This window comes from Mustelus asterias, unplaced genomic scaffold (assembly GCF_964213995.1).
Source record: "Mustelus asterias unplaced genomic scaffold, sMusAst1.hap1.1 HAP1_SCAFFOLD_1482, whole genome shotgun sequence".
NCBI classification, from domain to species: Eukaryota; Metazoa; Chordata; class Chondrichthyes; order Carcharhiniformes; family Triakidae; genus Mustelus; species Mustelus asterias.
The window spans coordinates 23,346-90,067 of NW_027591427.1; the positions used below are offsets into that span (position 1 = coordinate 23,346).

Sequence of the window (66,722 nt, forward strand, 5' to 3'; positions counted from 1 at the left end):
ATGTGCTGATTTGGAAAGTGTGAACTGAATGCAAGTTTTGTTTCAATGTTTCATCGGTTAACCATTCTTTCTCTTGAACAAGCTGCCAGGGGTAGGGTACAATTTTGTCTTTTAAAAAGTGTTTCAACAGTTACATGGGTAAAATGGGTATAGAGGGATATGGGCCAAATGCAGACAATTGGGATTAGTTTAGGGGTTTATAAAAAAAGGGCGGCATGGACAAGTTGGGCCAAAGGGCATCAATGAATGGGTCTCTTCCAAGTAAGTGGGTCCTTTACAAATTTTTGTAGACAGAGAATATATTTATTTAGTTCATCTGAAAGAGCATTGCCTCATTGCAGCAAGAGGTGAGTTACTGGGATGGAAAATGGGCCGTGTTGAGTGATAGATTTATTCTGGGGATGAAAGGGTTGACGTACGAGGAGAGATTAAACACTTTGGGTTTGTACTCGCTGGAGTTTAGAAGGATAAGAGGGGATCTGATCGAAGTATATAACATTTTAAAAGGGATTGATAAAATAGGCATAGTGGCATAGTGGTTAGCACTGCTGCCTCACAGCGCCAGGGACCCAGGTTTGATTCCCGGCTTGGGTCACTGTCTGTACTGAGTTTGCACATTCTCCCGCGTGTCTGTGTGGGTTTCCTCCGGGTCCTCCTGTTTCCTCCCACAGTTGGAAAGATGTGCTGGTTAGGTACATTGGCCATGCTAAATTCTCCCTCAGTGTGCCCGAACAGACTGTAGCCGGAGATGAGCCGGAGTGTGGCGACTAGGGGATTTTCACAGTTTTCTGATTTTCATAAACTTAATTTCAGTGCAAGTGTAAGCCTACTTGTGACACGCATAAATAAAAACGTTTAAAAAATCTTAGACCAAATGTTTCCTCTTATGGGGCAATCTAGAACAAGAGGTCACAGGTATAGGTTGAGAGGCGGTGGATTTAACACTGAGACAAAGTGAGACTACTTCTCACAGAGGGTGGTGAATTTGTGCAACTTGCTGTGCCATAGCGCGGTGGAATCTGTACAAATTGGGAAGAGTCATAGTGGTCAATGCCAAATTTCCTTAGCCTCCTGAGAAAGTAGCAGAGAAAAAGCTGTTCTTGAGTCAGTTGGGTACGTGACCTCAGACTTTTGTATCTTTTCCCTACAGAAGAAGGTGGAAGAGAGAATGTCCAGGGTGTGCGGGGTCCTTGATTAAGCTGGCTGCTTTTGCCGAGGCAGCAGGAAGTGTAGACAGAGTCAATAGACAGGAGGCTGGTTTGAGTGATGGGACTGGGCTTCGTTCATGAATCTATGTCGTCAATATGAGATCACAGTTTCTAACGTGGGGCAATATTGAGATGATTCAGTTCACACAAAAGGACAGAACGATGCATCATGAACATGTCAGTGTCTGATATATCTAGCGTAAGCCCGTGTACATCATTGTTAGAACAATGAGCAAATTGAAGTCTAACCAAAAGACAATTGCATTCGTATTTGTTTCCTGATTTTCAGGCCACTCCATCTCCCTGATTGGAAACTATGCCAATAATTGTTGTTTTTGCTTCAAACCTGCTTCTCTAATTGATTCAATGTCATAGAGTCATAGCGGTTTACAACATGGATACAGGCCCTTTGGCCCAACTTGTCCATGCCGCCCTTTTTTTATAAACCCCTAAGCTAATCCCAATTGTCTGCATTTGGCCCATATCCCTCTATACCCATTTTGCCCATGTAACTGTCGAAACACTTTTTAAAAGACAAAATTGTACCCTACCTCTGGCAGCTTGTTCCAGACACTCACCACCCTCTGTGTGAAAAAATTGCCCCTCTGGACACTTTTGTATCTCTCCGCACTCACCTTAAACTTATGCCCTCTAGTTTTAGCCTCCCCTACCTTTGGGAAAAGATATTGACTATCTACCTTGTCTATGCCCCTCATTATTTTATAGACCTCTATAAGGTCACCCCTCAGCCTTCTACGCTCCAGAGGAAAAAGTCCCAGTCTATCCAGCCTCTCCTTATAACTCAAACCATCAAGTCCCAGTAGCATCCTAGTAAATCTTTTCTGCACTCTTTCTAGTTTAATAATATCCTTTCCATAATAGGGTGACCAGAATTGCACACAGGCCTCCAGTTTGAAAAACAACTCTCTACAATCACCCTCTGGCTTCTGTCAAGAAGCCAATTTTGTATCCATTTAGATACCTCACCCTGGATCCCGTGAGATTTAAACTTATGCAATGACTTACTATGCGGTACCTTGTCAAAGGCCTTGCTAAAGTTCATATAGACAATGTCAACTGCACTGCCCTCATCTACCTTCTTGGTTACCCCTTCAAAAAACTCAATCAAATTTGTGAGACCTGATTTTCCACTCTCAAAGCCATGCTGACTGTCCCTAATCAGTACTTGCATCTCTAAATGCCTGTAGATCCTGTCTCTCAAAATACCTTTCAACAGCTTACCCACTACAGATGTGAGGCTCATTGGCCTGTAGTTCCCAGGCTTTTCCCTGCAGCCCTTTTTAAACAAAGGCACAACATTTGCCACCCTCAAATCTTCAGGCACCCCACCCATGACTATCGATGATTCAAATATCTCAGCTCGGGGACCCGCAATTTCTTCCCTAGCCTCCCACAATGCCCTGGGATACATTTCATCAGGTCCCGGGGATTTATCTACCTTGATGCGCTTTAAGACTTCCAGTACTTCTTTCTCTGTAATATGCACACTCCTCAAGACATCACTATTTATTTCCCCAAGTTCCCTAACGTCTATGCTTTTCTCAACAGTAAATACTGATGAGAAATATTCATTTAGGATCTCACCCATCTCTTGTGGATCCACACATAGATGACCTTGTTGATCCATAAGAGGCCCTACTCTCTCCCTTGTCACTCTTTTGCCCTTTATGTATTTATGGAAGCTCTTTGGATTCTCCTTTGCCTTATCTGCCAAAACAATCTCGTGTCCCCTTTTTGCCCTCCTGATTTCTCTCTTAACTCTACTCCTACACCCCTTATACTCTTCAAGGGATTTACTTGATCCCAGCTGCCTATGCATGTCATGTGTCTCCTTCTTCTTGTTGACCAGGGCTTCAATATCCCAAGTCATCCAGGGTTCCCAACTTCTGCCAGCCTTCACTCTAAGAGGAATGTGCTTACCCTGAACCCTGGTTAACACACTTTTGAAAGCCTCTCAATTACCAGACGTCCCTTTGCCTTCCCACAGACCCCTCCAATTAACTTTTGAAAGTTCCTGCCTGATACCATCAAAATTGGCCTTGTCCCAATTTAGAATTTTAACTTTTGGGCTAGACCTATTATTCTCCATAGCTTTCTTAAAACTAATGTAATTATGGTTGCTGGTCCCAAAGTGATCCCTCACTAACACTTCTGTCACCTGCCCTTTCTCATTTCCCAAGAGGAAGTCAAGTTTGGTCCCCTCTCTAGTCGGGCCATCCATATACTGAATGAGAAATTCCTCCTGAATACAGTCAACAAATTTCTCTCGTCCAACCCTCTAATACTGTGGCTGTTCCAGTTAATATTGGGAAAGTTAAAATCCCCTACTATTACCACCCTATTTTTCTTGGAGCTATCTGTAATCTCCTTACATACTTGCTCCTCAATTTCCCGACGACTATTTGGGGGCCTATAGTACAACCCTATCAAAGTGATTTCCCCCTTCTTATTTCTCAGTTCTACCCATATAGACTCAGTGGCCGAACCCTCGGATACATCCCCTCTCAGTACTGCCGCGATGTTTTCCCTAATCAAAAGTGCAACTTCCCTCCTCTCTTACCTGCTGTTCTATCTTTCCTATAGCATCTGTACCCTGGAACATTGAGCTGCCAGTCTTGTCCCTCCCTTAGCCATGTTTCAGTAATTGCTATAATATCCCAGTCCCATGTACCCATCCATGCCCTGAGTTCATCTGCCTTGCCCGTCAGGCCTCTTGCATTGAAATAAATGCAGTTTAATCTGGACTTCTCTTGCCCTCTGTCCCGCTTTTGCCTGATCTGTCTGGTACTAGGATTACTGACACTGCCTTTACTACTTAACGTGCTCTCTTTAATTTCTGTGCTGTCCTCAACCTTCTCTTCTGTCTCCCTACTGCTTTGGATCCCACCCTCCCACCCCCCGCCAAACTAGTTTAAACCCTCCCGAGTGGCTGCAGCAAATCTCCTCGCCAGGATGTTCGAATTAGTCAATTCAGTAACCTCTTCCAATGGAATTCTTCCACTGTTGAATCGGTCGCCTCTGGGAGAGTAGATGGTCACATAACACTGCAACTGGCCAGTGTGAACTAAGCAGCATTGGGCACAAGAACCACGCGTGGCATCATCCCTTGTGAGAAATGACATCCGATTTGCCATTGTCGACTGCCTGTCAAATATTCATCTTCAGACAAAAGCTATCCTCTGAGCTTCCAAAATTATTTACAACCCACGTGCATAGAACTTACATCATCGACTTCTGGGCAAATTTAACTGGTACTTTGAAAGAAACACCTCAAAATTATTTCTGAAACCAACAGGGTAACAGTTAAGTGCCAGAAATGTCCCTGACATGTTCACAATGGTAAACGCCTGACAAAACTGCAAACTTAAATTAAAATCTTGATTCCGTAAGAACTATATGAATGCTTCAAAGCATGGTCATTGGGTTTTGCAAATCCCTTTTCAAGGGCAAATATATTTGTGTGCTCCCTTATTATGTACAGCCGATTGCACCAGCATTAGGAGACTCATTTTAAAGGAAGTATAAGGGTTTAGCATAAGAGATTCTCAGAGAACAAGCTGAAACGGTTATTAGGTCCCAGTACAAAAGTGATTTCCTTTCAAATCCACTGGCCTCTTCAACCTTTCATAGGTGTGGTCTAAATAGCTTCCATGTTTAGGGACCGTCGCCACCGTTGCTTTAATATGTTTCTCTCGAGTCGGATGAAGCGGGGTGACCACTGACAGTTCAATCTCAGATTTTAACACTCTTAACACTCCATCTTTCTCCCGATGACTGCGCTTCCCTGCTAAACACAGGTAGTGGACCGCAAGATCACTCCTTCCTCCCCGTTCTGCCCAACACCTTTCCCAAATCGGTGGCTGAGATCATTTTCCTGGAAGCCCGATCCCTGGTGAACTTTTCTCGCGGTAGCACCGTAATCATTCACGATGTTTTCACACGCTCTCCCCCAGTCATTGCATCCCTCCACATCCCCACCTTGCCTTAACCAGTATCGGGCCGATTCACTCAACATGCACATCTTTAGACTGTGGGAGGAAACCAGAGCACCCGGTGGAGACCCACGCAGACATGGGAGGGGAGAGTACGTGCAAACTCGACATGGGTAGTCACCCGAGGCCAGAATCGAACCCGGCTCCCTGGCGCTGTGAGGTGGCAGTGCTAACCACTGTACCAGCCCACCGACTTAATTGTTCCAACTTAATATCCTTTGTGCCAGAGGAAACTTGCTGCTCTGATGGAGATTGGGTACCAAGGACCATTGTGGAGTGAACATTTGGTCTTCTTGTAACAACACAGGGCCATCTCGCACAATCTCTTATAACCGTAACAAACCAATGGAATCCAATTTCTCAGGCAAAGTGTTTCCTACTTACTGGTGAAAACATAGTTCGAGCCGTTGTCCTTGCTCTGGGCGATTTACCATACAAATTCCGCAATTTGGCTTCGAAGGTGACATCCAAACTATTAGACAACATTTTCGATGACTGTGCTCTCTGTCAAAAGCTTCATTTGTCACCCTGGCTGTCCTTTGGAATTAAACGCTGCGGTATTTGGGGTTGAACTAAAAGAGTCAGTCTAGTCGGATTGATGCTGTGATTGACTGAGCGATAAAGAGTTGAGATGAATTGAGAGCTCATACGGAATCGTTTAACTTCAGTTCAAAGATAATATTTGTGTTGATGTGACTGATCTGAATTCCAATTGTTGCTGTGACAATATTGGACAAAATGATTGTACTCTGCACACAAAATAAAAATAAACGTCATGAGAAGCAAGGTATCTGTTTTTCTTTTGAAAATGTTTGATCTATAACACAATTAGAGCATTTTACTAATATAGTTGCCATACGTTTGTGTGCAAGGAAATGTGAATGCGCATTCGTCAATTTTAGTAAAGCCTCTACATGGGCAGCACGGTGGCACAGTGGTTAGCACTGCTGCCTCCCAGCGCCAGGGGCCCGGGTTCAATCCCTGACTTGGGTCACTGTCTGTGCAGAGAACAAAGAACAAAGAACAAAGAACAGTACAGCACAGGAAACAGGCCCTTTGGCCCTCCAAGCCTGTGCCGCTCCTTTGTCCAACTAGACCAATCGTTTGTATCCCTCCATTCCCAGGCTGCTCATGTGACTATCCAGGTAAGTCTTAAACGATGTCAGCGTGCCTGCCTCCACCACCCTACTTGGCAGCGCATTCCAGGCCCCCACCACCCTCTGTGTAAAAAACATCCCTCTAATGTCTGAGTTATACTTTGCCCCTCTCACCTTGAGCCCGTGACCCCTCGTGATCGTCACTTCTGATCTGGGAAAAAGCTTCCCACCGTTCACCCTATCTATCCTCTTCATAATCTTGTATACCTCTATTAGATCTCCCCTCATTCTCCATCTTTCCAGGGAGAACAACCCCAGTTTACCCAATCTCTCCTCATAGCCTCCATACCAGGCAACATCCTGGTAAACCTTCTCTGCACTCTCTCTAACGCCTCCACGTCCTTCTGGTAGTGCAGTACTCCAAATGTGGCCTAACCAGCGTTCTATACAGCTGCATCATCAGACTCCAGCTTTTATACTCTATACCCCGTCCTATAAAGGCAAACATACCATATGCCTTCTTCACCACCTTCTCCACCTGTGTTGCCACCTTCAAGGCTTTGTGGACTTGCACACCTAGGTCCCTCTGTGTTTCTATACTCCTGGTGACTCTGCCATTTATTGTATAACTCCTCCCTACATTATTTCTTCCAAAATGCATCACTTCGCATTTATCCGGATTAAACTCCATCTGCCACCTCTCCCCCCAATTTTCCAGCCTATCTATATCCTGCTGTATTGCCCGACAATGCTCTTCGCTATCCGCAAGTCCAGCCATCTTCGTGTCATCCGCAAACTTGCTGATTACACCAGTTACACCTTCTTCCAAATCATTTATATATATCACAAATAGCAGAGGTCCCAGTACAGAGCCCTGCGGAACACCACTGGTCACAGACCTCCAGCCGGAAAAAGACCCTTCGACCTCTACCCTCTGTCTCCTATGGCCAAGCCAGTTTTCTACCCATCTAGCCACTTCTCCTTGTATCCCATGAGCCTTAACCTTCTTAACCAACCTGCCATGTGCGACTTTGTCAAATGCCTTACTGAAATCCATATAGACGACATCCACGGCCCTTCCTTCATCAACCGTTTTTTTTTCAACCGTTTTTGTCACTTCCTCAAAAAACTCCACCAAATTTGTAAGGCATGACCTCCCTCTTACAAAACCATGCTGTCTGTCACTAATGAGATTGTTCCGTTCTAAATGCACATACATACTGTCTCTAAGAATCCTCTCCAACAACTTCCCGACCACGGACGTCAAGCTCACCGGCCTATAATTTCCTGGGTTATCCCTGCTACCCTTCTTAAACAACGAGACTGTACGTTCTCCCCATGTCTGTGTAGGTTTTGTCCGGATGCTCAGGTTTCCTCCTGCAGTCCAAAAGACTTGCTGGTTAGGTGCATTGGCCAGGCTAAATTCTCCCTCAGTGTACCTGAACAGGCGCCGGAGTGTGGTGACTGGTGGACTTTCACAGTAACTTCATTGCAGTATGAATGTAAGCCTACTTGTGACACTAATAAACTTTCCTCTGTAGGATTAGAGGGACGTGGGCCCAATGCGGAATGATAACGAGGAAGGAAAAGGAGGCTGTGTAGTTGAAGAAGACACCAGTGCTGAAGTGAGACACAGTAGGTGGCATAGTGGCACAGTGGTTAGCACTGCTGCTTCACAGCGCCAGGGACGCGGGTTCGATTTCCAGCTTGGGTCACTGTCTGTGCGGAGTCTGCACGTTCTTTTACAAACACACCATAGAAAGCATTCTTTCTGGTTGTATCACAGCTTAGTATAGCTCCTGCTCTGTCCAATTTGTTGCTGTGACAAGTGTAGGGTGAGTGTAAGGCCCATTAGAGACCAAGGGGCAATCTGTGTGAGAAGCTGCTGGATATTGGAAAGGGTATAAAATGGATACTTATCTTCGGTCTTTACTCAGGAAAAGGAAAACATAGGAATGGAATTCAGGAAAAGGGGCTATGAGGACTGGCACTGTTTTGACATTAGAAATGGGGAGATGCTGGAGGTTCTGACAAGTTTAAAAACAGACAGATCCCCAGGCCCGGATGGATTGCATCCCAGGCTGCTATGGGAGGTGAGGCAGGAAATTGACACCATTTTTGTATCCCTCGCTGGAAGTGCTAGTGGATCGGAGGACGGCGAATGTGGTTCCACTTTTCAGGAAGGGTGGGAGAGATGAACCAGGAAATTACAGACCAGTGAGTCTCGCGGCACTGGGAGGGAAAGTATTCTGAAGGAGAGAATTAATATCCATTTGGAAAGGCATGGGTTAATTAGGGAGAGTCAGCGTGGCTTTATCAGATGGAGGTTATGCCTAACAAATTTATTAGCATCTTTCAAAAATGTGATTGAGTGATGAGGGAAGTGCAGTTGATGTAGTTTATATGGATTTTAGCAAAGCTTTTGACAAAGTCCCACATGGGAGGCTGATTGAGAAGATTAAAGCACATGGAATTCAGAGCAACTTGGCGAGATGGATCCGAAACTGGCTCAGTAATAGGACTCAAAGGGTGGTGGTAGAGGCTGTTTGAGTGACTGGAGGCCGGTGTCCAGCAATGTACTACACAGATCAGTACCCCGACACATTGTTTATTATATACAGAAATGATATAGATGGTAATGTGGAGGGGGGGATCATTAAGCAAGTTGGCAGACGACATCTAGATTGGTAGGGTGGTTAACAGTGAAGAAGGTTGTAGGTTACAGGAAGATATGGATAGGTTGGTCAGATGGGCAGAGCGGTGGCAGATGGTATTTAACCCTGATAAGTGCGAGATGATACACTTTGGAAGAAGTAACAAGACAAAGGAGGGATTTGGACAGGGTGAGTAGGGAGCAGCTGTTCCCTTTGGTTGAGGGGTAAATCACAAGGGGGCAAAGTTTTAGGGTGAGGGGCAGGAGACTAAGAGCAGATCTGAGAAAAAATGTTTTCATTCAGAGGGTGGTGGGATCCTGGAATAAACTGCCTGGGAAAGTAGTGAAGGCCAGAAATCTTATGACCTTTAAAAAATATCTGGATGAGCACTTGAAAGGTGGCACACTGGTTAGCACTGCTGCCTCACATCACCAGGGGCCTGGGTTCGATTCCCAGCTTGGGTCACTGTCTGTGTGGAGTTTGCACGTTCTCCCCGTGTCTGCGTGGGTTTCCTCCGGGTGCTCCAGTTTCCTCCCACAGTCCAAAGATGTGCAGGTTAGGTGCACTGGCCATGTTAATTCTCCCTCAGTGTACCCCAACAGGTGTTGGAGTGTGGCAACTAGGGGATTGTCACAGTAACTTCATTGCAGTGTAAATGTAAGCCTACTTCTAACACAAATAAATAAACTTAGAACTGTGCAGCGGCAGTAAATACCTACACTTCCAATTCCATTTTGCTTGCAATAGACACCAACATGCCATTTTCCTTCCTAATCACAAGCTCTATCTGCTTACAAACTGTTTGTGATTCTGGTATCAGACAAGCAGGCATTAGCGTAGCAGTATTGTCACTAGACTAGAAATCCAGGGGCCCAGGATAATATTCTGGGGACCTGGGTTCGAATCCCGCCAGGGCAGATGATTTAATTTGAATTCAATAAAAAATCTGGAATTCAGAATCTACTGATGACCATGAAACCGATTGTTGGAAAAATACATTTGGTTTCTTTAGGGAAGGAAATTTGCTGCCCTGGCCTACACGTGACTCCAGAGCCACAGCAATGTGATTCACTCTCAACTGCCCTCTCAAATGGAGGGCAATTAAGAACACGGGAAGTAGGCGCTGAAATAGGCAAATTCAGCCCTTCGAGCTGCTCCACCATTCAACCAGATCATGGCTGTTCTCGACCTGGTCTCAAATCCACCTCCCCACCCGTTCTGCATATCCCTTTATCTATTTTTTTATTAGAAATATATCTATCTCCTTCTTGAAACCATTCAATGATTCAGACTCCCCCGTGCTATGGGGCAGCGAGTTCCACAAATTCACCGCCCTCTGCGAGAAGTAGTTCCTCCTCATCTCAGTTTTAAATCTACCGCCTCTCAACCCATACCTGTGAACTCTTGTTCGAGATGATGCCACAAGAGAAAACATTTGGTCTACATTTACTTTATCAATCTCTGTTAAAATTTTATATGCCTCGATCAGATCCGCTCCCATCCTTCTAAACTCCAGCGAGTACAAACCCAACCTGTTTAATCTCTCCTCATACGTCAACCCTGTCATCCCCGGAATCAGTCTGGTGAACCTCCTCTGAACTCCCTCCAATGCCACTGCATCCTTCCTCAAATAAGGAGATGGTGGCTCAGTGGTTGGCACTGCTGCCTCACAGCGCCAAGGACCCAGGTTCAATTCCAGCCTTGGGTTACCGTCTGAGTGGAGTCTGCACATTATCCCCGTGTCTGCGTGGGTTTCCTCCAGGTGCTCCGGTTTCCTCCCACAGTCCAAAGATGTGCGGATTAGGTTGCTTGGCTGTGCTAAATTAACCCTAGTGTTGGGGGGATCAGCAGGGTAAATATGTGGATTTACAGGGAGAGGGCCTGGGTGGGATTGTAGCCGGTGCAAACTCAATAGGCCGAATGGCCTCCTTTTGCACTGTAGGGATTCCATGATTCTAAAACTGGACATAATATTCCAGGTGTGGTCTCACTAACAGCCTATACAATTGCAATTACACTTCTCTACTTTTATACTCCAGACCCTTTGCAATAAATGCACCGACTTTATAAATGCTGAGCCCAGCCAGTGATGCCAAGATCCCATAAAATGAATAAATATAGAAACAGACTCCTCCTCTGTATCACACAGTTTGACAATTTCCCCTCCTTTAAATAGTATACTTTGCCAATATTCTTCCTGGCACAGTGGTTAGCACTGCTGTCTCACAGCGCCAGGGGCCCGGGTTCGATTCCGGCCTTGGGTCACTGTCTGTGCAGAGTCTGCACGTTCATTCAGGAGAATGGAGATGAGAAAAGTATCAGCCACGATTGAATGGCGGAGCAGACTCGATGGGCTGAGTGGCCTCATTCTGCTCCTATGTCTTATGGTTCTCCCTGTGTCTGCGTGGGTTTCCTCCGGGTGCTGCGGTTTCCTCCCACAATCCAAAGATGTACGGGTTAGGTTAATTGGCCATGCTAAAATTGACCCATAATGTCAGGGGGATTAGCAGGGTAAATACGTGTGGTACGTGGATAGGGGCTGGATGGGATTGTGGTCAAAGCAGGCTCGATGGGCCAAATGGCCTCCTCCTGCACTGTATGGATTCTATGATTCTATTCAGTGAGACCTCCAGCCACACCACCCCCTAGCGCCAGAGAGGCGGGGGAGGCCTCCCCAGTCATCACCACCGACAGGTGGGAGGAGTGTGACCTCCACAAGCAGCGCCACTGGTGGAGAGGAGAGGATAAGACCTCCAGGGACATTGCCACCTGCAAGGGCAGAGGCAACAGAGACCTTCTGGACCAAGTGGTTGAAGGAATACGGGATCAAGATTTAAGTTTTGGGATTCAGGCCAGTTTGCGATGTGTTCTCTCACTGACAACATAGAACATTACAGCGCAGTACAGGACCTTCGGCCCTCAATGTTGCGCCGACCTGTGAAACCAATCTCAAGCCCATCTAACTTACATTATTCCAATATCATCCATATGTTTATCCAATGACCCTTTAAATGCCCTTAATGTTGACGAGTCCACTACTGTTGCAGGCAGGGCATTCCACGCCCTTACTACTCTCTGAGTAAAGAACCTACCTCTGACATCTGTCCTATATCTATCACCCCTCAATTTAAAGCTATGTCCCCTCGTGCGAGCCATCACCATCCGAGGAAAAAGGCTCTCACTATCCACCCTATCTAATCCTCTGATCATCTTGTATGCCTCTATTAAGTCACCTCTTAAACTTCTTCTCTCTGACGAAAACAGCCTCAAGTCACTCAGCCTTTCCTCATAAGACCTTCCCACCATACCAGGCAACATTCTGGTGAATCTCCTCTGCACCCTTTCCAATGCTTCCACATCCTTCCTATAATGTGGGGACCAGAACTGTACACAATACTCCAAGTGCGGCCGCACCAGAGTTTTGTACAGCTGCAACATGACCTCATGGCTCCGAAACTCAATCCCTCTAACAATAAAAGCTAACACACCGTACGCCTTCTTAACAACCCTATCAAACTGGGTGCCAACTTTCAGGGATCTATGCACATGGACACCGAGATCTCTCTGTCCATCCACACTACCAAGTATCTTACCATTAGCCCAGTACTCTGTATTCTTGTTACTCCTTCCAAAGTGAATCACCTCACACTTTTCCGCATTAAACTCCATTTGCCACCTCTCAGCCCAGCTCTGCAGCTTATCTACGTCCCTCTGCAACCTGCAACATCCTTCCGCACTGTCCACAACACCACCGACTTTAGTGTCATCCGCAAATTTACTAATCCATCCTTCCACACCCTCATCCAGGTCATTAATAAAAATGACAAACAGCAGTGGCCCCAAAACAGATCCTTGCGGTACACCACTAGTAACTGAACTCCAGGATGAACATTTCCCATCAACCACCACCCTCTGTCTTCTTACAGCTAGCCAATTTCTGATCCAAACCGCAAAATCACCCTCAATCCCATGCCTCCGTATTTCCTGCAATAGCCTAGCATGGGGAACGTTATCAAACACTTTACTGAAACCCATATACACCACATCAACTGCTTTACCCTCATCCACCTCTTTGGTCACCTTCTCAAAGAACTCAATAAGGTTTGTGAGGGACGACCTACCCTTCACAAAACCGTATTGACTATCCCTAATCAAATTATTCCTTTCTAGATGATTATAAATCTTTTCTCTTATAATCCTTTCCAAAACTTTGCCCACAACAGAAGTAAGGCTCACTGGTCTATAATTACCAGGGTTGTCTCTACTCCCCTTCTTGAACAAGGGGACAACATTTGCTATCCTCCAGTCTTCTGGCACTATTCCTGTAGATAATGACGACATAAAGATTAAAGCCAAAGGCTCTGCAATCTCCTCCCTAGCTTTTCAGAGAATCCGAGGATAAATCCCATCTGGCCCAGGGGACTTATCTATTTTCACACTTTCCAGAATTGCTAACACCTCCTCCTTATGAACCTCAATCCCGTCTAGTCTAATAGCCTGTATCTCAGTATTCTCCTCGACAACATTGTCTTATTCCTGTGTGAATTCTGATGAAAAATATTCATTTAGCGCCTCTCCTATCACTTACGGCTCCACGCACAACTTCCCACTACTGTCCTTGACTGGCCCTAATCTTACCCTAGTCATTCTTTTATTCCTGACATACCTGTAGAAAGCTTTAGGGTTTTCCTTGATCCTATCTGCCAAAGGCTTCTCATGTCCCCTCCTGGCTCTTCTTAGCTCTCTCTTCAGGTCCTTCCTGGCTAACTTGTAATTCTCAAGCGCCCTAACTGAGCCTTCATGTCTCATCTTTACATAAGTCTCCTTCTTCCTCTTCACAAGAGATTCAACTTCTTTAGTAAACCACGGTTCCCTCGCTCGACCACTTCCTCCCTGCCTGACAGGGACATACTTATCAAGGACACGCAGTAGCTGTTCCTTGTACAATCTCCACATTTCAATTGTGCCCATCCCCTGCAGATTTCTTCCCCATCCTATGCATCCTAAATCTCGCCTAATCGCATCATAATTTCCTTTCCCCCAGCTATAACTCTTGCCCTGTGGTATATACCTATCCCTTTCCATCGCTAAAGTAAACGTAACCGAATTGTGGTCACAATCACCAAAGTGCTCACCTACCTCCAAATCTAACACCTGGTCTGGTTCATTACCCAGTACCAAATCCAATGTGGCCTCGCCTCTTGTTGGTCTATCTACATACTGTGTCAGGAAGCCTTCCTGCACACACTGGACAAAAACTGACCCATCTAAAGTACTCGAACTATAGCGTTTCCAGTCAATATTTGTAAAGTTAAAGTCACCCATAACAACTACCCTGTTACCTTTGCTCCTATCCAGAATCATCTTTGCAATCCTTTCCTCTGCATCTCTGGAACTTTTCGGAGACCTATAGAAAACTCCCAACAGCGTGACCTCTCCTTTCCTGTTTCTAACCTCAGCCCAAACTACCTCAGTAGACGAGTCCTCATCAAAAGTCCTTTCTGCCACCGTAATACTCTCCTTGACTAACAATGCCACACCCTTTTACCACCTTTCCTGATTTTACTGAAACATCTAAACCCCGGAACCTGCAACAACCATTCCTGTCCCTGCTCTATCCATGTCTCCGAAATGGCCACAACATCGAAATCCCAGGTACCAACCCATGCTGCAAGTTCACCCACCTTATTCCGGATGCTTCTGGCATTGAAGTAGACACACTTCAAAACACCTTCCTGCCTGCCGGTACACTCCTGCGACCTTGAAACCTTATTCATGACCTCACCACTCACATCCTCCTGTACACTGGAGCAACAATTCAGGTTCCCATTCCCCTGCCGAATCAGTTTAAACCCTCCCGAAGAGCATTCGCAAATTTTCCCCCCAGAATATTGGTACCCCTCTGGTCCAGGTGAAGACCATCCCGTTTGTAGAGGTCCCACCTACCCCAGAATGAGCCCCAATTATCCAGGTATCTGAATCCTTCCCTCCTGCACCATTCCTGTAGCCACAACAGGGGTGATTTGAACATTGAAGCATGTATTTTGTTTATTCATTCGAGAAATGTGGCTTAACTGGCTAGACTCAGCATTTATTTTCCATCCCTAATTGCCCTTGAGAAGGTGGTGCTGAGCCATCCTCTTGAACCGCTGCAGTCCATGTGTATAATTCTGAGTGTCGAATTATAGGATCCCTACAGGCCCATCGAGCCTGCACTGACAACAATCCCACCCAAGCACCATCCCCATAACACTATATTTGCCCTGCTAGTTGCCATAACACTGAGGGGCAATTTAGCGTGGCCAATCCACCTAACCCGCACATCTTTGTGGAGTGTGGGAGAAAACTGGAGCACCCGGAGGAAACCCACGCAGACACGGGGAGAACGTGCAGACTCCACACAGACAGTGACCCAAGCTGGGAATCGAACCCTGATGGGTACATGTATTAGAAGCATCTGGATGGGTACATGAATGGGGAGCAAATAGAGGGATATGGATCGAGTAAGAGCAGAGGGATTTTTTTAGTTTAGTTTGGGCATCACGATCGGCACAGGCTTGATGGGCTGAAGGGCCTGTTCCTGTGCTGTACTGTTCTTTGATCTTTGTTCTTAGTGTACAGTGAAAAGTATTGCTTCTTGCGCACTATACAGACAAAGCATACCGTACATAGAGAAGGAAAGGAGAGGGTGCAGAATGTAGTTTTACAGTTATAGCTAGGGTGGCGAGAAAGATCAACTAATGCGAGGTCGGTACCTCATGTGCTAGGTAGAGAAGGATAGGGTCTGCTGGGATTATGAAGACGGCACGGTGGCACAGTGGTTAGCACTGCTGCCTCACAGCGTCAGGGAACTGGGTTCAATTCCCGACTTGGGTCACTGTCTGTGTGGAGTCTGCACGTTCTCCCTGTATCTGTGTGGGTTTCCTCCGGGGGCTCCGGTTTCCTCCCACAGTCCAAAGATGCGCAGGTTAGGTTGATTGGCCATGATAAATTGCCCCTTAGAGTCCTGGGATGTGTACGTTAGAGGGATTAGTGGGGTAAATATGTGGGGTGACGGGGATAGGGCCTGGATGGGATTGTTGTTGGTGCAGACCTGATGGGCCGAATGGCCTCCTTCTGCACTGTAGGGTTTCTATGATTTCTATGAACATCATGTACCCCATCCAGATGCCTCTTAACGTCAGGTACCCCATCCAGATGCCTCTTAAATACATGTGACAATAATAGGTCAAAACAAAATCAAATACAGAGACAGACTTTCACAAAATGTAACTGACAAGAGGAAGTGCATTGACTGATTTTATTGACTTGAGCTGAGATCCATGGTCGATTCACATTTCGACTGCCAGACGTGATGAGAGACAGGCCACGCATCTCGGTTTAAGTGTTTGACCATCTGATATTGTAACTGGTGCCTGAGGCGCGTACAACACTGAGGCACTGACAGCTCTTCTACTCATCCGGCCCCTCAATCAGCACCCTGCCTTTGATCTGATATTGAAGATCTGTCCAATCAATGACATCCCCCCTCTCTCTCCTGCTGCACGTGGGTATCTCAGAGATTGGTCGGACAAAATCCCACAGATTCAGGTCAGTCAGCTCTCCCACAAAGCTTTGCTTCTTGGAAAAGCCCCCTCCCACTTTATCCTGATCTTGCCCCAGAACCATCACTCCTCCGGGCGCTATCTGCTTGCCCTTGCCCAGGATCTTGGTCATGGTCCGGCTGCCGTTGACCCAAGCCCGCGCGTTGCCCGTCCGCGAGTCCCAGGTGACACAAATGGGCATCCAGCCCACCAGAGGCCTGGGCACTCTGAACTCCACTTGCTCCTCTGCCAAGTGCAGCCTTAGCACCTCGCTGCCCAGCTCCAGCAGCAGCTGGTTGTGTTGGGCTTCAGTGGCGTAAGAGAAGACGGAGATGGTGTCCCGAGACTCGCTCAGTATCTTCACGCACAGGGTGAAAGCTCGGAGCTCCATTGCTTTCCTGGGCTGGATGGTGACATAACTGTCGGCCGTTTGTTCTGGGAATATCAGCGACTGAAGCAGGAGTCCTACAGGGGGGGGGGGCGGAAGGGACAGACATTTCATCATTAGGTTTTTGCTTTTAGCAACAGTAAATGTTGGAAACGCAAACCAGCGCTGCCAGCTAGGTAAGTCAGGCCATAGGTTAGGGCGGTACGGTGGCACAGTGGCACTGCTACCTGCAGTGCCAGGAACCCGGGTTCGATTCCGACCTCGGGTCACTGTCTGTGTGAGTCTGCATGTTCATCCCCTGTCTGCGTGGGATTCCTCCGGATGTTCCTGTTTCCTCCCACTGTCTGAAAGATGTGCTTGTTAGGTAGATTGGCCATGCTAAATTGTCCCTTAGTGTCAGGGGGATTAGCAGGGTAAATACGTGAGGTTATGGGGGTAGGGCCTGGGTGGGATTGTTGTCGATGCAGACTCGATGGGCCGAATGGCCTCCTTCCGCACTGTAGGGATTCTATAATTTCACTGAATGGGCACAGCAGACTCGATGGGCCTAATGGCCTGCTCATATGTGTCATAGAAATCACAGAAACCCTACAGTACAGAAAGAGGCCATTCGGCCCATCGGGTCTGCACCGACCACAATCCCACCAAGGCCCTACCCCCATATCACTACATATTTTACCCACTAATCCCTCTAATCTACGCATCCCAGGACACTAAGGGGCAATTTTAGCACAGCCTATCAACCTAACCCGCACATCTTTGGACTGTGGGAGGAAACCGGAGCACCCGGAGGAAACCCACGCAGACACGAGGAGAATGTGCAAACTCCACACAGACAGACACATGTCATGGCCACTGACCCTCCTGCTTGAGTAGGGAGAATGCCCGCTGCTCCCAATCACTCAAACTGAGCTGTGAAGTCACCACCGATTGTGATAGGGCGGCACGGTAGCACAGTGGTTAGCACTGCTGCCTCACAGCGCCAGGGACCCGGGTTCGATTCCCGGCTTGGGTCACTGTCTGTGCGGAGTCTGCACATTCTCCCCGTGTCTGCGTGGGTTTCCTCCGGGTGCTCCGGTTTCCTCCCACAGTCCGAAAGACGTGCTGGTTAGGGTGCATTGGCCATGCTAAATTCTCCCCCAGTTTTACCCGAACAGGCGCTGGAGTGTGGCGACTAGGGGATTTTTACAGTAACTTCATTGCAGTGTTAATGTAAACCTACTTGTGACAAATAAATAAACTTAAATGAGATCTGTTCAACATTTCCAATGTCGGATATGCCCAAAGGATTTTTTATTAAATTCACCCTGATACTGTTACTGAGAACTTACTGCAGAGTTTGCTCACAAATGAAAGTGAGTGGAACACTTTTTATGCTATTATAATGGTCAAGGGTCAAAATTGAAAATAATACCAACAGAGCTGTTTAAAAATGATGTAGGGGCAGGACAGCACAGGGTGGCACAGTGGTTAGCATTGCTGCCTCACAGCGCCAGGGACCCAGGTTCGATTCCCGGCTTGGGTCACTGTCTGTGTGGAGTTTGCACATTCTCCTCGTGTCTGCGTGACCCAGATTCCTCCCATTGGAAAATGTGCAGGTTAGGTGGATTGGCCGTGCTAAATTGCTCTTAGTGTCAGGGGGACTAGCTAGGATAAATGCATGGGGTTACAGGAATAGGGCCTGGGTGGGATTGTTGCTGGTGCAGGCTTGATGGGTTGAATGGCCACCTTCTGCACTGTGGGGATTCTATGAAAGTTTGCAAGCTTCCAGAAGTTTAGGTGTAAAGTTTGAATGTGGGACATTTAGCGTATCGATGGGCAGAATGGCCTCCTTCTTTGGTATTACCGTCACGCGGACTGGAGTTGAGAGGGTTGGCTTATGAGGAGAGACTGAGTAGAACAAAGAACAATACAGCACAGGAACAGGCCCTTCGGCCCTCCTACTGGGGCTATATTCACAGGAATTCAGAAAAATGAGGGGAGATCTTATAGAAACATACAAGATTATGATGGGAATAGATAAGATAGAAGCAGGGAGATTGTTTCCATTGGCGGGAGAAACTAGAACTAGGGGGCATGGCCTCAAAATAAGGCGGAACAGATTTAGGACTGAGTTGAGGAGAAACTTCTTCATACAAAGGGTTGTGAATCTGTGGAATTCCCTGCCCAGTCAAGCAGTTAAGGCTACCTTATTGAATGTTTTTAAGGCAAGGAACGATAAATTTTTGAACAGTAAAGAAATTAAGGGTTACGGTGAGCGGGCGGGTAAGTGGAGCTGAGTCCATGAAAAGATCAGCCATGATCTTATTGAATGACGGAGCAGGCTCGAGGGGCCAGATGGCCTACTCCTGCTCCTAGTTCTTAAACGTAAGAATGCCAAGTTTCAAACAATCACAACTATTTTTTTTATTCATTCTTGGGACATGGGCATCGCTGGCTGGCCAGCATTTATTGCCCATCCCTACTCGCCCTTGGAGGGCAGTTGAGAGTGGCTCTGGAATCACACGCAGGCCAGACCGGGTAAGGATGGCAGATTTCCTTCATTAGTGAACCAGATGGGTTTTTCCGACAATCAACAATAGTTTCATGGTCATCAGTCGATTCTTAATTTCAGATATTTTTCATTGAATTCAAACTCCACCATCTGCTGTGGTGGGATTCGAACCCAGGTCCCTGGAACATTAGCTGAGTTTCTGGATTAATAGTCTAACAATAATACCACTAGGCCATCGCCTCCTCTAAACTGCAGGAGAAAATTGTTGTGATTGTAATTCGATATCCTCGCATTTGTCTTGACAAATGCAACAACAAAAGCTTCAACTACAGGTCTCACTTTCCAGTAAGATCCAAGTTCAGTGCTGTAATTACTCCATATAAAGTCTGCGATTACAGAGCAAGACTGAATTGAATCATTAAGAGCCTTTGTGTGTGCATGTAATACTGGTTAGGCCTCAGTCCTGGAGTACTGTGCTCAGTTGGGGACAGCGCACTTCAGGAAGGAAGTCAAGGCTTCTGGGAAAGCACTGAGAAGATTCCTACCGAGGTCCCGGGGGTCGGGGACTCCAGTCTCGTGGAGAGAATGCAGAAATTGAAGAAGGGGAGACTAAGAGGAGATTTGTCAGAGGTACAAAATCATAATGTTTTTCTCCAGCATAGATAACAAATGGCAGTGGCAGAGACAAGCAGAAGAACCTTGATCAATACCTTCAGGTATTGCCTGATGAGGAAATACCTTTTTCAGGCAGAAAGATGCTGTGATCGGGAATACGCAGCCTGTGAGGGGAGTAGAAGCAGATGGAATTGCCTGAGGTGAAACAGCTAAGGAATGGGACTAATTGGGCCACTCATTCAAAGGGGTATGATGAACCCAAGGCTAGAAACACACAATCTCTACAGTGCAGAAAGAGGCCATTCAGCCCATCGGTTCTGCACCGACTGCCAAAAAAGCATCCCAACCAAGCCCTTCCCTCGTCTCTACACTCGTAACCCTGCACATTTAGCATGGCCAATCCACATAACCTGCACATCTTTGGACACTAAGGGGCAATTTAGCACGGCCAATCCACCTAACCCGCACATCTTTGGACATTGGGAGGAACACAGTAAGAGTTTTAACAACACCAGGTTAAAGTCCAACAGGTTTATTTGGTAGCAAATACCATTAGCTTTCGGAGCGCTGCTCCTTCGTCAGATGGAGTGGAAATGTTCACCTAAATGTTCACCCCAGTCCAACGCCGGCATCTCCACATCAAAGGGAGGAAACCAGAGAACCTGAAGAAAACCCACTCAGACATGGGGAGAACATACAGACACCATACAGACAGTGACCCGAGCAGGGAATCGAACCCGGATTCCTGGCGCTGTGAGGCAGCAGTGCTGACTACTGTGCCACCGTGCCGCCCCATTGGGTTCGAGTTTTGCCCTTCAGAACAGAGAAGTATGTTTACCATTAACCTGTCCCATGGGGAGACAGTGGTGTAGTCGTGATTTTTATTTACTTGTGGGATGTGGGGGTCACATTGATCTGGAATATAAAACTAGTCTCAGTAATAATGGCACGAAACTATCATTGTTGGGAGAACCCATCTGGTTTAGCAATGTCCCTTTAGGGAAGGAAATCTGCCGTCCTTACCTGGTCTGGCCTGCATGTGACTCCAGAGCCACAGCAATGTGGTCGACTCTTAACTGCCCTCTGAAATGGCCGAGTGAGACACTCAGGTTAGGGATGGGTAACAAACGGTGGCCTTGCCCAGTGATATCCACATCCGATGAAAGAATACAAAATGGATGTAATCTGACCACAGAGGCCACTCTTAATGATTTATCGCAACATTTACCATCTTTCACACCAGCGTAGGCGATCACACAGCTAGCCAGCAGGATTAGAAGCTTCTTCATCCTTGCTTCCTGTGTTAAAAGAGGTTCAATGTGACTGATGATGGGTGCGTGTTTTAACACAGAGTGAATCTCGCTGAACGTTAGCCTGCAGCCACCCAATACCAATTCTCACACATAGTCTAACCCATCATAGCCACTCTCAGGAAAAATCCAATCTCACATTCTCTGAACTAGACTTTTAGGGATTAAGGGTACACGCACACAAATAATCCTCAAACCTTATTGTTTGCTCATTTTCAAACAGTGGTTAGCGCTGCCATTTCACAGCGCCAGGGAGCCGGGTTCGATTCCAGCCTCAGGTCACTGTCTGTGTGGAGTTTGCACATTCTCCCCGTGTCTGCGTGGGTTTCCTCCGGGTGCTCCGGTTTCCTCCCACAGTCCGAAAGACGTGCTGGTTAGTTGTATTGACCCGATCAGGCGCCGGAGTGTGGCGACCAGGGGAATTTCACAGTAACTTCATTGCAGTGTTAATGTCAGCCTTGTGACTAATAAGTAAACTTTTACTTTAATTTAGCACGAACCAATGCACCTAACTAGCAGATCTTTCAGACTATGGGAGGAAACCGGAGCAGACGCAGGATGGGGAATGTGCAAACTCCACACAGACAGTGACCCAAGCTGGGAAACGAACCTGGGTCCCTGGTGCTGTGAGGCAGCAGTGCTAACCCACTGTGCTGCCATGCCGCCCAAAAGGCATTTATACAGCTACGTGGATAGGAAAGGTTTAGAAGGATATGGGCCAAATGCAGGCAAATGGGGTTAGCTTAGATGGGCGTTTTGGTCGGCATGGAGCAGTTTAGGCCGAAGGGCCTGTCTCCGTGCCGGACATTCTATGATTCTACGATTCGAGGTGGAATGCATGATTCCACATGGCTCGCTAGGATGTGCTCTATGTCAGCAAGTCAGGTCATCAAGAGCCGCCCCAGGCCTTTGAGGTAACAATCCATGCTGAAAAAACACTGCCTTGTCGAAGGGTTAGTGCAAGGCTTGAAAGTCCCTGTCAGAGGGTCCATCCCCATGGAGTGCTGCACTGCCAGAGGGTCCATACTGAGGGAGTGCCTCACTGTCAGAGGGTCAGTACTGAGGGAGTGCTGCACTGTCAGAGGGTCAGTGCTGAGGGAGTGCTGCACTGTCAGAGGGTCAGTGCTGAGGGAGTGCTGCACTGTCAGAGGGTCAGTACTGAGGGAGTGCCGCACTGTCAGAGGGTCCGTACTGAGGCAGTGCCGCACTGTCAGAGGGTCAGTACTGAGGGAGTGCCGCACTGTCAGAGGGTCCGTACTGAGGCAGTGCCGCACTGTCAGAGGGTCAGTACTGAGGGAGTGCCGCACTGTCAGAGGGTCAGTGCTGAGGGAGTGCCGCACTGTCAGAGGGTCCGTACTGAGGGAGTGCTGCACTGTCAGAGGGTCCGTACTGAGGCAGTGCCGCACTGTCAGAGGGGCAGTACTGAGGGAGTGCCGCACTGTCAGAGGGTCAGTACTGAGGGAGTGCCGCACTGTCAGAGGGTCCGTACTGAGGGAGTGCTGCACTGTCAGAGGGTCCGTACTGAGGCAGTGCCGCACTGTCAGAGGGGCAGTACTGAGGCAGTGCCGCACTGTCAGAGGGTCAGTACTGAGGCAGTGCCGCACTGTCAGAGGGTCCGTACTGAGGGAGTGCCGCACTGTCAGAGGGTCAGTACTGAGGGAGTGCCGCACTGTCAGAGGGTCAGTGCTGAGGGAGTGCTGCACTGTCAGAGGGTCAGTGCTGAGGGAGTGCCTCACTGTCAGAGGGTCAGTACTGAGGTAGTGCCGCACTGTCAGAGGGTCAGTGCTGAGGTAGTGCCGCACTGTCAGAGGGTCAGTGCTGAGGCAGTGCCGCACTGTCAGAGGGTCAGTACTGAGGGAGTGCCTCACTGTCAGAGGGTCAGTACTGAGGTTGTGCCGCACTGTCAGAGGGTCAGTACTGAGGGAGTGCCGCACTGTCAGAGGGTCAGTACTGAGGGAGTGCCGCACTGTCAGAGGGTCAGTGCTGAGGTAGTGCCGCACTGTCAGAGGGTCAGTACTGAGGGAGTGCCGCACTGTCAGAGGGTCAGTACTGAGGGAGTGCCGCACTGTCAGAGGGTCAGTGCTGAGGCAGTGCCGCACTGTCAGAGGGTCAGTACTGAGGGAGTGCCGCACTGTCAGAGGGTCAGTGCTGAGGGAGTGCCGCACTGTCAGAGGGTCAGTACTGAGGGAGTGCCGCACTGTCAGAGGGTCAGTGCTGAGGCAGTGCCGCATGGCGGTTCAGTGTTGGAGGAGTGCTGCATGGTCAGAGCAGTTGTCTTTTGGATGGGATGGCCATTTGGCCCATCATTTTCATTCTAGTTGTCAGATTCCATTTTGAAAACCACAATGTTAATTAATCAACTGCCATCATTTAAACAGATTTTCTAAACCTCGATCTCATTCTCATTAGTGGGCATTTCCATTCTTCCAATTGGCTGTTTTCCGACAATATGTGACCACATTTCTCACATTCAGTAAAATGACCCAGTAAAATGAGCTGTGGAAAGACAATTTATTCTTGTTTCTTGGCCAGTACCAAAAACAAACTATTCTCTCTTAGTCTGCCGCACTGTCAGAGGCTGATTTCTCAATCCGTGTTGCGTTCCTCTCTCCCTTATTCATGTTCTTAAAATCCATGGAATCCCAACAGTGCAGAAGGAGGCCATTCAGCCCATTGAGTCAGCACTGACTCTTACCAAGGTCCACCCACCACCCTCCCCCGGCCCTATTTACCATGACTAACCACCTAACCTGCACATCTTTGTACACTAAGGGGCAATTTAGGAAGGGCAATCCACCTAACCTGCACATTTTTTGGAGTGTGGGAGGAAACCGGAGCACCCGGAGGAAACCCCACGCAGACACGGGGAGAATGTGTAGACTACGCACAGACATCGCCCGAGGGCTGGAATCGAACCCGGGTCCCTGGCGCTGTGATGCAACAATGCTGACCACTGATAGGATAGGAGGTGCCTGTGCCTTTCTATCGCCGCAAGTAAAGAGAAGACAAACTGAACAACTTCCTGCACCCAGCCTATGGAAACTGCTGCATGAACAGACAGTAGGTTCACATACCTGGGAGTCCTGGTCAAACGGGAACCTCACTTGCTCAGCAGATCGAGTGTTCAAGAGGCTGCCTTTTATATCCAGGCTTGGTGTGAGGGTGGGTCAATCATTAGCTCATCGGGAGGGCAGAAAGGACAATCTGGGCAGCATTCCATGTCACACTCACCCGTCCTTGGGAATGGTCAACTCAACCTGCTCCATTGCGATCTCTTCAACAGCAAGAGCAAAGTAAATAGAGGAAGTGTGGGGTCCAATGATTCTGCTGAGTGTTTCAAATCTGGCGACACAGCAGAGCGAGCAGCCAGGATAACCATTTCATCACCTCCAATGCCCGAGAACCCGAATAAACACTCTATTCTGGACAGCCAGGCTGGAATTTTATTGCATGCCCACACCAATTCCGGGGCGGAGAACAGAATCCTCCGTTGGCCTCAGACAGGATTGTACGAACCTCAGACGGACGTGCAGGTAAAATTCCACCACCTGCCTGCACTGGTTTGATTTGATTTGATATCATTTATTATTGTCACATGTATTAACATACAGTGAAAAGTATTGTTTCTCGCGCGCTATATAGACAAAGCATGCCATTCATAGAGAAGGAAATGAGAGAGTGCAGAATGTTGTGTTACAGTCATAGCTAGCGTGTGGAGAAAGATTAACTGAATTCAAGGTAAGTCCATTCAAAAGTCTGATGGCAGCAGGGAAGAAGCTGTTCTTTAGTCACTGGGGCACTTGTGAACATGGACACATTTGCCGGGACTTCCCCTGTAAATATTGACACACTCCCCAGTACCACCCCCCCCCCATTTGTAAATACTGACACACTCCCCAGTAACCCACCCGGAATTGTAAATACTGGCACACCCACCCCGGTACCACCGCTGTAAGTACTGGCACATCCCCCCGGTACCATCGCTGTAAATACTGGCACACCCCCCCTGTACCATCGCTGTAAGTACTGGCACACCCCCCCCGGTACCACCGCTGTAAATACTGGCACACCCCCCCCCGGTACCACCGCTGTAAGTACTGGCACATCCCCCCGGTACCATCGCTGTAAATACTGGCACACCCCCCCGGTACAATCGCTGTAAGTACTGGCACACCCCCCCCGGTACCACCGCTGTAAATACTGGCACACCCCCCAGGACACCCTGTAAATACTGACACACTCCCCAGCACCCCCTGTAAATACTGACACACTCCCCAGGACACACTGTAAATACTGACACACTCCCCAGGACAAACTGTAAATACTGACATACTCCCCAGGACCCCCTGTAAATACTGACACACTCCCCGGGACCCCCTGTAAATACTGACACACTCCCCGGGGACACCCTGTAAATACTGACACACTCCCGGGACCCCCTGTAAATACTGACACACACCCCGGGACCCCCTGTAAATACTGACACACTCCCCGGGACACCCTGTAAATACTGACACACTCCCTGGTAACCTCCCTGTAAATACTGACACACTCCCCGGTAACCTCCCTGTAAATACTCACACACTCCCCGGTAACCTCCCTGTAAATACTGACACACTCCCCGGGACACCCTGTAAATACTGACACACTCCCCGGGGACACCCTGTAAATACTGACACACTCCCCGGGACCTCCTGTAAATACTGACACACTCCCCGGGACCCCCTGTAAATACTGACACACACCCCGGGGCACCCTGGAAATACTGACACACTCCCCGGGACCCCCTGTAAATACTGACACACACCCTGGGACCCCCTGTAAATACTGACACACTCCCCGGGACCCCCCTGTAAATACTGACACACGCCGCGGGACCCCCCTGTAAATACAGGCACACTCCCCGGGACCTCCCTGTAAATACTGACACACTCCCCGGTACCCCCTGTAAATACTGACACACTCCCCGGGACCCCCCTGTAAATAATGACACACTCCCAAAGAACCCTGTAAATACTGACACACTCCCCGGGGCCCCCTGTAAATACCGACACACACCCCACGAACCCTGTAAATACTGACACTCTCCCCGGGGCCCCCTGTAAATACTGACACACTCCCCGGGACCCCCCTGTAAATACTGACACACTCCCCGGGACCCCCCTGTAAATACTGACACATTCCCCGGTACCCCCTGTAAATACTGACACACTCCCCGGGACCCCCCTGTAAATACTGACACACACCCCAAGAACCCTGTAAATGCTGACACACTCCCCGGGGGCCCCTGTAAATACTGACACACTCCCCGTACCCCCCCTGTAAATACTGACACACTCCCCGGTACCCCCCCCTGTAAATACTGACACAATCCCCGGTACCTCCCCCCGCCCCCGGAAATACTGACACATTACCCTGTACCCCCCTGTAAATACTGACACACTCCCCATACACCCCTGTAAATACTGACACACTCCCCATACACCCCTGTAAATACTGACACACTCCCCATACACCTCTGTAAATACTGACACACTCCCCATACACCCCTGTAAATACTGACACACTCCCCATACACCCCTGTAAATACTCACACACTCCCCGGTAACCCCCCTGTAAATACTGACACACTCCCCGGGACACACTGTAAATATTGACACACTCCCCGGGACACCCTGTAAATACTGACACACTCCCCGGGGACACCCTGTAAATACTGACACACTCCCCAGGACACCCTGTAAAAACTGACACACTCCCCGGAACTCTTCCCTTGTAAATAATGACACACATCCTGGGACCCCCGCTGTACATACCGACACACACCCCAAGAACCCTGTAAATACTGACACAATCCCCGGTACCTCCCCCCGCCCCCGGAAATACTGACACATTACCCTGTACCCCCCTGTAAATACTGATACACTCCCCATACACCCCTGTAAATACTGACACACTCCCCATACACCCCTGTAAATACTGACACACTCCCCATACACCTCTGTAAATACTGACACACTCCCCATACACCCCTGTAAATACTGACACACTCCCCATACACCCCTGTAAATACTCACACACTCCCCGGTAACCCCCCTGGAAATACTGACACACTCCCCGGGACACCCTGTAAATACTGACACACTCCCCGGGACACCCTGTAAATACTGACACACTCCCCGGGGACACCCTGTAAATACTGACACACTCCCCAGGACACCCTGTAAAAACTGACACACTCCCCGGAACTCTTCCCTTGTAAATAATGACACACATCCTGGGGCCCCCGCTGTACATACCGACACACACCCCAAGAACCCTGTAAATACTGACACAGTCCCCGGTACCCCTCCCCTGTAAATACTGACACACTCCCCGATACCACCCCCCTTTAAAAACTGACACACTCCCCAGTACCCCCCCTGTAAATACTGACACACTCCCAAGTACCCCCCCTGTAAATACTGACACACACCCCAGTACCTCCCCTGTAAATACTGACACACTCCCCGGTATCCACCCCCCCCCACCGGAAATATTGACACATTCCCCTGTAAATACTGACACACTCCCCGGTACCCCCACCTGTAAATACTGACACATTCCCCGGTACCCCCCCCTGTAAATACTGACACACTCCCCGGTACCCACCCCTGTAAATACTGACACAATCCCCGGTACCTCCACCACCGCCCCCCCCCCCGCCCCTCGGAAATACTGACACATTCCCCTGTACCCCCCTGTAAATACTCACACACTCCCCGTACACCCCTGTTAATACTGACACACTCCCCATACACCCCTGTAAATACTGACACACTCCCCGTACACCCCTGTAAATACTCACACACTCCCCGTACACCCCTGTAAATACTCACACACTCCCCGCACACCCCTGTAAATACTCACACACTCCCCGTACACCCCTGTAAATACTCACACACTCCCCGTACACCCCTGTAAATACTCACACACTCCCCGTACACCCCTGTAAATACTCACACACTGCCCGGTACCCCATCTTAAATACTGACACACTGCTCGGTACCCCCTCCTGTACACTGACACACTGCCCGGTACCCCCTCCTGTACACTAACACACTGCCCGGTAACCCCTCCTGTACACTGACACACTGCCCGGTACCCCCTCCTGTACACTGACACACTCCCGGTACCCCCTCCTGTACACTGACACACTGCCCGGTACCCCCTCCTGTACACTGACACACTGCCCGGTACCCCCTCCTGTACACTGACACACTCCCGGTACCCCCTCCTGTACACTGACACACTCCCGGTACCCCCTCCTGTACACAGGATGTGCTTTAAAAACTGACACACTCCCCGGTTATCCCTCCCCTGTAAATACTGACACACTCCCCAGGACCCGCTGTGAATACTGACACACTCCCCAGGACCCCTTGTAAACACTGACACACTCCCCAGGACCCCCTGTAAATGCTGACACACTCCCCAGGACACCCTGAAAATACTGACACACTCCCCAGGACACCCTGTAAATACTGACACACTCCCCAGGACATCCTGTAAATACTGACACACTCCCCGGGGACGCCCTGTAAATACTGACACACTCCCCGGGGACACCCCGTAAACACTGACACACTCCCCAGGGACACCCTGTAAACACTGACACACTCCCCAGGACCCCCTGTAAACACTGACACACTCCCCGGGCACACCCTGTAAACACTGACACACTCCCCAGGACGTCCTGTAAGTGCTGACACACTCCCCAATACACCCTGTAAATACTGACACACACCCCGGGGACACCCTGTAAATACTGACACACTCCCCAGGGACACCCTGTAAACACTGACACACTCTCCGGGACCCCCTGTAAATACTGACACACACCCCAGGACACCCTGTAAACACTGACACACTCTCCGGAACCCCCTGTAAATACTGACACACTCCCCGGGGACACCCTGTAAACACTGACACACTCCCCAGGACATCCTGTAAATACTGACACACTCCCCAGGACATCCTGTAAATACTGACACACTCCCCAGGACATCCTGTAAATGCTGACACCCTTCACGGTACCCCCCCGTAAATATTGACACACTCCCCTCTACCCCCCCGCCCCCCACTGTTAATACTCCCCGGTATCCCTTCCTGTAAATAATGACACACATCCTGTACATACCGACACACACCCCAAGAACCCTGTAAATACTGACACACTCCCCGGGACCCCATGTAAATACTGACACACTCCCCAGGACCCCCTGTAAATACTGACACACTCCCCGGGACCCCCTGTAAATACTGACACACTCCCCGGGACACCCTGTAAATACTGACACACTCCCCGGGACACCCTGTAATTGCCGACACACTCCCCGGGACACCCTGTAAATACTGACACACTCCCCGGGGCCCCCTGTAAATACTGACACACTCCCCAGTACCCCCTGTAAGTACTGACACACTCTCCAGGACCCCCCTGTAAATACTGACACACTCCCCGGGACCCCCCCTGTAAATACTGACACACTCCCTGGGACCCCCCCTGTAAATACTGACACACTCCCCGGGACCCCCCTGTAAATACTGACACACTCCCCGGTACCCCCTGTAAATACTGACACACTCCCCGGGGCCCCCTATAAATACTGACACACTCCCCAAGAACCTGTAAATACTGACACACTCCCCGGGGCCCCCTGTAAATACCGACACACACCCAAAGAACCCTGTAAATACTGACACACTCCCCGGGACCCCCTGTAAATACTGACACACTCCCCGGGGCCCCCTGTAAATACCGACACACTCCCCAAGAACCCTGTAAATACTGACGCACTCCCCGGGGCCCCCTGTAAATACCGACATACACCCCAAGAACCCTGTAAATGCTGACACACTCCCCAGGACACCCTGTAAATACTGACACACTCCCCAGGACATCCTGTAAATACTGACACACTCCCCAGGACATCCTGTAAATGCTGACACCCTTCACGGTACCCCCCCGTAAATATTGACACACTCCCCTCTACCCCCCCGCCCCCCACTGTTAATACTCCCCGGTATCCCTTCCTGTAAATAATGACACACATCCTGTACATACCGACACACACCCCAAGAACCCTGTAAATACTGGCACACTCCCCGGGACCCCATGTAAATACTGACACACTCCCCAGGACCCCCTGTAAATACTGACACACTCCCCGGGACCCCCTGTAAATACTGACACACTCCCCGGGACACCCTGTAAATACTGACACACTACCGGGACACCCTGTAATTGCCGACACACTCCCCAGGACACCCTGTAAATACTGACACACTCCCCGGGGCCCCCTGTAAATACTGACACACTCCCCAGTACCCCCTGTAAGTACTGACACACTCTCCAGGACCCCCCTGTAAATACTGACACACTCCCCGGGACCGCCCCTGTAAATACTGACACACTCCCCGGGACCCCCTGTAAATACTGACACACTCCCCGGGACCCCCCTGTAAATACTGACACACTCCCCGGTACCCCCTGTAAATACTGACACACTCCCCGGGACCCCCCTGTAAATACAGACACACTCCCCGGGACCCCCCTGTAAATACTGACACACTCCCCAGTACCCCCTGTAAATACTGACACACTCCCCAGGACCCCCCTGTAAATACTGACACACTCCCCAGGACCCCCTGTAAATACTGACACACTCTCCAGGACCCCCCTGTAAATACTGACACACTCCCCGGGACCGCCCCTGTAAACACTGACACACTCCCCGGGACCCCCCTGTAAATACTGACACACTCCCCAGGACCCCCTGTAAATACTGACACACTCCCCGGGACCCCCCTGTAAATACTGACACACTCCCCGGGACCCCCCTGTAAATACTGACACACTCCCCGGGACCCCCCTGTAAATACTGACACACTCCCCAGGACCCCCTGTAAATACTGACACACTCCCCGGGACCCCCCTGTAAATACTGACACACTCCCCAGGACCCCCCTGTAAATACTGACACACTCCCCAGGACCCCCTGTAAATACTGACACACTCTCCAGGACCCCCCTGTAAATACTGACACACTCCCCGGGACCGCCCCTGTAAACACTGACACACTCCCCGGGACCCCCCTGTAAATACTGACACACTCCCCAGGACCCCCTGTAAATACTGACACACTCCCCGGGACCCCCCTGTAAATACTGACACACTCCCCGGGACCCCCCTGTAAATACTGACACACTCCCCGGGACCCCCCTGTAAATACTGACACACTCCCCAGGACCCCCTGTAAATACTGACACACTCCCCGGTACCCCCTGTAAATACTGACACACTCCCCGGGACCCCCCTGTAAATACTGACACACTCCCCGGGACCCCCCTGTAAATAATGACACACTCCCCAAGAACCCTGTAAATACTGACACACTCCCCGGGGCCCCCTGTAAATACCGACACACTCCCCAAGAAACCTGTAAATACTGACACACTCCCCGGGGCCACCTGTAAATACCGACACACACCCCACGAACCCTGTAAATACTGACACTCTCCCCGGGGCCCCCTGTAAATACTGACACACTCCCCGGGACCCCCCTGTAAATACTGACACATTCCCCGGTACCCCCTGTAAATAGAACATAGAACATAGAACATTACAGCACAGAACAGGCCCTTCGGCCCACGATGTTGTGCCGACCTTCATCTGAAACCAAGATCAAGCTATCCCACTCCCTACCATCCTGGTGTGCTCCATGTGCCTATCCAATAACCGCTTAAATGTTCCTAAAGTGTCTGACTCCACTATCACTGCAGGCAGTCCATTCCACACCCCAACCACTCTCTGCGTGAAGAACCTACCTCTGATATCCTTCCTATATCTCCCACCATGAACCCTATAGTTATGCCCCCTTGTAATAGCTCCATCCACCCGAGGAAATAGTCTTTGAACGTTCACTCGATCTATCCCCTTCATCATTTTATAAACCTCTATTAAGTCTCCCCTCAGCCTCCTCCGCTCCAGAGAGAACAGCCCCAGCTCCCTCAACCTTTCCTCATAAGACCGACACTCCAAACCAGGCAGCATCCTGGTAAATCTCCTCTGCACTCTTTCCAGCGCTTCCACATCCTTCTTATAGTGAGGTGACCAGAACTGCACGCAATATTCCAAATGCGGTCTCACCAAGGTCCTGTACAGTTGCAGCATAACCCCACGGCTCTTAAACTCCAACCCCCTGTTAATAAAAGCTAACACACTATAGGCCTTCTTCACAGCTCTATCCACTTGAGTGGCATCCTTTAGATATCTGTGGATATGGACCCCAAGATCTCTCTGTTCCTCCACAGTCTTCAGAACCCTACCTTTGACCCTGTAATTCACATTTAAATTAGTCCTACCAAAATGAATCACCTCACATTTAAATACTGACACACTCCCCGGGACCCCCCTGTAAATACTGACACACACCCCAAGAACCCTGTAAATGCTGACACACTCCCCGGGGGCCCCTGTAAATACTGACACACTCCCCGGGACCTCCCTGTAAATACTGAAACACTCCCCGGTACCCCCCCCTGTAAATACTGACACAATCCCCGGTACTTCCCCCCGCCCCCGGAAATACTGACACATTACCCTGTACCCCCCTGTAAATACTGACACACTCCCCATACACCCCTGCAAATACTGACACACTCCCCATACACCCCTGTAAATACTGACACACTCCCCATACACCTCTGTAAATACTGACACACTCCCCATACACCCCTGTAAATACTGACACACTCCCCATACACCCCTGTAAATACTCACACACTCCCCGGTAACCCCCCTGTAAATACTGACACACTCCCCGGGACACCCTGTAAATACTGACACACTCCCCGGGGACACCCTGTAAATACTGACACACTCCCCGGGGACACCCTGTAAATACTGACACACTTCCCAGGACACCCTGTAAAAACTGACACACTCCCCGGAACTCTTCCCTTGTAAATAATGACACACATCCTGGGACCACCGCTGTACATACCGACACACACCCCAAGAACCCTGTAAATACTGATACACTCCCCGGAACCCCCCTGTAAATACTGACACACTCCCCGGGACACCCTGTAAATACTGACACACTCCCCGGGGACACCCTGTAAATACTGACACACTCCCCAGGACACCCTGTAAAAACTGACACACTCCCCGGAACTCTTCCCTTGTAAATAATGACACACATCCTGGGACCCCCGCTGTACATACCGACACACACCCCAAGAACCCTATAAATACTGACACAGTCCCCGGTACCCCTCCCCTGTAAATACTGACACACTCCCCGATACCACCCCCCTTTAAAAACTGACACACTCCCCAGTACCCCCCCTGTAAATACTGACACACTCCCAAGCACCACCCCTGTAAATACTGACACACACCCCAGTACCTCCCCTGTAAATACTGACACACTCCCCGGTATCCACCCCCCCCCACCGGAAATACTGACACATTCCCCTGTAAATACTGACACACTCCCCGGTACCCCCACCTGTAAATACTGACACACTCCCCGGTATCCCCCCCTGTAAATACTGACACACTCCCCGGTACCCCCTGTAAATACTGACGCACTCCCCAGGACCCCCTGTAAATACTGACACACTCCCCGGTACCCCCCCCTGTAAATACTGACACACTCCCCGGGACCCACCCCTGTAAATACTGACACAATCCCCGGAACCTCCACCGCCCCCCCCCCCCCCCCCCGGAAATACTGACACATTCCCCTGTACCCCCCTGTAAATACTCACACACTCCCCGTACACCCCTGTTAATACTGACACACTCCCCGTACATCCCTGTAAATACTGACACACTCCCCGTACACCCCTGTAAATACTCACACACTCCCCGCACACCCCTGTAAATACTCACACACTCCCCGTACACCCCTGTAAATACTCACACACTCCCCGTACACCCCTGTAAATACTCACACACTCCCCGCACACCCCTGTAAATACTCACACACTCCCCGTACACCCCTGTAAATACTCACACACTCCCCGTACACCCCTGTAAATACTCACATACTGCCCGGTACCCCATCTTAAATACTGACACACTGCTCGGTACCCCCTCCTGTACACTAACACACTGCCCGGTACCCCCTCCTGTACACTGACACACTGCCCGGTACCCCCTCCTGTACACTGACACACACCCGGTACCCCCTCCTGTACACTGACACACTGCCCGGTACCCCCTCCTGTACACTGACACACTGCCCGGTACCCCCTCCTGTACACTGACACACTCCCGGTACCCCCTCCTGTACACTGACACACTCCCGGTACCCCCTCCTGTACACTGACACACTGCCCGGTACCGCCCCCCCCCCCCCCCCCGCCCGCTTTAAAAACTGACACACTCCCCGGTTATCCCTCCCCTGTAAATACTGACACACTCCCCAGGACCCCCTGTGAATACTGACACACTCCCCAGGACCCCTTGTAAACACTGACACACTCCCCAGGACCCCCTGTAAATGCTGACACACTCCCCAGGACACCCTGAAAATACTGACACACTCCCCAGGACACCCTGTAAATACTGACACACTCCCCAGGACATCCTGTAAATACTGACACACTCCCCGGGGACGCCCTGTAAATACCGACACACTCCCCGGGGACGCCCTGTAAATACTGACACACTCCCCGGGGACACCCTGTAAACACTGACACACTCCCCGGGGACACCCTGTAAACACTGACACACTCTCCGGGACCCCCTGTAAATACTGACACACACCCCAGGACACCCTGTAAACACTGACACACTCTCCGGGACCCCCTGTAAATACTGACACACTCCCCGGGGACACCCTGTAAACACTGACACACTCCCCAGGACATCCTGTAAATACTGACACACTCCCCAGGACATCCTGCAAATACTGACACACTCCCCAGGACATCCTGTAAATGCTGACACCCTTCACGGTACCCCCCCGTAAATATTGACACACTCCCCTCTACCCCCCCGCCCCCCACTGTTAATACTCCCCGGTATCCCTTCCTGTAAATAATGACACACATCCTGTACATACCGACACACACCCCAAGAACCCTGTAAATACTGGCACACTCCCCGGGACCCCATGTAAATACTGACACACTCCCCAGGACCCCCTGTAAATACTGACACACTCCCCGGGACCCCCTGTAAATACTGACACACTCCCCGGGACACCCTGTAAATACTGACACACTCCCCGGGACACCCTGTAATTGCCGACACACTCCCCGGGACACCCTGTAAATACTGACACACTCCCCTGGGCCCCCTGTAAATACTGACAAACTCCCCAGTACCCCCTGTAAGTACTGACACACTCTCCAGGACCCCCCTCTAAATACTGACACACTCCCCGGGACCCCCCCTGTAAATACTGACACACTCCCCGGGACCCCCCTGTAAATACTGACACACTCCCCGGTACCCCCTGTAAATACTGACACACTCCCCGGGGCCCCCTGTAAATACCGACACACTCCCCAAGAACCCTGTAAATACTGACACACTCCCCGGGGCCGACTGTAAATACCGACACACACCCCAAGAACCCTGTAAATACTGACACACTCCCTGGGGCCCCCTGTAAATACTGACACACTCCCCAAGAACCCTGTAAATACTGCCACACTCCCCAGGACCCCCTGTAAATACTGACACACTCCCCGGAACCCCCCTGTAAATACTGACACACTCCCCGGGACCCCCCCTGTAAATACTGACACACTCCCAGGTACCCCTCCCCTGTTAATCCTGACACACTCCCCGGTTCCCCTCCCCCCTGTAAATACTGACACACTCCCCGATACCCCCCCCTTCAAACACTGACACACTCCCCAGTACCCCCCCTGTAAATACTGACACACTCCCCAGGACACCCTGTAAATACTGACACACTCACCAGTACCCCCTGTAAATACTGACACATTCCCCGGGGTCACCCTGTAAATACTGACACACTCCCCGGGGACCCCCTGTAAACACTGACACACTCCCCAGGACCCCCCCTGTAAATAATGACACACTCCCCGGGGACGCCCTGTAAATACTGACACACTCCCCGGGGAGCCCCTGTAGATACTGACACACTCCCCGGGGCCCCCTGTAAATACCAACACACTCCCCAAGAACCCTGTAAATACTGACACACTCCCCGGAACCCCCCTGTAAATACTGACACACTCCCCGGGACACCCTGTAAATACTGACACACTCCCCGGGGACACCCTGTAAATACTGACACACTCCCCAGGACACCCTGTAAAAACTGACACACTCCCCGGAACTCTTCCCTTGTAAATAATGACACACATCCTGGGACCCCCGCTGTACATACCGACACACACCCCAAGAACCCTGTAAATACTGACACAGTCCCCGGTACCCCTCCCCTGTAAATACTGACACACTCCCCGATACCACCCCCCTTTAAAAACTGACACACTCCCCAGTACCCCCCCTGTAAATACTGACACACTCCCAAGCACCCCCCCTGTAAATACTGACACACACCCCAGTACCTCCCCTGTAAATACTGACACACTCCCCGGTATCCACCCCCCCGACCGGAAATACTGACACATTCCCCTGTAAATACTGACACACTCCCCGGTACCCCCACCTGTAAATACTGACACACTCCCCGGTATCCCCCCCTGTAAATACTGACACACTCCCCGGTACCCCCTGTAAATAGTGACGCACTCCCCAGGACCCCCTGTAAATACTGACACACTCCCCGGTACCCACCCCTGTAAATACTGACACAATCCCCGGTACCTCCACCGCCCCCCCGCCCCCCCCCCCCCCCCCCGGAAATACTGACACATTCCCCTGTACCCCCCTGTAAATACTCACACACTCCCCGTACACCCCTGTTAATACTGACACACTCCCCGTACATCCCTGTAAATACTGACACACTCCCCAGGACCCCCTGTAATTACTGACACACTCCCCGGGACCCCCTGTAAAAACTGACACACTCCCCGGAACTCTTCCCTTGTAAATAATGACACACATCCTGGGACCCCCGCTGTACATACCGATACACACCCCAGGAACCCTGTAAATACTGACACAGTCCCCGGTACCCCTCCCCTGTAAATACTGACACACTCACCGATACCCCCCCCCCCCTTAAAAACTGACACACTCCACGATACCCACCCCCTGTAAATACTGACACACACCCCGGTACCCCCCCCTGTAAATACTGACACAGTCCCCGGTACCCCCCCCTGTAAATACTGACACACTCCCCGGTAACCCCCCTGTAAATACTGACACACACCCCGGTACCCCCCCCTGTAAATACTGACACACTCCCCGGTACCCCCTGTAAATACTGACACACACCCCGGTACCCCCCCCTGTAAATACTGACACACTCCCCGGTACCCCCTGTAAATACTGACACACACCCCGGTACCCCCCCCTGTAAATACTGACACACTCCCCGGTACCCCCTGTAAATACTGACACACACCCCGGTACCCCCCCCTGTAAATACTGACACACTCCCCGGTACCCCCTGTAAATACTGACACACACCCCGGTACCCCCCCCTGTAAATACTGACACACTCCCCGGTACCCCCTGTAAATACTGACACACTCCCCGGTACCCGCCCTGTAAATACTGACACTCTCCCCGGTACCCGCCCTGTAAATACTGACACACTCCCCGGTACCTGCCCTGTAAATACTGACACACTCCCCGGTACCCCCCCTGTAAATGCTGACACACTCCTCGGTACCCGCCCAGTAAATACTGACACACTCCCCGGTACCCACCCTGTAAATACTGACACACTCCCCGGTACCCCCCCCTGTAAATATTGAAACACTCCCCAGTAGCCCACCCTGTAAATACTGACACATTCCCCTGTACCCCCCTGTAAATACTGACACACTCCCCGTACACCCCTGTAAATACTCACACACTCCCCGTACACACCTGTATATACTGACACACTCCCCGTACACCCCTGTAAATACTCACACACTCCCCGTACACCCCTGTAAATACTCACACACTCCCCGTACACCCCTGTAAATACTGACACACTGCCCGGTACCCCCTCCTGTACACTGACACACTCCCGGTACCCCCTCCTGTACACTGACACACTGCCCGGTACCCCCTCCTGTACACTGACACACTGCCCGGTACCCCCTCCTGCACACTGACACACTGCCCGGTACCCCCTCCTGTACACTGACACACTGCCCGGTACCCCCTCCTGTACACTGACACACTGCCCGGTACCCCCTCCTGTACACTGACACACTGCCCGGTACCCCCTCCTGTACACTGACACACTGCCTGGTACTGCACACCCGCCCCCCCCGCCCCCTTTAAAAACTGGCACACTCCCCGGTTATCCCTCCCCTGTAAATACTGACACACACCCTGGTAACCGTCCCCGCAAATAATGACACATTCCCTGGTACACCCCCCTGTGAATACTGAAGCACTCCCCAGGACACACTGTAAACACTGACACACTCCCCAGGACCCCCTGTAAATACTGACACACTCCCTAGGACCCCCTGTAAATACTGACACACTCCCTAGGATCCCCTGTTAATACTGACACACTCCCCAGGACCCCCTGTAAATACTGACACACTCCCCAGGACCCCCTGTAAATACTGACAGACTCCCGGGGTCACCCTGTAAATACTGACACACTCCCCAGGACCCCCTGTAAATACTGACACACTCCCCGGGGATGCCCTGTAAATACTGACACCCTCCCCGGGGACGCCCTGTAAATACTGACACACTCCCCGGGGACGCCCTGTAAATACTGACACACTTCCCAGTCCCCCTCCCTTGTAAATATTGACACACTCCCCTCCACACCACCGCCCTCTCCCGTCGTAAATACTGACACACTCCCCGGGACCCGCCCTGTAAATACTGACACACTCCCCGGTACCCCCCCTGTAAATACTGACACACTCCCCAGTACCCCCCGCTGTAAATACTGACACACTCCCCTGTACCCCCTGTAAATACTGACAAACTCCCCAGGACCCCCTGTAAATACTGAAACACTCCCCGGTACCCCCCCCCCCCTGTAAATACTGACACAATCCCCGGTACCTCCCCGCCCCCCCCGAAAATACTGACACACTCCCTGTACAGACCTGTATATACTGACACACTCCCCGTACACCCCTGTAAATACTGACACACTCCCCATACACCCCTGTAAATACTGACACACTCCCCGGGACACCCTGTAAATACTGACAGACTCCCGGGGTCACCCTGTAAATACTGACACACTCCCCAGGACCCCCTGTAAATACTGACACACTCCCCGGGGATGCCCTGTAAATACTGACACACTCCCCGGGGACGCCCTGTAAATACTGACACACTTCCCAGTCCCCCTCCCTTGTAAATATTGACACACTCCCCTCCACACCACCGCCCTCTCCCGTCCGTAAATACTGACACACTCCCCGGGACACCCTCTGAAAACAATGACAAACTCCCCGGGATACCCTGTAAATACTGACACACTCCCCAGGACCCCCTGTAAATACCGACACACACCCCAAGAACCCTATAAATACTGACACCCTCCCCGGGGCCCCCTGTAAATACCGACACACACCCCAAGAACCCTGTAAATGCTGACACACTCCCCGGGGCCCCCTGTAAATACGGACACACTCCCTGGGACCCCCTGTAAATACTGACACACTCCCCGGTAACCCCCCTGTAAATACTGACACACTCCCCGGGACCCCCTCTGAAAACACTGACACACTCCCCGGGACACCCTGTAAATACTGACACACTCCCCAGGACCCCCTGTAATTACTGACACACTCCCCGGGACCCCCTGTAAAAACTGACACACTCCCCGGAACTCTTCCCTTGTAAATAATGACACACATCCTGGGACCCCCGCTGTGCATACCGATACACACCCCAGGAACCCTGTAAATACTGACACAGTACCCGGTACCCCTCCCCTGTAAATACTGACACACTCACCGATACCCCCCCCCCCCTTTAAAAACTGACACACTCCACGATACCCCCCCCCTGTAAATACTGACACACACCCCGGTACCCCCCCCTGTAAATACTGACACAGTCCCCGTACACCCCTGTAAATACTCACACACTCCCCGTACACACCTGTATATACTGACACACTCCCCATACACCCCTGTAAATACTGACACACTCCCCGTACACCCCTGTAAATACTCACATACTCCCCGTACACACCTGTATATACTGACACACTCCCCGTACACCCCTGTAAATACTCACACACTCCCCGTACACCCCTGTAAATACTCACACACTCCCCGTACACCCCTGTAAACACTGACACACTGCCCGGTACTCCCTCCTGTACACTGACACACTCCCGGTACCCCCTCCTGTACACTGACACACTGCCCGGTACCCCCTCCTGTACACTGACACACTGCCCGGTACCCCCTCCTGCACACTGACACACTGCCCGGTACCCCCTCCTGTACACTGACACACTGCCCGGTACCCCCTCCTGTACACTGACACACTGCCCGGTACCCCCTCCTGTACACTGACACACTGCCCGGTACCCCCTCCTGTACACTGACACACTCCCGGTACCCCCTCCTGTACACTGACACACTGCCCGGTACTCCCTCCTGTACACTGACACACTGCCCGGTACTCCCTCCTGTACACTGACACACTGCCCGGTACCCCCTCCTGTACACTGACACACTGCCCGGTACCCCCTCCTGTACACTGACACACTGCCCGGTACCCCCTCCTGTACACTGACACACTGCCCGGTACCCCCTCCTGTACACTGACACACTGCCCGGTACTCCCTCCTGTACACTGACACACTGCCCGGTACCCCCTCCTGTACACTGACACACTGCCCGGTACCCCCTCCTGTACACTGACACACTGCCCGGTACCCCCTCCTGTACACTGACACACTGCCCGGTACCCCCTCCTGTACACTGACACACTGCCCGGTACCCCCTCCTGTACACTGACACACTGCCCGGTACCCCCTCCTGTACACTGACACACTGCCCGGTACCCCCTCCTGCACACTGACACACTGCCCGGTACCCCCTCCTGTACACTGACACACTGCCCGGTACCCCCTCCTGTACACTGACACACTGCCCGGTACCCCCTCCTGTACACTGACACACTGCCCGGTACCCCCTCCTGTACACTGACACACTCCCGGTACCCCCTCCTGTACACTGACACACTGCCCGGTACTCCCTCCTGTACACTGACACACTGCCCGGTACTCCCTCCTGTACACTGACACACTGCCCGGTACCCCCTCCTGTACACTGACACACTGCCCGGTACCCCCTCCTGTACACTGACACACTGCCCGGTACCCCCTCCTGTACACTGACACACTGCCCGGTACCCCCTCCTGTACACTGACACACTGCCCGGTACCCCCTCCTGTACACTGACACACTGCCTGGTACTGCACACCCGCCCCCCCCGCCCCCTTTAAAAACTGGCACACTCCCCGGTTATCCCTCCCCTGTAAATACTGACACACTCCCTAGGATCCCCTGTTAATACTGACACACTCCCCAGGACCCCCTGTAAATACTGACACACTCCCCAGGACCCCCTGTAAATACTGACAGACTCCCGGGGTCACCCTGTAAATACTGACACACTCCCCAGGACCCCCTGTAAATACTGACACACTCCCCGGGGATGCCCTGTAAATACTGACACACTCCCCGGGGACGCCCTGTAAATACTGACACACTCCCCGGGGACGCCCTGTAAATACTGACACACTTCCCAGTCCCCCTCCCTTGTAAATATTGACACACTCCCCTCCACACCACCGCCCTCTCCCGTCGTAAATACTGACACACTCCCCGGGACCCGCCCTGTAAATACTGACACACTCCCCGGTACCCCCCCTGTAAATACTGACACACTCCCCAGTACCCCCCGCTGTAAATACTGACACACTCCCCTGTACCCCCTGTAAATACTGACAAACTCCCCAGGACCCCCTGTAAATACTGAAACACTCCCCGGTACCCCCCCCCCTGTAAATACTGACACAATCCCCGGTACCTCCCCGCCCCCCCCGAAAATACTGACACACTCCCTGTACAGACCTGTATATACTGACACACTCCCCGTACACCCCTGTAAATACTGACACACTCCCCATACACCCCTGTAAATACTGACACACTCCCCGGGACACCCTGTAAATACTGACAGACTCCCGGGGTCACCCTGTAAATACTGACACACTCCCCAGGACCCCCTGTAAATACTGACACACTCCCCGGGGATGCCCTGTAAATACTGACACACTCCCCGGGGATGCCCTGTAAATACTGACACACTCCCCGGGGACGCCCTGTAAATACTGACACACTTCCCAGTCCCCCTCCCTTGTAAATATTGACACACTCCCCTCCACACCACCGCCCTCTCCCGTCCGTAAATACTGACACACTCCCCGGGACACCCTCTGAAAACAATGACAAACTCCCCGGGATACCCTGTAAATACTGACACACTCCCCAGGACCCCCTGTAAATACCGACACACACCCCAAGAACCCTATAAATACTGACACCCTCCCCGGGGCCCCCTGTAAATACCGACACACACCCCAAGAACCCTGTAAATGCTGACACACTCCCCGGGGCCCCCTGTAAATACAGACACACTCCCTGGGACCCCCTGTAAATACTGACACACTCCCCGGTAACCCCCCTGTAAATACTGACACACTCCCCGGGACCCCCTCTGAAAACACTGACACACTCCCCGGGACACCCTGTAAATACTGACACACTCCCCAGGACCCCCTGTAATTACTGACACACTCCCCGGGACCCGCTGTAAAAACTGACACACTCCCCGGAACTCTTCCCTTGTAAATAATGACACACATCCTGGGACCCCCGCTGTACATACCGATACACACCCCAGGAACCCTGTAAATACTGACACAGTCCCCGGTACCCCTCCCCTGTAAATACTGACACACTCACCGATACCCCCCCACCCCTTAAAAACTGACACACTCCACGATACCCCCCCCCTGTAAATACTGACACACACCCCGGTACCCCCCCTGTAAATACTGACACAGTCCCCGGTACCCCCCCCTGTAAATACTGACACACTCCCCGGTACCCCCCCCTGTAAATACTGACACACACCCCGGTACCCCCCCCCCTGTAAATACTGACACACTCCCCGGTACCCCCTGTAAATACTGACACACACCCCGGTACCCCCCCTGTAAATACTGACACACTCCCCGGTACCCCCTGTAAATACTGACACACACCCCGGTACCCCCCCCTGTAAATACTGACACACTCCCCGGTACCCCCTGTAAATACTGACACACTCCCCGGTACCCGCCCTGTAAATACTGACACTCTCCCCGGTACCCGCCCTGTAAATACTGACACACTCCCCGGTACCTGCCCTGTAAATACTGACACACTCCCCGGTACCCCCCCTGTAAATACTGACACACTCCTCGGTACCCGCCCAGTAAATACTGACACACTCCCCGGTACCCACCCTGTAAATACTGACACACTCCCCGGTACCCCCCCCTGTAAATATTGAAACACTCCCCAGTAGCCCACCCTGTAAATACTGACACATTCCCCTGTACCCCCCTGTAAATACTGACACACTCCCCGTACACCCCTGTAAATACTCACACACTCCCCGTACACACCTGTATATACTGACACACTCCCCATACACCCCTGTAAATACTGACACACTCCCCGTACACCCCTGTAAATACTCACACACTCCCCGTACACACCTGTATATACTGACACACTCCCCGTACACCCCTGTAAATACTCACACACTCCCCGTACACCCCTGTAAATACTCACACACTCCCCGTACACCCCTGTAAATACTGACACACTGCCCGGTACCCCCTCCTGTACACTGACACACTCCCGGTACCCCCTCCTGTACACTGACACACTGCCCGGTACCCCCTCCTGTACACTGACACACTGCCCGGTACCCCCTCCTGCACACTGACACACTGCCCGGTACCCCCTCCTGTACACTGACACACTGCCCGGTACCCCCTCCTGTACACTGACACACTGCCTGGTACCCCCTCCTGTACACTGACACACTGCCCGGTACCCCCTCCTGTACACTGACACACTGCCTGGTACTGCACCCCCCCCCCCCCGCCCCCTTTAAAAACTGGCACACTCCCCGGTTATCCCTCCCCTGTAAATACTGACACACTCCCCGTCCACCCCTGTAAATACTGACACACTCCCCATACACCCCTGTAAATACTGACACACTCCCCGTACACCCCTGTAAATACTGAGACACTTCCCGTACACCCCTGTAAATACTCACACACTCCCCGGTAACCCCCCTGTAAATACTGACACACTTCTCGGGACCCCCTCTGAAAACACTGACACACTCCCCGGGACACCCTGTAAATACTGACACACTCCCCGGGACACCCTGTAAATACTGACACACTCCCCAGGACCCCCTGTAAATACTGACACACTCCCCGGGACCCCCTTTAAAAACTGACACACTCCCCGGAACTCTTCCCTTGTAAATAATGACACACATCCTGGGACCCCCGCTGTACATACCGATAGACACCCCAGGAACCCTGTAAATACTGACACAGTCCCCGGTACCCCTCCCCTGTAAATACTGACACACTCACCGATACCCCCCCCCACTTTAAAAACTGACACACTCCCCAGTACCCCCCCTGTAAATACTGAGACACTCCCCAGTACCTCCCCTGTAAATACTGTCACCTCCCCGGTATCCCCCCCCCACCGGAAATACTGACACATTCCCTTGTAAATACTGACACACTCCCCGGTACCCCCCCCTGTAAATACTGACACACTCCCCGGTACCCCCTGTAAATACTGACACACTCCCCGGTACCCGCCCTGTAAATACTGACACACTCCCCGTACACCCCTGTAAATACTGACACACTCCCCGTACTCCCCGCTGTAAATACTGACACACTGCCCGGTACCCCCTCCTGTACACTGACACACTGCCCGGTACCCCCTCCTGTACACTGAAACACTGCCCGGTACCCCCTCCTGTACAATGACACACTGCCCGGTACCCCCTCCTGTACACTGACACACTGCCCGGTACCCCTCCTGTACACTGACACACTGCCCGGTACCCCCTCCTGTACACTGACACACTGCCTGGTACTGCACCCCCCCCCCCCCCCCCCCTCTTTAAAAACTGGCACACTCCCCGGTTATTCCTCCCCTGTAAATACTGACACACACCCTGGTAACCGTCCCCGGAAATAATGACACATTCCCTGGTACACCCCCCTGTGAATACTGAAGCACTCCCCGGAACCCCCGCCCCCCCTGTAAATACTGACACACAACCTGATACACCCCATCCCCCCGTCCCCCCGCCGTCCCACCCCAGAACTACTGGCACACTCCCTAGGACACCCTGTAAATACTGACACACTCCCTAGGACGCCCTGTAAATACTGACACACTCCCTAGGACACCCTGTAAATACTGACACACTCCCCGGTGACGCCCTGTAAATACTGACACACTCCCCAGGACAGCCTGTAAATACTGACACACTCCCGAGGACACCCTGTAAATACTGACACACTCCCTAGGACACCCTGTAAATACTGACACACTCCCTAGGATCCCCTGTAAATACTGACACACTCCCCAGGACACCCTGTAAATACTGACACACTCCCCAGGACATCCTGTAAATACTGACACACTCCCCAGGACACCCTGTAAATACTGACACACTCCCCGTACACCCCTGTAAATACTGAGACACTTCCCGTACACCCCTGTAAATACTCACACACTCCCCGGTAACCCCCCTGTAAATACTGACACACTTCTCGGGACCCCCTCTGAAAACACTGACACACTCCCGGGACACCCTGTAAATACTGACACACTCCCCGGGACACCCTGTAAATACTGACACACTCCCCAGGACCCCCTGTAAATACTGACACACTCCCCGGGACCCCCTTTAAAACTGACACACTCCCCGGAACTCTTCCCTTGTAAATAATGACACACATCCTGGGACCCCCGCTGTACATACCGATAGACACCCCAGGAACCCTGTAAATACTGACACAGTCCCCGGTACCCCTCCCCTGTAAATACTGACACACTCACCGATACCCCCCCCACTTTAAAAACTGACACACTCCCCAGTACCCCCCCTGTAAATACTGACACACTCCCCAGTACCTCCCCTGTAAATACTGTCACACTCCCCGGTATCCCCCCCCACCGGAAATACTGACACATTCCCTTGTAAATACTGACACACTCCCCGGTACCCCCCCCTGTAAATACTGACACACTCCCCGGTACCCCCTGTAAATACTGACACACTCCCCGGTACCCGCCCTGTAAATACTGACACACTCCCCGTACACCCCTGTAAATACTGACACACTCCCCGTACTCCCCGCTGTAAATACTGACACACTGCCCGGTACCCCCTCCTGTACACTGACACACTGCCCGGTACCCCCTCCTGTACACTGAAACACTGCCCGGTACCCCCTCCTGTACAATGACACACTGCCCGGTACCCCCTCCTGTACACTGACACACTGCCCGGTACCCCCTCCTGTACACTGACACACTGCCCGGTACCCCCTCCTGTACACTGACACACTGCCTGGTACTGCACCCCCCCCCCCCCCCCTCTTTAAAAACTGGCACACTCCCCGGTTATTCCTCCCCTGTAAATACTGACACACACCCTGGTAACCGTCCCCGGAAATAATGACACATTCCCTGGTACACCCCCCTGTGAATACTGAAGCACTCCCCGGAACCCCGCCCCCCCTGTAAATACTGACACACAACCTGATACACCCCATCCCCCCGTCCCCCCGCCGTCCCACCCCAGAACTACTGGCACACTCCCCAGGACACCCTGTAAATACTGACACACTCCCTAGGACGCCCTGTAAATACTGACACACTCCCTAGGACACCCTGTAAATACTGACACACTCCCCGGTGACGCCCTGTAAATACTGACACACTCCCCAGGACAGCCTGTAAATACTGACACACTCCCGAGGACACCCTGTAAATACTGACACACTCCCTAGGGACACCCTGTAAATACTGACACACTCCCTAGGATCCCCTGTAAATACTGACACACTCCCCAGGACACCCTGTAAATACTGACACACTCCCCAGGACATCCTGTAAATACTGACACACTCCCCAGGACACCCTGTAAATACTGACACACTCCCCAGGAAACCCTGTAAATACTGACACACTCCCCAGGACACCCTGTAAATAATGACACACTCCCCGGGGACACCCTGTAAATACTGACACACTCCCCAGGACACCCTGTAAATACTGACACACTCCCCAGTCCCCCTCCCTTGTAAATATTGACACACTCCCCAGTCCCCCTCCCTTGTAAATATTGACACACTCCCCAGTCCCCCTCCCTTGTAAATATTGACACACTCCCCAGTCCCCCTCCCTTGTAAATATTGACACACTCCCCAGTCCCCCTCCCTTGTAAATATAGACACACTCCCCTCCACACCACCGCCCTCTCCCATCCGTAAATACTGACACACTCCCCGGGACACCCTGTAAATACTGACACACTCCCCGGGGTCACCCTGTAAATACTGACACACTCCCCGGGGTCACCCTGTAAACACTGACACACTCCCCGGTGACGCCCTGTAAATACTGACACACTCCCCAGGACACCCTGTAAATACTGACACACTCCCGAGGACACCCTGTAAATACTGACACACTCCCTAGGACACCCTGTAAATACTGACACACTCCCTAGGATCCCCTGTAAATACTGACACACTCCCCAGGACACCCTGTAAATACTGACACACTCCCCAGGACATCCTGTAAATACTGACACACTCCCCAGGACACCCTGTAAATACTGCCACACTCCCCAGGACACCCTGTAAATACTGACACACTCCCCAGGACACCCTGTAAATAATGACACACTCCCCAGGACACCCTGTAAATACTGACACACTCCCCGGGGACACCCTGTAAATACTGACACACTCCCCAGGACACCCTGTAAATACTGACACACACCCCAGGACACCCTGTAAATACTGACACACTCCCCGGGGACACCCTGTAAATACTGACACACTCCCCAGGACACCCTGTAAATACTGACACACTCCCCAGGACACCCTGTAAATACTGACACACTCCCCAGGACACCCTGTAAATACTGACACACTCCCCAGGACACCCTGTAAATACTGACACACTCCCCAGTCCCCCTCCCCTGTAAATATTGACACACTCCCCAGTCCCCCTCCCTTGTAAATATTGACACACTCCCCTCCACACCACCGCCCTCTCCCGTCCGTAAATACTGACACACTCCCCGGCACCCCCTCTGAAAACACTGACACACTCCCCGGGACACCCTGTAAATACTGACACACTCCCCAGGACACCCTGTAAATACTGACACACTCCCCGGTATCCCTTCCTGTAAATAATGACACACATCCTGGGACCCCTGCTGTACACACCGACACACACCCCAAGAACCCTGTAAATACTGGTACACTCTCAGGTACAGCAGCCGCCCCCCCCCACCCCCACCCCACCCCGCCACCCCACCCCCACCCGCCACTCCACCCCCCCAATCCTGGAAATACTGACACACTCCCGGGACCCCCTGTAAATACTGACACACTCCCCAGGACCCCCTGTAAATACTGACACACTCCCCGGGACCCCCTGTAAATACTGACACACTCCCCGGGACCCCTGTAAATACTGACACACTCCCCGGGACCCCCCCTGTAAATACTGACACACTCCCCAGGTACCAACGCACCCCCCCCCTACCCCCCCCTTCACCAACACACTCCCCGGGACCCCCCCTGTAAATACTGACACACTCCCCGGGACCCCCTGTAAATACTGACACACTCTCCGGGACCCCCCCTGTAAATACTGACACACTCCCCGGGACCCCCCCTGTAAATACTGACACACTCCCCGGTACCCCCTGTAAATACTGACACACTCCCCGGGACCCCCCCTGTAAATACTGACACACTCCCCGGGACCCCCCCTGTAAATACTGACACACTCCCCGGGGCCACCCTGTAAATACTGACACACTCCCCGGGACCCCCCCTGTAAATACTGACACACTCCCCGGGACCCCCCCTGTAAATACTGACACACTCCCCGGGACCCCCCCTGTAAATACTGACACACTCCCCGGGGACCCCCTGTAAATACTGACACACTCCCCGGGGACCCCCTGTAAATACTGACACACTCCCCGGGGACCCCCTGTAAATACTGACACACTCCCAGGACCCCCCCTATAAATACGACATTCTCCCCGGTACTGCCCATTCTGTCCTCCTCCCCCCCCTGTAAATACTGACACACTCCCCAGGACCCCCCCTGTAAACACTGACACACTCCCCGGGACCCCCCCTGTAAATACTGACACACTCCCCAGGACACCCTGTAAATACTGACACACTCCCCAGTCCCCCTCCCCTGTAAATATTGACACACTCCCCAGTCCCCCTCCCTTGTAAATATTGACACACTCCCCTCCACACCACCGCCCTCTCCCGTCCGTAAATACTGACACACTCCCCGGCACCCCCTCTGAAAACACTGACACACTCCCCGGGACACCCTGTAAATACTGACACACTCCCCAGGACACCCTGTAAATACTGACACACTCCCCGGTATCCCTTCCTGTAAATAATGACACACATCCTGGGACCCCTGCTGTACACACCGACACACACCCCAAGAACCCTGTAAATACTGGTACACTCTCAGGTACAGCAGCCGCCCCCCCCCACCCCCACCCCACCCCGCCACCCCACCCCCACCCGCCACTCCACCCCCCCAATCCTGGAAATACTGACACACTCCCGGGACCCCCTGTAAATACTGACACACTCCCCAGGACCCCCTGTAAATACTGACACACTCCCCGGGACCCCCTGTAAATACTGACACACTCCCCGGGACCCCTGTAAATACTGACACACTCCCCGGGACCCCCCCTGTAAATACTGACACACTCCCCAGGTACCAACGCACCCCCCCCCCTACCCACCCCTTCACCAACACACTCCCCGGGACCCCCCCTGTAAATACTGACACACTCCCCGGGACCCCCTGTAAATACTGACACACTCTCCGGGACCCCCCCTGTAAATACTGACACACTCCCCGGGACCCCCCCTGTAAATACTGACACACTCCCCGGTACCCCCTGTAAATACTGACACACTCCCCGGGACCCCCCCTGTAAATACTGACACACTCCCCGGGACCCCCCCTGTAAATACTGACACACTCCCCGGGGCCACCCTGTAAATACTGACACACTCCCCGGGGCCACCCTGTAAATACTGACACACTCCCCGGGGCCACCCTGTAAATACTGACACACTCCCCGGGACCCCCCCTGTAAATACTGACACAGTCCCCAGGACCCCCTGTAAATACTGACACACTCCCCGGGGACCCCCTGTAAATACTGACACACTCCCCGGGGACCCCCTGTAAATACTGACACACTCCCAGGACCCCCCCTATAAATACGACATTCTCCCCGGTACTGCCCATTCTGTCCTCCTCCCCCCCCTGTAAATACTGACACACTCCCCAGGACCCCCCCTGTAAACACTGACACACTCCCCGGGACCCCCCCTGTAAATACTGACACACTCCCTGGGACCCCCCCCGTAAATACTGACACACTCCCCGGGGACACCCTGTAAATACTGACACACTCCCCAGGTACCAACGCCCCCCCCCTACCCCCCCCTTCACCAACAGACTCCCCGGTACCCCCCTTGTAAATATTGACTCACTCCCCAGTGTCCCACCTCCCCCCCCCTCCCCCCCAACATTGCAGACTGGCAGGGCCTGGGGGTGGAGGAGATGGAGGGCTGGGTGAGGAGAAGCTGGTTTTGGGGCATTGGGTGCCAGCCAGGTCACTGAGAACACAGGGCAGGTTCATCTGAAATTGCACAAGGATACCAGTCACGTCGACTGTTTGTTTCAAGTGAAGATCAACATTGAGTGACTTCCAGCGGTGAGGAGTTGACACCTGGCCATTTCAGGGCAAAGTGACCTGCACAGACTGCTTGCACCACCCCCTGGATCTCTGCCCACACATTGGCCCTGGAAATCCCTGGTCTGGGGTATAAATGGCCCCGGACTAAGGGACTGGGCTTTCACAGACCAGGGACGGTCTGCTTGTGTGCACAGGACAAGGGTAAGTGAGGAGGGGGGGGTCATCTCTGATCCCTCCACAGAGGGAGGGAGAGCAGGTGACAGTGTGTCTCCTTCCACCCACCCCCATTCCATCCACCAACCTCCTTCCCACCCTTCCTACTTTCTCCTCCCCATCTCCCCTCCCCTGAGGCCTTCCCCCAAAGGAAAGGAGCAGGGTGGTGGACTGGCATTGGATTTGGTTTTGTTGCATGTCTGCACTGAGGATTTGATTTGTTAGATGTATTGGTATACAGTGAAAAGTATTGAGCGGCACGGTAGCACAGTGGTTAGCACTGCTGCTTCACAGCTCCAGGGACCTGGGTTCGATTCCCGGCTTGGGTCACTGTCTGTGCGGAGTTTGCACATTCTCCTCGTGTCTGCGTGGGTTTCCTCCGGGTGCTCCGGTTTCCTCCCACAGTCCAAAGATGTGCGGGTTAGGTTGATTGGCCATGCTAAAAAATTGCCCCTTAGTGTCCTGAGATGCGTAGGTTAGAGGGATTAGTGGGTAAAATATGTAGGGATATGGGGGTAGGGCCTGGGTGGGATTGTGGTCGGTGCAGACTCGATGGGCCGAATGGCCTCTTTCTGTACTGTAGGGTTTCTATGATTTCTTGTGTGCTATACATACAAACCATGCCGTTCATAGAGAAGGAAAGGAGAGGGTGCAGAATGTAGTGTTACAGTCATAGCTAGGGTGTAGAGAAAGATCAACTTAATGTGAGGTAGGTCCATTCAAAAGTCTGACAGCAGCAGGGAAGAAGCTGTTCTTGAGTCGGTTGCTACGTGACCTCAGACTTTTGTATCTTTTTCCGGAAGGAAGAAGGTGGAAGAGAGAATGTCCGGGGTGCATGGGGTCCTTAGTTATGCTGGCTGCATTGCCGAGGCAGCGGGAAGTGTAGACAGAGTCAATGGATGAGAGGCTGGTTTGCGTGATGGATTGGGCTACATTCATGACCCTTTGTAGTTTCTTGCGGTCTTGGGCAGAGCAGGAGCCATACCAAGCTGTGATACAACCAGAAAGGATGCTTTCTATTGTGCATAGATTCTTAGAATCCCTACAGTGCAGAGAGAGGCTATTCGGCCCATCAAGTCTGCACCGACCACAAGCCACCCGGGCCCTATCCCCATAACCCCATGCATTTCCCCTAGCTAGTCCCCTTGACACTAAGGGACAATTTAGCATGGCCAATCCACCTAATCTGCACATCTTTGGAGTGTGGGAGGAAACCGGAGCACCCGGAGGAAACTCACGCAGACACGGGGGAGAACGTGCAGACTCTGCACAGACAGTGACCCGAGGCTGGAATTGAGCCCGGGTCCCTGGAGCTGTGAAGCAGCAGTGCCAACCACTTATTGTGATCTGTTGTGATCTGATTGTGTATCTTCCCTACAGACACACACTCGCCATGAAGACCTTCCTCCTGCTATCCATTGCGTGCCTGATTACTCCACTCGTTATTGGTGAAGAAAGGGAAGGTAGGTATCTCTTTGTATCCCCCCAACACTCAATAATGGCCACAAGCTCCACGCACAGACTAACACCTCCCTGTTCGCAACAACACCTCGACTGCCCATGCCTTTACCATAATGAACCAAGTCAAGGTATTTCACAGGGCCATTATAAACCCAAGTACCACACTGAGTGAGACTTGAAGGCATTAGGGGGAGATAACCAAAATCTTGGTTTCAGTGGTAATGTCCTTTGGGGAAGGAAATCTGCCGTCCTCACCTGGTCTGGCCTACGTGACTCCAGAGCCACAGCAATGTGGTAGATTCTCAACTGTCCTCCAAGGGCAACTAAGGATGGGCAGCACAGTGGGTTAGCACTGCTGTCTCACAGCACCAGGGACCCCAGTTCGATTCCCGGCTTGGGTCACTGTCTGTGTGGAGTCTGCACGTTCTCCCCGTGTCTGCGTGGGTTTCATCCGGTTTCCTCCCACCGTCTGAAAGACGAGCTGGTTAGGTGGAGTGGCCTTGCTAAATTCTCCCTCAGTGTACCCGAACAGGCACTGGAGTGTGGTGACTAGGGAGTTTTCACAGTAACTTCATTGCAGTGTTAACGTGAGCCTATTTGTCCTCTTTTTAGGTCAAACCAAACAAAGTAAACAAACTCAGATTAAATCAGGACAAAGTAAAAGGGGCAGCTCCCCAAAAAGGAGGGGGAATGACACTGATAAATAAACTTAAACTTAACTTCTGATATGACAATGACAAGCAGTGGCGCAGTGGTATGATCACTGGACTGGTGATCCAAAGATCCAGGATAATGTTCTGGGGGCCCAAGTTTGAATCCCACCACGTCAGATGGGGGAATTTGAACAAAACACATCTGGAATTAAGAATCCCCTGATGACCATGAAACTATAGTCGATTGTCGGGAAAACCCATCTGGTTCACTGATGACACTAACAAACGGAAGGGCTAGCCTCGGAAAGTGCAGTCCTGAGAGCAGAACCCTTGGAAGAGGAAAACACAGAGGGCAAAGCCCTGGAAAGCTGCAGGTAACTTACAACAAACCCTTTCTTATTGGAAGGGAGTTGTTTGTTATTGGTTAAAGGACAGTGTGTTCGCTGTCGGTATTGTGTCCATATTATAGCTTGCTGGTTTATAGTCATTATGAATTGTTTGCCACTTTGGAAGGCCTGTTGTGGATAACTCGCAATGCATACTAGCTGTTTGTTACTGTGCTATGTTGTTTGTGCCATTGTATTAAAAATGACATGTTTATTGTTCATACTGTGTTATATCAGGTATAATCTCTATAATTTATTGTGAGATGGTACTGTATTCTCATTTGTAATCTGAAAGTGTAATGTGTTTTGTATTTTGGGGTGGCACAGTGGTTAGCACTGCTGCCTCACAGCGCCAGGAACCTGGGTTCAATTCCTGGCTCGGGTCACTGATTGTGCAAACTCCACACCTTCTCCCCGTGTCTGCGTGGGTTTCATAGTCATGATGTGGAGATGCCGGCGTTGGACTGGGGTAAACACAGTAAGAAGTTTAACAACACCAGGTTAAAGTCCAACAGGTTTATTTGGTAGCAAAAGCCACACAAGCTTTCGAGGCTCTGAGCCCCTTCTTCAGGTGAGTGGGAATTCTGTTCACAAACAGAACTTATAAGACACAGACTCAATTTACATGAATAATGGTTGGAATGCGAATACTTACAACTAATCCAGTCTTTAAGAAACAAAACAATGGGAGTGGAGAGAGCATCAAGACAGGCTAAAAAGATGTGTATTGTCTCCAGACAAGACAGCCAGTGAAACTCTGCAGGTCCACGCAACTGTGGGAGTTACAAATAGTGTGACATAAATTCTGATTCTAGGATCGCATGATAAAGACTCAGGAGGAAAAAAGCAGAAATATTTATGTGAAATAGTGTGACATAAACCCAATATCCCGGTTGAGGCCGTCCTTGTGTGTGCGGAACCTGGCTATCAGTTTCTGCTCCGCGACTCTGCGCTGTCGTGTGTCGCGAAGGCCGCCTTGGAGAACGCTTACCCGAATATCAGAGGCCGAATGCCCGTGACCGCTGAAGTGCTCCCCAACAGGAAGAGAACAGTCTTGCCTGGTGATTGTCGAGCGGTGTTCATTCATCCGTTGTCGCAGCGTCTGCATAGTTTCCCCAATGTACCATGCCTCGGGACATCCTTTCTTGCAGCGTATCAGGTAGACAACGTTGGCCGAGTTGCAAGAGTATGTACCGTGTACCTGGTGGATGGTGTTCTCACGTGAGATGATGGCATCTGTGTCGATGATCCGGCACGTCTTGCAGAGGTTGCTGTGGCAGGTACACGGTACATACTCTTGCAACTCGGCCAACGTTGTCTACCTGATACGCTGCAAGAAAGGATGTCCCGAGGCATGGTACATTGGGGAAACTATGCAGATGCTGCGACAACGGATGAATGAACACCGCTCGACAATCACCAGGCAAGACTGTTCTCTTCCTGTTGGGGAGCACTTCAGCGGTCACGGGCATTCGGCCTCTGATATTCGGGTAAGCGTTCTCCAAGGCGGCCTTCGCGACACACGACAGCGCAGAGTCGCGGAGCAGAAACTGATAGCCAGGTTCCGCACACACAAGGACGGCCTCAACCGGGATATTGGGTTTATGTCACACTATTTCACATAAATATTTCTGCTTTTTTCCTCCTGAGTCTTTATCATGCGATCCTAGAATCAGAATTTATGTCACACTATTTGTAACTCCCACAGTTGCGTGGACCTGCAGAGTTTCACTGGCTGTCTTGTCTGGAGACAATACACATCTTTTTAGCCTGTCTTGATGCTCTCTCCACTCCCATTGTTTTGTTTCTTAAAGACTGGATTAGTTGTAAGTATTCGCATTCCAACCATTATTCATGTAAATTGAGTCTGTGTCTTATAAGTTCTGTTTGTGAACAGAATTCCCACTCACCTGAAGAAGGGGCTCAGAGCCTCGAAAGCTTGTGTGGCTTTTGCTACCAAATAAACCTGTTGGACTTTAACCTGGTGTTGTTAAACTTCTTACTGGGTTTCATAGAACATAGAACATTACAGAGCAGTACAAGCCCTTCGACCCTCGATCTTGCGCCGACCAGTGAAACCAATCTAAAGCCCCTCTAATCTACACTATTCCAATATCATATGTTTATCCAATGACCCTTTAAATGCCCTTAATGTTGACAAGTCCACTACTGCTGCAGGCAGGGCATTCCACGCCCTTACTACTCTCTGAGTAAAGAACCTACCTCTAACATCTGTCCTATATCTATCACCCCTCAATTTAAAGCTATGTCCCCTAGTGTTAGCCATCACCATCCGAGGAAAAAGGCTCTCACTATCCACCCTATCTAATCCTCTGATCATCTTGTGCGCCTCTATTAAGTCACCTCTTAACCTACTTCTCTCTAACGAAAACAACCTCAAGCCCCTCAGCCTTTCCTCATGCGATTTTCCCACCATACTAGGCAACATCCTGGTAAATCTCCTCTGCTCCCTTTCCAACACTTCCACATCCTTCCTATAATGCGGCGACCAGAACTGTACGCAATACTCCAAATGCGGCCGCACCAGAGTTTTGTACAGTTGCAGCATGACCTCCTGGCTCCAAAACTCAGAATCCTCCCACAATCCGAAGTTAGGTGGACTGGCTATGCTAAATTGCCCCTTCGTGTCAAGGGGACTAGATCGGGTAAATGCACGGGGTTACGGGAATAGAGCCTGGGTGGGATTGTGGTCGGTGCAGACTCGATGGGCCAAATGGCCTCCTTCTGCACTGTAGGAACTCTATGATTTGTAAACTGTTTGAGAAATAAAAAGATTGACTCACAAAAAAAGATACTAATAAATAAACTTTAAACTTTAACTCTGACCCTCTCTGTCCTGTCACCCTCTGCAGGATTAGTTGAGGAATCGCTGCTGTTTCTCACGGACTCACGGAGTGAGCATGTGGTGCTGTCGCTGAGTAAGGAGATGAGTCTCAGTGACCTGACGCTGTGTCTGCGGTTCAACACCGAGCTGCGCTCCAAGCATGTGCTCTTCTCCTCCAGGTCCGCCGATCTGCTTTTGGCCCGTGAAGACGACCGCACCATGAGGGCCAGCTTCGGCGGCAAGGAGCTCCGATTCCGGCTGCCCGCTGACCTCTGGGGCTGGGTCCACGTGTGCGCCGTCCGCGATGCCAAGGCTGGGCTGGCCAGCCTGTACATCAACGGGGAGCCCACCGCCCGAAAGCCTGCGCAGGGCTCAGCAGCCATCGCGCTGAGCGGCAGGGTCATCCTGGGTCACCAGGAAGACCGGATCGGGCAGGAGCCCAGCTACGTGGGCGAGATGGTCGACGTTAATCTGTGGGACCGCGTGTTGGCGCCCAGCACCATCCGCCGGCTAGCGCGAGGGGAGTCTGACGCCCAAGGCAGTGTGATCAGCTGGCTCACCGCCAAGATCCAAACCAAAGGAAACGTTGTGGTGCAGAGATCAACCCGGGTTCAGTGAGAAGCAACACGTGAGCATGTGTGAAGGATCAAGCAGCCTGCGAGCAGACCCCGGATGAACAAAGTGTACTAATCCTCGACACTGTAAAATACGGGAGCCTCTCATTGAATAAACACATTTCACCATCAAATCATTTGTGATTGCTCGAGTCTGTGTTTGTCCCCTCTATGTTGACACCTCCAGGCCCACCCATTGCAAACCGTAGAATCAACGGCACGGAGATAGGCCCTTCGGCCAAACTGGTCCATGGGCAGAAGAGCCTCAAAGTCCCCCCAGTCTCCGACGCTCCAAAAAAAAAAGTCTTAGCCTGTCCAATCTTTCCCTTTAACTCAGTCCCTTGAGTCCAAAGACGTGTGGGTTAGGTTGATTGGCTGTGCTAAATTGACCCTAGTGTCAGGGGATTAGCAGGGTAAATATGTGGGGTTTTGGGAATAGGGCCTGGGTGGGATTGTGGTTGGTGCAGACTCGATGGACCGAATGGCTTCCTTCTGTACTGTGGGGACTCTATGATCGTTGTAAATCTCTTCTGCACTCTCCCCAGTTTAATAACATCTTTCCTATAGCAAGGCGACCAAAAAGGCTGTCTAAGTTAACCCCATTTGCCTGCATTTGGCCCATATCCCTCTAAACCTTTCCTATCCACGTCGCTGTACAAATGCCGTTTAAATGTTGTCAATGTCCCTGCCTCAACCACTTCCCCCGGCAGCTCATTCCACACACGTCCCACCCTCTGTGTAAAAAGGTTGCTCCTCAGGTTCCCATTAGTTCATTCCCCTCTTAACTTAAACCTATGCCCTCAAGTTCTCAATTCTCCAACCTTGGAAAACAGACAGTGCATTCACCCTATCCCATGCCTCTCATGATCTGATACATCTCTATGAGATCACCCCTCAGTCTCCTACGCTCCAAAGAATAAAGTCCCAGCCTGTCCAATCTCTCCCTATAACTCAGTCCCTTGAGTCCTGGCAATATCCTTGTAAATCTCTTCTGAATTCTCTTCAGTTGAATGACATCTTTCCTATAGCAAGGTGACCAAAACTGAACACAATACTCCAGGTGCAGCCTCACCAATGTCCTATACAACTGCAACATAACTTCCCAACTTCTATACTCAATGCCCTGACTGCTGAAGGCCAGCAGGCCAAAAGCCTTCTTCACTGCCCTGTGTACCTGTGACTCCACCTTTGGAGAGCCACGCACCGGAACTCCAAGGCTCTCCTGTTCAATGATATTCACTGAGATCCCACCATTCACAGTGAAAGTCCAACTTTAATCTGACTTTCCAAAATGCAACACCTCACGCTTCTCTGTATTGAACTCCATTTGCCATTTCTAGGCCCACTTCCCCAGCTGATCAAGATCCTGCTGCAATTTTTGATAACCTTCCTCACTGCCGATAATACCACCTATTTTAGTGTCATAAATGGAATTATAGAATGGGGCCATTTGGCCCACTGTGACAATGTCAGCCCCATAAACACTGTCTTCACATGTCACATGAATGGGAAAAACACATTGTTGTCTTTATATCACACATCTGGGATGTCAGGGCAGGAGAAATTGTTACAAAACAGGGAAGACATTTGTGAAGCGGAGTCACGACTTAATCCGAACAAGCTTCAGCATATTTCAACACAGCAAGATCCCACAATCTGATCAGCACAGGAGAATTTCTTTGAGAGACACTGAATAGCACTCCCTCAGTACTGACCCTCTGACAATGCGGCACTCCCTCAGCACTGACCCTCTGACAGAGCAACACTCCCTCAGCACTGACCCTCTGATAGTGGGGCACTCCCTCAGTACTGACCCTCTGACAGTGCGGCACTCCCTCACTACTGACCCTCTGACAGTGCGGCACTCCCTCAGCACTGACCCTCTGACAGTGCGGCACTCCCTCAACACTGACCCTCTGACAGTGCCGCAGTCCCTCAGCACTGAACCTCTGACAGTGCGGCACTCCCTCAGCACTGACCCTATGACAGTGCGGCACTCCCTCAACACTGACCCTCTGACAGTGCCGCAGTCCCTCAGCACTGACCCTCTGACAGTGCGGCACTCCCTCAGTACTGACCCTCTGACAGTGCGGCACTCCCTCAGTACTGACTCTCTGACAGTGCGGCACTCCCTCAGCACTGACCCTCTGACAGTGCGGCACTCCCTCAATACTGACCCTCTGACAGTGCGGCACTCCCTCAGTACTGATCCTCTGACAGTGCGGCACTCCCTCAGCACTGACCCTCTGACAGTGCGGCACTCCCTCAGCACTGACCCTCTGACAGTGCAGCACTCCCTCAGCACTGACCCTCTGACAGTGCGGCACTCCCTCAGCACTGACCCTCTGACAGTGCGGCACTCCCTCAACATTGACCCTCTGACAGTGCAGCACTCCCTCAGTACTGACCCTCTGACAGTGCAGCACTCCCTCAGTACTGACCCTCTGACAGTGCAGCACTCCCTCAGCACTGACCCTCTGACAGTGCGGCACTCCCTCAGTACAGACCCTCTGACAGTGCAGCACTCCCTCAGTACTGACCCTCTGACAGTGCGGCACTCCCTCAGCACTGACCCTCTGACAGTGCGGCACTCCCTCAGCACTGACCCTCTGACAGTGCGGCACTCCCTCAGTACTGACCCTCTGATAGTGCTGCAGTCTGTGCTGGGAGAGCCACTCTTGGTGCGGGTGAGTTCCGCCAGTATTAAACATGGCTGCCGCCACCTGGGTTGCGGCGGCCATCTTTGATGCTGGCGGTTGAAGCTCCATGTCTTGTTTCTGATTTCCGGATCCTTTCCACTGAGACCGGGAGCGACACAGAGAGAAACAGGTACCCCCCCCCAAACCTACCCCCACCCCCCCCCCAAACCTACCCCCACCTCCCCAAACCTACCCCCACCCCCCCAAACCTACCCCCCACCCCCCCCAAACCTACCCCCACCCCCCCCCCAAACCTACCCCCACCTCCCCAAACCTACCCCCACCCCCCCAAACCTACCCCCACCCCCCCCCAAACCTACCCCCACCCCCCCCCAAACCTACCCCCACCCCCCCAAACCTACCCCCACCCCCCCAAACCTACCCCCACCCCCCCAAACCTACCCCCACCCCCCCAAACCTACCCCCACCCCCCCCCAAACCTACCCCCACCCCCCAAACCTACCCCCACCCCCCCAAACCTACCCCCCCAAAACTACCCCCACCCCCCAAACCTACCCCCCATCCCCCCCCCACACAGAGAGAGAGAGAGAGACAGGTACCCACCCCCCCCAAACCTACCCCCCATCCCCCCCACACAGAGAGAGAGAGAGAAACAGGTACCCCCCAAACCTACCCCCACCCCCCCAAACCTACCCCCACCCCCCCCAAACCTACCCCCACCCCCCCCCAAACCTACCCCCACCCCCCCCAAACCTACCCCCACCCCCCCCAAACCTACCCCCCCAAACCTACCCCCCCATCTCCCCCCCCCCCCCCCCATACAGAGAGAGAGAGAGACAGGAATCCCCCCCAAACCAACCCCCACCCCCCCCCAAACCTGCCCCCCCAAACCTACCCCCCCCAAACCTACCCCCCACCCCCCCACACAGAGAGAGAGAGAGAGAGACAGGTATCCCCCCAAACCTACCCCCACCCCCCCCAAACCTACCCCCACCCCCCCCAAACCTACCCCCACCCCCCCAAACCTACCCCCACCCCCCCCAAACCTACCCCCCCAAACCTACCCCCATCTCCCCCCCCATACAGAGAGAGAGAGAGACAGGAATCCCCCCAAACCAACCCCCACCCCCCCCAAACCTGCCCCCCCCAAACCTACCCCCCCCCAAACCTACCCCCCACCCCCCACACAGAGAGAGAGAGAGAGACAGGTATCCCCCCAAACCTACCCCCATCCCCCCCCCAAACCAACCCCCCCAGAGAGAGAGAGACAGGTACCCCCCAAACCTGCCCGCCCAAACCGACCCCCCCCACCCCCCAGAGAGAAGAAAGACAGGTACACCCCCCGAAACCTACCTACCCAAACCTACCCCCCATCCCCCCCGAAACCTACCCCCCATCCCCCCCGAAAGCTACCCCCATCCCCCCCGAAAGCTACCCCCATCCCCCCGAAAGCTACCCCCATCCCCCCCGAAAGCTACCCCCATCCCCCCCGAAAGCTACCCCCATCCCCCCCGAAAGCTACCCCCATCCCCCCCGAAAGCTACCCCCATCCCCCCCGAAAGCTACCCCCATCCCCCCCGAAAGCTACCCCCATCCCCCCCGAAAGCTACCCCCATCCCCCCCGAAAGCTACCCCCATCCCCCCCGAAAGCTACCCCCATCCCCCCCGAAAGCTACCCCCATCCCCCCCGAAAGCTACCCCCATCCCCCCCGAAAGCTACCCCCATCCCCCCCGAAAGCTACCCCCATCCCCCCCGAAAGCTACCCCCATCCCCCCCGAAAGCTACCCCCATCCCCCCCGAAAGCTACCCCCATCCCCCCCGAAAGCTACCCCCATCCCCCCCGAAAGCTACCCCCATCCCCCCCGAAAGCTACCCCCCATCCCCCCCGAAACCTAGCCCCCATCCCCCCCGAAACCTAGCCCCCATCCCCCCCGAAACCTAGCCCCCATCCCCCCCGAAACCTAGCCCCCATCCCCCCCGAAACCTAGCCCCCATCCCCCCCGAAACCTACCCCCCATCCCCCCCGAAACCTACCCCCCATCCCCCCCGAAACCTACCCCCCATCCCCCCGAAACCTACCCCCCATCCCCCCCGAAACCTACCCCCCATCCCCCCCGAAACCTACCCCCCATCCCCCCCGAAACCTACCCCCCATCCCCCCCGAAACCTACCCCCCATCCCCCTCCCCCCGAAACCTACCCCCCATCCCCCCCGAAACCTACCCCCCATCCCCCCCGAAACCTACCCCCCATCCCCCCGAAACCTACCCCCCATCCCCCCCGAAACCTACCCCCCATCCCCCCCGAAACCTACCCCCCCATCCCCCCGAAACCTACCCCCCATCCCCCCGAAACCTACCCCCCATCCCCCCGAAACCTACCCCCCATCCCCCCCGAAACCTACCCCCCATCCCCCCCGAAACCTACCCCCCATCCCCCCCGAAACCTACCCCCATTCCCCCCGAAACCTACCCCCCATCCCCCCCGAAACCTACCCCCCATCCCCCCCGAAACCTACCCCCCATCCCCCCCGAAACCTACCCCCCCGAAACCTACCCCCCATCCCCCCCGAAACCTACCCCCCATCCCCCCCGAAACCTACCCCCCATCCCCCCGAAACCTACCCCCATCCCCCCGAAACCTACCCCCATCCCCCCCGAAACCTACCCCCATCCCCCCCGAAACTACCCCCCATCCCCCCCGAAACCTACCCCCCATCCCCCCCGAAACCTACCCCCCATCCCCCCCGAAACCTACCCCCCATCCCCCCGAAACCTACCCCCCATCCCCCCCGAAACCTACCCCCCATCCCCCCCGAAACCTACCCCCCACCCCCCGAAATCTACCCCCCATCCCCCCCGAAACCTACCCCCCATCCCCCCCGAAACCTACCCCCCATCCCCCCCGAAACCTACCCCCATCCCCCCCGAAACCTACCCCCCATCCCCCCCGAAACCTACCCCCCATCCCCCCAAACCTACCCCCATCCCCCCCGAAACCTACCCCCCATCGCCCCCGAAACCTACCCCCCATCCCCCCCGAACCGTACCCCCCATCCCCCCCAAACCTACCCCCCCAAACCTACCCCCCATCCCCCCCCAAACTACCCCCCATCCCCCCCCAAACCTACCCCCATCCCCCCCCCAACCTACCCCCCATCCCCCCCCAAACCTACCCGCCATCCCCCCCCCAAACCTACCCCCCACCCCCCCAAACCTACCCCCCATCCCCCCCAAAACCTACCCCCATCCCCCCCCAAACCTACCCCCCATCCCCCCCCAAACCTACCCCCCATCCCCCCCCAAACCTACCCCCCATCCCCCCCCAAACCTACCCCCCATCCCCCCCAAACCTACCCCCCATCACCCCCCAAACCTACCCCCCATCCCCCCCCAAACCTACCCCCCATCCCCCCCCAAACCTACCCCCCATCCCCCCCCAAACCTACCCCCCATCCCCCCCCAAACCTACCCCCCATCCCCCCCAAACCTACCCCCCATCCCCCCCCAAACCTACCCCCCATCCCCCCCCAAACCTACCCCCCATCCCCCCCCAAACCTACCCCCCCATCCCCCCCAAACCTACCCCCCATCCCCCCCCAAACCTACCCCCCATCCCCCCCCAAACCTACCCCCCATCCCCCCCCAAACCTACCCCCCATCCCCCCCAAAACTACCTCCCATCCCCCCCAAACCTACCTCCCATCCCCCCCAAACCTACCCCCCATCCCCCCCAAACCTACCCCCCATCCCCCCCAAACCTACCCCCCATCCCCCCCAAACCTACCCCCCATCCCCCCCAAACCTACCCCCCATCCCCCCCAAACCTACCCCCCATCCCCCCAAACCTACCCCCCACCCCCCCCAAAACTACCCCCACCCCCCCCAAACCTACCCCCCACCCCCCCCTAACCTACCCCCCACCCCCCCCCTAACCTACCCCCACCCCCCCCCCTAACCTACCCCCATCCCCCCCCCCAAACCTACCCCCATCCCCCCCCAAACCTACCCCCATCCCCCCCAAACCTACCCCCATCCCCCCCCAAACCTACCCCCATCCCCCCCCAAACCTACCCCCCCATCCCCCCCCCAACATACCCCCCCATCCCCCCCCCAAACCTACCCCCCCATCCCCCCCCCCAAACCTACCCCCCCCCCCAAACCTACCCCCCCCCCCCAAACCTACCCCCCCCCAAACCTACCCCCCATCCCCCCCCCAAACCTACCCTCCCAAACCAACCCCCCCAAACCAACCCCCCCAAACCTACCCCCATCCCACCCCCCAGAGAGAGAGAGAGAGAGAGACAGGTACCCACCCAAATGTACCCCCATCCTACCCCCCCAGAGAGAGAGAGACAGAGAGACAGGTACCCCCCAACCTACCCCTCCCTACCCCCCAGAGAGAGAGAGACAGGTACCCTCCAAACCTACCCCCACCCCCCCCCCCCAGAGAGAGAGAGAGACAGGTACCCCCCAAACCTACCCCCATCCTACCCCCCCCCACAGAGAGAGAGAGAGACAGGTACCCCCCCAAACCTACCCCCATTCCCCCCTCCCAGAGAGAGAGAGAGACAGGTACCCCCCAAACCTACCCCCATCCTACCCCCCCAGAGAGAGAGAGAGAGAGACAGGTACCCCCCAAACCTACCCCCACCCTACCCCTCCCCCAGAGAGAGAGAGAGAGAGAGAGACAGGTACCCCCCAAACCTACCCCCACCCTACCCCCCCAGAGAGAGAGAGAGAGAGAGACAGGTACGCCCCAAACCAACCCCCACCCTACCCCCCCCAGAGAGAGAGAGAGACAGGTACCCCCAAATCTACCCCCATCCTACCCCCCAGAGAGAGAGAGACAGGTACCCCCGCCCCCCCAAACCTACCCCCCATCCCCCCCCCCACACAGAGAGAGAGAGAGACAGGAATCCCCCCCAAACCAACACCCACCCCCCCCAAACCTGCCCCCCCCAAACCTACCCCCCCCAAACCTACCCCCCACCCCCCCCACACAGAGAGAGAGACAGGTATCCCCCCAAACCTACCCCCATCCCCCCCAAACCAACCCCCCCAGAGAGAGAGAGAGACAGGTACCCCCCAAACCTGCCCCCCCAAACCTACCCCCCCCACCCCCCCCCCCCCCCCCCAGAGAGAGAGAGAGAGAGAGACAGGTACCCCCCCCGAAACCTACCCACCCAAACCTACCCCCCATCCCCCCGAAACCTACCCCCCATCCCCCCCGAAACCTACCCCCCATCCCCCCCGAAACCTACCCCCCATCCCCCCCGAAACCTACCCCCCATCCCCCCCGAAACCTACCCCCCATCCCCCCCGAAACCTACCCCCATCCCCCCGAAACCTACCCCCCATCCCCCCCGAAACCTACCCCCCATCCCCCCGAAACCTACCCCCCATCCCCCCCGAAACCTGCCCCCATCCCCCCCGAAACCTACCCCCCATCCCCCCCCAAACCTACCCCCCCAAACCTACCCCCATCCCCCCCCAAACCTACCCCCATCCCCCCCAAACCTGCCCCCCATCCCCCCCAAACCTACCCCCCATCCCCCCAAACCTACCCCCCATCCCCCCAAACCTACCCCCCATCCCCCCTGAAACCTTCCCCCAAACCTACCCCCCCATCCCCACTCAAACCTACCCCCCATCCCCCCCAAACCTACCCCCCATCCCCCCCCAAACCTACCCCTACCCCCCCCCAAAACTACCCCCATCCCCCCCCAAACCTACCCCCATCCCCCCCCAAACCTACCCCCCCAAACCTACCCCCATCCCCCCCCAAACCTACCCCCATCCCCCCCAAACCTACCCCCATTCCCCCCCAAACCTACCCCCATTCCCCCCCAAACCTACCCCCATCCCCCCCAAACCTACCCATTCCCCCCAAACCTACCCCCCCATCCCCCCCCAAACCTACCCCCCACCCCCCAAACCTACCCCCCCCCCCAAACCTACCCCCCCCAAACCTACCCCCCCCAAACCTACCCCCCCAAACCTACCCCCCCAAACCTACCCCCCCAAACCTACCCCCCCCAAACCTACCCCCCCCAAACCTACCCCCCCCAACCTACCCCCCCCAAACCTACCCCCCCCATCCCCCCAAACTACCCCCCCACCCCCCCAAACCTACCCCCCCCACCCCCCCCAAACCTACCCCCCCACCCCCCCCAAACTACCCCCCCATCCCCCCAAACCTACCCCCCATCCCCCCCCCCAAACCTACCCCCCCCATCCCCC

General features: G+C 53.0%; 1 protein-coding gene and 1 pseudogene across 1 annotated transcript; one reads left to right on the forward strand and one right to left on the reverse strand.

Annotated features, from left to right (window-relative positions):
• Positions 1-16,424: 16,424 nt before the first annotated feature.
• Positions 16,425-21,341, reverse strand: LOC144488347 (mucosal pentraxin pseudogene; annotated as a pseudogene).
• A 3,143-nt stretch (positions 21,342-24,484) lies between these two features.
• LOC144488346 (serum amyloid P-component-like) lies at positions 24,485-57,950 on the forward strand. The gene is made up of 3 exons (XM_078206395.1): positions 24,485-24,895; positions 53,242-53,324; positions 57,235-57,950. The coding sequence occupies exons 1-3, from the start codon at positions 24,813-24,815 to the stop codon at positions 57,822-57,824; spliced, it is 756 nt and encodes a 251-aa protein (XP_078062521.1). The 5' UTR covers positions 24,485-24,812; the 3' UTR covers positions 57,825-57,950.
• Positions 57,951-66,722: the final 8,772 nt, after the last annotated feature.

Excerpts from the sequence above, each read along its gene's own strand:
- LOC144488346 (XM_078206395.1), top strand. The coding sequence starts at position 24,813 with ATGCCCACACCAATTCCGGGGCGGAGAACAGAATCCTCCGTTGGCCTC. Across the intron at positions 24,896-53,241 it reads AACCTCAGACGGACGTGCAG|ACACACACTCGCCATGAAGA; the intron begins GTAAAATTCCAC and ends TCTTCCCTACAG. Across the intron at positions 53,325-57,234 it reads TATTGGTGAAGAAAGGGAAG|GATTAGTTGAGGAATCGCTG; the intron begins GTAGGTATCTCT and ends CACCCTCTGCAG.